General features: G+C 41.3%; 1 protein-coding gene across 3 annotated transcripts; it reads left to right on the top strand.

Moving 5' to 3' along the window:
• The first annotated feature begins 16,675 nt into the window (after positions 1-16,675).
• On the top strand, positions 16,676-41,853 carry CABP1 (calcium binding protein 1). Of its 3 annotated transcripts, XM_066603635.1 has the most exons (7): positions 29,396-29,625; positions 30,414-30,575; positions 31,753-31,783; positions 38,784-38,927; positions 39,133-39,242; positions 39,414-39,561; positions 39,780-41,853. In XM_066603635.1, the coding sequence occupies exons 1-7, from the start codon at positions 29,581-29,583 to the stop codon at positions 39,803-39,805; spliced, it is 666 nt and encodes a 221-aa protein (XP_066459732.1). In that variant the 5' UTR covers positions 29,396-29,580; the 3' UTR covers positions 39,806-41,853. The 3 variants fall into 3 exon arrangements, with proteins under 3 accessions (XP_066459731.1, XP_066459732.1, XP_066459733.1); XM_066603634.1 differs by lacking the exons at positions 29,396-29,625; positions 30,414-30,575 and adding an exon at positions 16,676-17,467; XM_066603636.1 differs by lacking the exon at positions 30,414-30,575 and having other exon boundaries at positions 29,399-29,625.
• The last annotated feature ends 30,236 nt before the right edge of the window (positions 41,854-72,089 follow it).

Here is a 72,089-nt window from a genome sequence, read left to right as displayed (position 1 = left end):
ATATGAAGCACGTATCAACACTAGTATGTGACAAAAAATCAAGAATAGGCACCCACCAATAGATGAGAGAAACAGAAGTGGGATGTAATCAGATGATGACACAAACACATGATGATGATGGTAGTTAGATAATGGAGCAGATGGATGATGGTGAAAAGATATTAACCAGACAATAACTGACCCTAACTAGCTTTCTCAAAGTCTTCCCCTACTCTATCCCTGATGCTGACCCTAACACCACACATCACTGTCCCTGAATATCCTTAAAGATATTCCTAATGGAAACTGTTTTTGAAACACTGAGCCTGACACACAATGAGATAATAAATGAATTTTAAAAAAGTAGACCTGGACCTCAAGGGAAGGCAGACTGACCTGAGAATTCAGGGGCGTAACTATAGGGGATGCAGAGGATGTGGTTGCACCATGGCCAAAAAGCCTTAAGGGACCCATAAGGCCTTTCTTCTCCATATAGGGAGCCCAGTACTATGAATAAACATTATCGTTGGGGGCTCTGTTATAGATTTTGCATTGGGGCCCAGAAGCTTCAAGTTACGCCTCCGCTTGAGGTTGTTTCTTCTAGAGGCAGGCATTGAAAAGGAGCTCTGCTATGATTTGATGATGTAGGAAGCTACTTCAGAGTGGTTCTTGGTCAGTGCTGTATCTGCTGCGTATGGCATTGCACATGCCTGCGAATCACACGTTCACGGACATGCTCAGTGTGATTTTTTTTTTTTTAATTTCCCACTTGGTATTGTGTATGGAAAGCATATCATACGCAACCCATAGAAGTATACACGATTCACACAGTGTACGTACGCAGAGCGATAGAGCATGCTGCGATTTATTTCTCTTGCATATTGATACGCAGTGTCCACGCGCCGATGTGCATGGAACAATGACAGTCCATTGACTTTCATTGACTCCATTCACTACGTATCATGCGTGCATTGAAAACACGGTCATGCGCATGAGCCATTACTGTGTGTTCACACATAGCTGATTGGGTGCCGATTTTGTTGCAGATTTTAGGGAGGATCTGCAGCAGATGTCACCCTTTCAATTAAATTAAGTTGTAGAGGTGAAATCTTCTGCAGATCTGCTACAAAATCTGAAGCAAACCAGCCACATTTACACTGCCAATATTCTCAAGCGAGTTTTGTGTGTAGTGAGATGCATGAAAATACCTCCTATTGTTTGCATTGGATGATGCACCATAGTTGTAGCACCATTTAGTCTAATCCTTGGTGCAATTTAGGCCACCTGCCTTTTCGGACAAGTCGAAAAAACTATCCAAAAGTGTCTAAAAACACATAGAGTAAATGTGGTGCAAGGCATGTAAGACAGTATTCTTGTGTAATTTGTCCTAGAAAACTGTTGTAATTTGAATAGCATGAAAACATCATGGTATATGGTGTCCATATAGCATAGGCAAGAATGACAAATAACATGGTTTACAACATAAAAGAAATGTTACTGGATGTCTCCCGTTTTGGTCCACTATATAATTGACTCATTTACACAACAGATTATCCTCTTGTCATTGGCACAGTGAGGTGTCCAGCCATCCAGGATATCTCTATACGATCCACTCTTTGCAAACCTTTTGTCTACTACTAAGTAGTGTGTGAATTATTAATCTTATTTTAATGTTATTGTTTTGTACAAAGCTCCAATTTCCTGTTCATTCTATTTGAAAAGTAAAAGTTATTAAGAGACGTCAGAAAAGTAATTAAAAGCATGTACATTATTAATGTAGAGCTGGGTGCCAATTCCAAAACAGAATTGAATTCTTATATCAAATAAAATATTGAGCTTAATGAATGTTTAAAAAAATGTCATTAACTCATTTTCTCCCCCAAAGCTTTTGTATTAGCAGTTAAAAAAAATCTACATTTTCCAAATATGGTCTAACGTAAGTCTTCTAGGTTTACATTTTTGATACCCGTTGCAATTTGAAACACTCAACAATCTTGTTGGTGGACGTGTCTCTAAGCTCCTTTACTGCATTTGGACGGTTGAATTTCCACACATTGTATTAGTCCCCCACCATTCCCTACTTTCCTCCTCTCATATCTGGAAACCTTCAACTCTATATCTCCAATACATAATTGGCTTGAGCACTTGCAACAAGTGGTATCTAATATGTTGTGAAAGAATGAATTGCCCCTATTTTTCCATAACAAAAAGTCATCATCCCTTACTTGCAATATTTTGTCTCATCTCCATATACATGATTTTTTTAATGGTCATATATACCGTAGATATTATAATAAATACATAAAATAATCTATTGACCAGCTTCAACGTAATTTCTCTCAATGTTTCGGCTATATATCTCTTCTTCTGTCAACTCCAAGTGCCTATCCTACTCTTCCAAGTAACATGTCTCCTGTTTAAGCATGGTCCCCCAGGAAGAGTAGAGAATCTAACCATAGATCCACCACTATGGATCCATAGGCACAATTTGTTTATAAAAGACAAAGACTGCATTACTGTAATTCCATGGCCTGTTTGGATATTTCAGAAATTCTTACATCTGCCCATATTAGAATCGACTAGATCTCCTACAGTCTTTATTCTGTTGTTGTACCATTCCTGACTAATAGTTGTTGGGACCAATTCCTGGGTCATCCATCAAACCTAGCTGTTAGGAAAAAATTGCTGGAGGTTGAACCCTTTTCAGATCATCATCCATGAAGCTCTTGTATCTCTAATTAAAATTACATTTTTAATTTCTCTGGTTTCATCCAATCAAGCATGTAGAGATCCATTAATGAGCATGTAGCTATTCACTTTTCTTTAATTTCCCATTTGTGTACTTAGTGTTACGTCCGCTCGGCGCACTAAAGTGCCACTCCTCAGAACGGATGCAAGCGTGTCCATTTGAAACCTGCAAACACTCATACAGCATTTGTACTGACAAACTACTCCTCTCCAGGCAATAATGGAAGGACCCCTGTCCCTTACTAACCAGGGAAAGTGGGGAACCCCTGTCTAAAAGCAGGGTGATCGTCCCAATAAGGTCGGCCCTGCTGTCTTCATCTGAGACCTAGCTATCCCTGATCAGGAACCTGGAGAAGTGCAAAAAACACACGTAGGACATGACACTATTCACACACACACTGAACACAGAACAGGACTGCACATAAAGCACATGTCTGGCCACTTGCACAGACATACAAAACACATCGCTGTTCACACCAATATACAGAGTATTGCACACAGAACGGGACTACACATATAGCCCATGTCTAGTCACTTGCATAGACATACCACACATGTCACTGTTCACACCAGCATACATGGTTGTGCATACAGCATATAACAGGAACCCCACCCAGTGTTCACATTCATACAGATGGTATACCATAGCTAGTCCAACTGTCTTCACACCAGCGGAATAGAAAGAGTCAGCCACCGTGCTGAGATACAGGGATCAGTGTCACATATCACCCATCTGACACACCCATAGGACATCAGATGTCTGGGGTCCGCACCTGCCTAGGAATAGGGAGAAACCTGCGGACCACCTGCACCTGTGTGGTCACTGTACCACACACTATACAATGCACGCATACCAGACAGCAAGGAGGGGAGAGACAGCAGGTGCCCAGACCGTCTTCAGGGGAGGAGAGAGGGGCACTGCAGACAAGCATATACCACACCAGCTCTGAGTGGGCTCAACACAGGGTACAATAGTAAAGCACTAAAATGGCCAGCAATCTCTCACCAGAGTTTGCTGGTATTTAGCTGCTGCAGACGAGGGGGATTGGCTGGCGGAGAATACCACACCCAGCCAGCTCAATTAACCCCTACCTGTGAAGGTATGCACAAGGAAACCTGTAGAATCTCAGGTCCCAGACACACAACCTTACCACTTAGATGTCCCATTCACCCATTTGAGTAAGTATTGGGCTATACTTGCTACATTTTTTTTAACATCTGGAAGGGGCACCTCCACCCCTCTATATTTTTGTAGTGTCCATTTTTTTATTTTGGCTTTCTATTCTTCCATATACATTTTATAAATACATTATTTAGCATCTCTATATCATTTGCTCTCAGCGGGAATGGCAAGAACTGCAAAGCATATAGTAATCTTCTTGATCGATTTTACTCTTCCAAACAGGGATAAGGGGAGTTCTCCCCATCTCTCAAATTCAGCCTTTATTTTTTTCATTATCTCCTGCAAGTTGTAATAATATATTCTGTGTATGAGATATTAAAATGCATGACTATTTTAATTTATTTTTAACAATCTCTATTTGCAGCTCTGTTTGCCCACTTCTTATTTCACACATTTTACAGAACAAAGATCCCAAATTTGGTATTCTTCTGAAATTTCCAGGATTTTCTCAAGATCCACTTTTGAATGTTGTAGAAATATCATCAAATCATTAGCAAATAAACTGGTTTTTACCATTTTGTTCCCTATCTGGAGTTAATTGATTGTGCTTGCTTGAGTTAAATATTGTGGGAGTACAGTGCACAGAAGGATCTATAGAGGGCGGCAGACAGGACTTCTGGTACTGCAGTGAAAGGGTTAACACCTGCTGGGTGTGGCAGGAAGCTAAATAAAAGTCTGTTCCTGTCACACTCAAGAGAGAGCTATAGCTAAGTAGTTAGGAGGGCTGCTAGCCCAAGGGCCAGTTGTGACCAGTGAGATCCTGTGCGGGTCTGTATTGGAACCGTCACGCATCTGACGGAGGACGCCCTCCAGACGCCCTGGGCGGGGTGGTGATGGTGACCCTGTGGGTTGTAAACCCAGGACACTGCATGTGAACTGTGCTACTGTATGCTGTAAAAGCTGTTTGGCTGTAAATACGTTTTCTGTGCTGTGATGCTGAATAAATACTGACAGATACCAGATTTATAAGAAATTCCTGTTCCTGGAGCCTTTATACATAAGTTGTGCCTTTCCTGATTTCCTGATCTGAGAGGTTGGAGATCCAGAGGCAAGTGAACGCCGGTTTGCCACAATATGTTGGTCAAGGCTCAATGGCTAAGGCTTATTTCACATCGTGTTTTTGCATTCCATTACTGGTTCCATTCTAATTTATAACCTCAGTAGAGAAAACTGCATGGGGATGGAAACCAAGACGGAACTGGCATGGAACTAAAGGCTTCAATAGATGAGACCTGTGACATTTTCTGTGATTCACTTCCCAAGTTAAAGGGGTTTTTCGTGGAAATACTACTTTGACCTATCCTCAGGACAGGTAATCAATAGTTGATCGGCCAGGGTCCACCACTTAAGATCCCGACCGATCAGCTGCGCGGGCACATGCTGTAAGCACCGCAATAACAGAGGTCGGAGCAGAAGCCTCTGCGCCGACCTCCGTGTAGTGGCTGGTGCTTGTAAGTGCAGGCACAGCTCTTTTTGAAATTGGGATAGGTCATCAATAGTATTTCCATGGAAAAACCCTTTAAGCAATGCACATGCACCCACTCTTTTACAGGATGTAAAAAAAACTTGATTCAGCAATGTTTCTATTGCTCGATTGTCCAGTTTTCATGCTTATGTGCCAATTATAGGCACAGTGTTCAGCATGGGCATTCTGACTGGTCTGTGGCTATGTAACCCTATAGGCACCAAACTGTGTTACACTGTGCGCTCTGATGTTTTATAGGCCGCAGTAACTTTTTCAGCAATTTGTGCTACACTAGCTTTCCTAAAGGATAGGGCCAGACAGCCTGAGCTTTCGCTTTTTAAACATATCAATGAGCCTTAGGTAAACATAATCTTCACTTGTTGTTCTTCCTTGGACTACTTTTGGTAAATGCAAACTTCTAAGTATCGAGAACCCCTAAGAACACCTGCTATTTTTGCAGATGCTCTGACTAACTTGTCTAGCAGGCACAATTTGTCCCTTGTCAAAGTTGCACAGACCCTAACAATTGCTCATATTTTCTATTTCCAATACATCAACTTCAAGAAATGACTGTTTACTTGATGCCCAATATATCCTATCATTTGAAAGGCGTCATCATCACAAGACAATCAGTGTTATTGACTTCATCCACCGGTGGTTTTAATGTTATGGCAGATTGGTATATACAACACACAATGTCGTGAAATATTTAGGCCTGTCTTCTGCTGTGCCTTTTTAATTTTAAACAGAGAAATATTATAATTTAGTTTAAAACTGAATGTGAATCCATTAAATTGGCTTTGTTCAAAGATATGTGGAATGCCGGCAGGCTTGCCCTCAGCACTGCTAGAGCTAATTAGTAAGCTACTGATGACAGCAGTTGTTCTCATGACTGGACATGCTGAAATGATGCCCTACTTCACAAAACTCATGCACTCAGGTAACCAGCCTATCAATAGCAAGAACATTTTTTTTTGTGATTAGATTAACAATTGTATCTTAAATAATAAAAACTACCTGACTTTTAAATATCTTTTTTTGTTAAACTGTGCACAAAAATATAAGCAGTATTCATATGCTGTATACCACAGACATTTCTCATGTTAGACTTGGTGACTTTTGATTCCAACCATAGTGAAGTATTGCAAAAAATAAAAATTGAAATGTGTTCTTTAAGTATTTGGGTGACTGAGTCAGGAGGTCGAGATTCATGGCCAGTATCTACTTGTGTGCCGACATGTTTTTGAGAACCATCTTTCTGAGCATTGTTTGGCGCTATAATGATTGTATTGCCTGGAAAAATGAAGATATGGCCTACTGTGAGATATTACATGTACTGCCAGCCATTGAAAAGATACCCTCTTAAAACACATCAACATCATCTAAGCCTTCTTGCCAAGTTGTTAGCACAACAGCAAACACAGTTGTCACACAACATTCTCTTTAAAAAGATATAACTAAGAAATAGCTGAACTTGACAGATAAGGCCTTAGTCAGACGGGCGATTTTTCGCACGATTTGCGGATTGCATGACGGATGCGCATCCGCAAATCGCGTGACCGGTGCGCGCAAGTCGCCCGCAAATCGCCCGAAAATCTGCTCCTAGCCGCGTTTCATTAGAAACGGGCCGGAGCTGTCCAGCGCATTGCATTCAATGGAGACGGCAATACAGCCGTCTCCATTGAAAGCAATGCGCTGCAGGCGAGCCCGGGATGAATTGTCGGTAAGGGCTTAAATATATAAGCCCTTCCCTGCAATCCATCCTAAAATGTGTTAAAATAAAAAAAAATTGTATACTCACCTCCCGGCAGCCGGAGCTCCGCGTGGCCGTACTGCAGTGGGTGTGAAGGGGGTGTGAGTCAGACCTGCCCCCTGATTGGCTCAGCGCTGAGCCAATCAGAGGCATGCCTCACTCACACCCATTCATGAATTCATGAATGGATGTGAGTCAGACCTGCCCCTGATTGGCTCAGCGCTGAGAGGCAGCAGTCACTCACCCATTCATGAATTCATGAATGGGTGTGTGAGTGAAACCTGCCTCTGATTGGTCAGGGCTGTGACCAATCAGAGGCAGATCATTCAGCAGGCGGGGATTTTAAAGCCCCGCCGGCTGAATAGTGCCAAGAAGCAGTTCAGGAGAACTGACAGCGGCCGCGGCTGGACTCCGGCTGCAGCGGAAAGGTGAGTATACAATTTTTTTTTATTTTAACACATTTTAGAATGAATTGCAGGGAAGGGCTTATATATTTAAGCCCTTCCCGACAATTCACCCCGCGCACGCCGGCAGCCCATTGCTTTCAATGGAGCGGCTGTATTGCCGGCTCCATTGAATTCAATGGGCAAACATCGTTCTTCTCTGCCACAGCTGTTACAGCTGTGGCAGAGAAGAATGATTTGTCTTCTATATGTTCTCAATGGGGTCGGCGCTGCTGCCGCCGGCCCCATTGAGCGCATATAGAGAAGAGAACAGGAATCGCAGATCGCACATAGGTGCGATCTGCGATTTCTGTTCTATAATTTATCGGACGAGCGCATAAAAAGCGCTCATGTGTCCGATACCATTGCAAAGCAATGGTTTTATAAAATCGCCGGACGCATGCGCATGCGCAAATCGCGCGAAAAATCGCCCGTCTGACTAAGGCCTAAGGATGACTTTTAGGGACTTTTAATTTAAGGTTATTACTATTTTATATATTTTTTAAAGAGACTGTCCAAAAATCAGCAAAATGGCTGCTATCGTAGAATGGGAGAATGCATCTGTAGACCTTAGTGGGAAGGCCGCAGGGAGGGGTATGTTGCCTAATGCTCCACGGTTCAGTTGCATTAAAGGATTTGTCCGAGATAAGAATTAATACAAAAACATGTGCCCCATGATAGAAAATAACAAGCAGCTAATACTCACCTCTCTTTGGTCCCTACATCTCCCTGATCTTTAAATCACCAGTTATGTTTTCTCTGATTGTAGATGTTTTTTTTCTTTTCTTCTCTATCTTTGTCCAGACCACTATGACAACTTCTGATTAATAGAGAGTTTGCTGAAAGGACATATTTGGCCCCTCACTTCTGAAGCCCATCCCCAGCCTCTATAGGAACACAAATAAATTCTGATGTGTAAACCTTAGAATTAATACAGACTCCAGACCAAGGAATAAATGCAAACCCCAGACCAAACCCCCTAAACAAATCCAGACTACCATGACGACTTCTGATTAATAGAGAGTGTTTGCTGAAAGGACATATTTGGCCGCTCACTTCTGAAGCCCATCCCCAGCCTCTATAGGAACACAAATAAATTCCGATGTGTAAACCCTAGAATTAATACAGACTCCAGAGCAAGAAATAAATGCAAACCCCCTAAACAATTCCAGGCCTAGACCCCTAAACTAGAGTTGTGGTGTGATTAGATGAATGGTTTTGCCATCTGAGATCCTAAAAGTGGTTCTACCCATGACCTATAAAAAGTTTCTCAGAGGCTACTTGTGTGTAGTGGACCTCTTTTTCCGCTTGTGTAGAACTTGTTTTCCCTAGACACGGATCTTTTATAGAATGTTAAAAATTGAAACAGGTGCCTGAAACATGGAGTACGTAGAAAATATATTGTTAATACAGTTCAACATTTATATATTCAATGTTTAGATAATTTCTGTAAATGTAATATATTAGGATTTTTTTAAGCATACACAGCGGAAAGGAATTTCTTAAAATCACCAGACATTAAAAAATATATATTCAGCATAAAAACTTAATTTAAACAATTGTTCATTTTCTGATGACACATTCTCTTTGAGCTGTTCATTATAATTAATTCACATAAGCACTTTCCTTGAAGCTATAATACTGTCAAATTAGAGGGACACTCTGTTTCCTATTTTAATTATTTAATATGGAGTCTATCACATTGTATAATGAATATTTTTTACTCATGGGGTTTACTAAGGAATGTCCCAAATACACTTTTTATCAAAAGAATCAATCACCTAGAAGGAGTTGTCATTTTGCTGCAAAACATATCATGCAGTTACAGTTGTGGCACAATTAGATAAACCGTCTTGCCACCTGAGGTCCTAAAAGTGGTTTGTCCTTTGACCTATAAAAAGACTTTCAGAAGCTACTAGTGTGTAGTGACCTCTTTGTCTGTTTGTGTAGAGCTTGTTGATCACTAGACATGTCTCTATGATGCCATCAAATAGATTTTGCCCAGTTAACAGAGGTCAAGAGGGGGCGCATTATTTGTATGCAAAAAGCTGGATAGTAGAATAGACTAATTGCCTGCCACCTGAGCCATTCTGACCAGACTGTTAGGAGGTTTTGGGACCAGTGGATGCTTGAAGGCACGCACACAAAGTGACTGAGCTCAGGAGGCCCTCGACAGACCACCAGTAGAGAGGATTGTCTGAGTGTCCAACAAGCATGAGCAGCTCCAACTGTTTTGTTCTCCGCCATCCAGAGACAGGTGGCACCATTGTTACAGACCCCTGTGTCTGACAGAACCATTTCCAGGCGCTTGGCTGATGGACATTTGGTCTCATGGTGCCTATTATGTATATTGCCTTTGACACCCACCCACTGTCACCTCCGTTTGCGGTGGTGTCATCAACAACGAAACTAGGCTGGTACTGAGTGAAACTGAGTTGTCTTCAGCAATGAATCCAGGTTTAGCTTGGGCACTGATGACTGCTGTGTTCATGTCTAGAGACCTAGGGGTGAACACCTCAATTTGCTGTGGAGTAGCACACTACCCCCACTGCTGGTGTAATGGTCTGGGGGGCCATTGCATACAACAGTCGGTCAACCCTAGTAGTTGTATGACGCATAATGATAGCTCAGCAATATGTTCAGGACATCTTGCAGCCACATGTGTTCCTCTCATGGCAGGGCTTCCAAAAGGCATTTTCCAGCAGGATAATGCTAGAACGCACACAGCAAGGATGTCACATGAATGTCTCCACAACATTGACACACTTCTGTGGCTGCCCTGTTCCCGGATTTATTGCCAATAGAATATGTATGGGACCATCTGGGTTGCCAACTTTGATGGCCTACAGTAGAGTTTACAGCAAATGTGGACTAATATGCCGCAGGATAGCATATGGAATCTGTATGCCTCCATGCCCTCCTTTATCACATCTTGCATCCAAGCTAAAGGCCACCCAACAGGGTACTAGAGCCTCCATGCCCGCCCGTATCACATCTTGTATCCAAGCTAGAGGAGTTACAACTGGGTACTGGAGCCACCATGCCCGCCTCTATCACATCTTGTATCCAAGCTAGAGGAGGTACAACAGGGTACTAGAGCCTCCCTTCAAGTGTTCAGTTTTCTTCAATATAGTAGCCTTCTGCTCTGATATTGTAATCATTTACTTATATTAATGTTGCAATCACACATATACAGCTTCATTCCATTCTGACAACTCCTTCTAGGGGCTTGATTACTTTTTACAATGAATTTATAAAGAGACTGTACTGGGGGCTTAACAAAGTTTACCAGTGTGAGCAGAGAGGTAAGTATTGCTTCTTTTGGTATTTCATATATCTGGCCATTTACATTTCTTTTATACTCAGACAAGTCCTTTAAAAAAATTCTGTAATGACCAAGTTTGTTGTTCCTATTGTGCCTGAAAGTATTAAAGGGGTTGTCCCGCGCCGAAACGTTTTTGTTTTTTTTCAATAGCCCCCCCCCGTTCGGCGCGAGACAAACCCGATGCAGGGCTTTAAAAAAAAAAACGGATAGTACTTACCCGAATCCCCGCGCTCCGGTGACTTCTTACTTACCTTGCTAAGATGGCCGCCGGGATCTTCACCCACGGTGGACCGCAGGTCTTCTCCCATGGTGCACCGTGGGCTCTGTGCGTTCCATTGCCGATTCCAGCCTCCTGATTGGCTGGAATCGGCACAGGTGACGGGGCGGAGCTACGAGGAGCAGCTCTCCGGCACGAGCGGCCCCATTCAGAAGGGAGAAGACTGGACTGCGCAAGCACGTCTAATCGGGAGATTAGACGCTGAAATTAGACAGCACCATGGAGACGAGGACGCTAGCAACGGAGCAGGTAAGTGAATAACTTCTGTATGGCTTATATTTAATGCACGATGTACATTACAAAGTGCATTAATATGGCCATACAGAAGTGTATAACCCCACTTGCTTTCGCGGGACAACCCCTTTAAGCATTGTCCCTCCTGTGAAATAAAGTTACTATTTCTTTTTTTACTGTGAGTCTGCCATCCTTCAGTGGGGTCCCACAAATAGGGTCAAACACCACACAGAGAACAGACCCTCTTACAAGCCCCTACTCACAAAATGAAAATAGGTTTTATTGTAATGAATGAACAGTTTTATTTGTACATGTGCTAATGTAGATCCAAAAATAGAAGCACTTACACAAAAGAGCATTTTTGCTGCGGGTCTCTAATTTCACAGTTTTATTTACCTATGCTGAAAGATTAGCTGGGGATCCTAGTTCACGTTACAATACTGCTTCTTCGTCACACTGTGCCCACGGCACCAAAATTAGATTTTGCATTTTATTGGGTGGGGGATTCTTTGAAACGTAAGCCAAGTCCTGCTGCTCATCTCAGGTAGTAGATTCTATTGAAGAGCTAATGCACTTGCATCCATTTAAGGCCTAAGAACATCAATGTCTTTAAATATCCTTGAACGTAAACCAAGGTGAATCATATGTGCTTTGTTTATCCTAACCTAATATCTATCTTATTTTGGCTCCTACATTATTGGATTAGTGTTCTTCCCTTCTTCCTGCCTGTATACTGGTAAGTCTATTCTGTACAGGTCTGAATATGTTAAACTCACTTTCCTTCCCCAAGGCCCGAGAGTGTCAAAACCAGAGCTTTATTTAGGGGGTGGAGAATCAGTAAGCAGCTATTTTTAGATTGCAGAATACAGGTTGGAGGCACCAGTGTTTGTGCGCTCACATAGTGCCTACACAGCACGCACATATTCCCGCACACCTGAATACACGTTCACATGTGTCAGACACAAGCATCACTTGTTCACATGCATGCAACCTAGTCTCTGTTACTGGCAAATAGAGCTGGCGTGCTGCCAGGCAGTCTGTGCTTTTATACAGATAATAATACACTAAGGAATCGGTGATTACATGCAGGCAAATCACATAACTATACCCTATGCATGTGTCTTCTCTCTAATCTAGCGCTTCTTCAGCCTGCAAGCTGGATTACATCTGGGGATCTGCATCAGAAAACAAGGCTTCACTCTACCTTAATAATGCATTTAGTATAATTATAATACTGACCAATGAAAGTTAATGTTTGTCATTAAAGCAGCAGTATTTTTAAAATAATTGGGCAAAACATCACAGATATCCACAAAGTGCTGATGCTTCGAACTTTATCTAAGCTGTATCTAATGTATCAAAGACTAGATGATGGTTACAAGGGCTACAATGTTTCTTTGTATAGAGGTATATGTTTGCATGTATCATCCAGGAGTCCCAAAGGTAAGACTCTAAAGTCTGATCTTGAGGACCAAACTACCGCAAGAGAAATGTTACAGACTGTAGGAACATCACATGTTAATTTCATGTTAATACATGTTACTTTGTTGCTTTAAAGCCACAAACAGTACAGGATTGTCCAATGGTCAAATGTAGAGCCAACTGTGAAATTCCTGAATCTATACTATTTCTTTATTATATTTGCATGTCCGAGATATCCATGCATACCTGTGCCTTTGAAAATAAATGAAGGTGTCTAAAGGTATAACTTGAAGCTCCTGAGCCCCAGTGCTAAAATCTGTAACAGGGATCCCACCTGCCATGTGGCATTTACAATGAATGTGTTTTCTTAGGTGGTGGAGAGGCCTTTGGCCTGGATGTCATTGATATCATTGGACCCACCCTATGCCCCTGCAGGTACATACAGACAAATCTGATCTAGTAGTCTCTATATATCAAGACATATGTACCAAAGAGGCAGTGCATGGTTTCTATGGGTTCTTGGAGAAAAGGGGCTCAGCTTTGGTTGGTCCTTTCCTCTTTGCTTTGCTTACTCATCCAGGACTCTTCTCTATAGGTGAACTGCATTGCTAGCAAACAAGGGAGTGGGAAATTGACCTAAGAGTTATTGAAGGAATATGGAAAGGGAACCGCCAGGCTGTAAGGCATCTGTTCTATGCCCACCAATGCTATTCAGTATATCCTATTATTTCTATTATGTTCTCTATTTACTACAACCAGCTATGATTCATTTTTCCATTACTTGATTCATCAGAGATGCGTGCGTAGAGTGTGGCAGCTCAAGTAATAGAGTAATGTAGAGCCACTTCCTATCAGGTCTCATCATCAACAATATTGGTCTCACTATTGAGACCTCCTAATTACTTCGACTATGGGGTACCTACAATTTGAAGAAAGGTTGTCCAAAGCAGACAACCTGCATACATGTGTTCTAAAGGCCTTGAATCGTTCTTTCTCTCCCTGCTCACCTCCCAATTACTGTATTTTCCATTTATTCCAAACTCTGTGTGCAAGATGACTGCATCACAATGATGACTACTTGCTTCTTGATGTCACATAGACGTACCATGATCATTCATATTATTTTTGAAGGGTCTTGCATTCTTTGCACTATTGTATTTTTTGAGATTCTATATACTATATCATATTATTACAGTTCTTTCCGATTCTCATTGTTGTCACTTTCTTTTTCATATAATCCTTAAAATCCTTCTTTCACTCTTCTCCTCTGTGTTCCTGCATGATTTTATTGTATTTTGGCTGTCGCTCCCGTCAAATCTTTGGAGTTATTTTCTGTGGCAGTTTATATACATAATCAAAAGCTGGCAGAAAGTGCCAAGGTTTCTACATAATGTGAACAGGCATTGAGTTGCTCATAAGTCTTTCAAATCTACATACAACTGATAGATGAAAACATGCTATACATATTATTAGTGTTAGGCTACATTCACATGAGTGCGAATTTCAAGCGAGTTTTGCACATTGCAAGATGCACAAACCTCGCACAAATGTGAACTCTATTCTTTTGAATGGAGTCATACATGTATTATTTTTTCCCCTCACAGCGATGATGCTCGTGTGAATGTAACCTTATACTCATCTACTTGTCTTCTTTTTGGGGTCCATCTCGTAAACTGTTTTGTATTGAAGATGGCTCATTTCTCAATTTTAGTGGATAATTAGTTTATTGTTATACCTGCATAATATATATTTAACTCTGGTAAAATGTGCTGTATGCTATTTCTTATAGTTGCATACTTATTCCCCACATAGAAAACTCTGGCTTTTTTCTATACTATTATAAAGGGCTTTTCCACATAAATACTATTGATAATCTATCCTCAGGATAGGTCATTAATAATTAGATGGCTGGGATCCACCGCTTGGGACCCCGGGCAATCAGCTAATCCGGCGCCTGCTATTAGTGCTGCAAAACATAGAGGTCAGAGTGAAAACTGCTGCTCCGACTCATGTATAGTAGCCAGCATTTATAATTGCAAGCACAGTTGTCATTAAAATCAATGACAACTGTGCCTGCAATTACAAGAGTCGGCCACTACACAGGGGTTGGAGCAGCAGCTTATGCTCCGTTCTCTGTGTATTGCGGCATCGATGGACAGGGCCCAATCAGCTGATCAGCCTGGGTACTCTGTGGTGGACCCCAGCTGATTAACTATTAATGACCTATCCTGAGGATAGGTCATCAATAGCATTTGTGTGGAAAACAGAGAAATAATGCTAGCCATTCATCTCATTGTTGAATTTTTTGTATGTGGGTGAAGTGACCCTGCTAGAGTTTTCCCCAGCCACTTATTTAGCCATATATATTTTCAGTATTTGTCTTTTAGGCTGGTATCACACATACAGTTTAGTGTCAGTTTTGAGGTAAAACTCAGTAGTGGATCCAAAAAGTATAAAAGAAAGCTGCAATGTGAAGATGTCCCGCAAATCAGTGAGCACTTTTATGCTCAGCGAAACTCAAATGATCAGCCGACAAATGAGCGTTCACTCGTTCATCAACTAATCGTTTGTCTGTTTACACGCCTGATTGTTGGGCGAATGAGTGTTCAGAGAAATGTTTGGGCCCAATAATCGGCTTGTGTAACAGGGCGACAACACGTTTTGCGACATGAAGTCTTAGAAACGTTACGCGACCAATGCATTTATATGACTTATCTGTGACTTGCTGTCATGTGACTGTTTCAGAGCAGCTATTTAGCTGTTACACAAATGCCAAAAAGCAAACAGGTTGCAGCCAACTCGCAGTAATGTCTATGGTGGAAAAGTTGCATGCAAATTGCAACCTGTGACAAAAAATGAAATCAAGTTAGATTTTCTGTGACTGTTACCTTGTAGTTGCATTATGTGGCAGGTCATAATGAACACCATTGCCAATCATCACGCGTGATGTCGCAGTGCGACACTGCCATTTTCGTGTTGCGCAGCACATGTCGCCTTAAAGCCCTAGCCTTATACTTCAATCAAAAAGAGTGGCAAAATAAATCAAAGGCTTTCAAATTCCCCACACTCTGCTGATTGGATACACGATTAATGGCATTCTTATTTTTAGTGAAGCATAAGTTTTTTATGTTTTTCTTGAAGACACAGAAGATGCAGGTGACCTTGTTTCAGTTTTTCCCAAGGTCGGGCTTTGTCATGCTTTGCCTAAAACCAATGTTGCTAACAAAGAACTCAAACCATGCAGAACTAAACAAATGTGCAAATTGTGCATCCACACTAATCACTCGTGAAGTGTTACCTATTAGAAGGACTTCTATCATTATTCTGCACCTTATACAATACATATAAAAAGTTGGTAAAAAAAATGTTACGTGGGTGACAGAGAATGAAGCTAAAAAGACACACTGTAACAAGAGCTTATGGAAAGAGTCACTGCCCTCACTCACTAATATGGATAGAAAACTTTCTGGAGGTTCTCATGAATGAAGTTGGAGTAATGTTTTCAGGGGTTCAGCATGATTATGAGCTTCACTTAGCAATCCAATTGAAAACCCTTTCATCAACGTCTGACCTGGCTGCTTACAGAGAACAATAACTCCATGAGGACGTGATATAGTGTGGCATTAGTGCAGGGCTGTCGCTTCTTCTCCCTCCAGCTCTCTCCCCTGTGTCTCCCACCTTTCCTCTCTGCTCCGCTCCTCCCTTCCACTCCAGCTCCCTCCTCCCTCCCATTCAGCTGTGTGCAGGAGCTGTCAGTAGACTGTGGTGCTGAACAGACGTGCTCCGTGCACCATGGCTCTAGCTCGGCTCTCTCTGCACTGAGGACCCTATGGCAGTGATCGATCCCTGGCCGGCGACATGAATGAGTCCAGCAGCTCCCTTCTCAGTGCTGGCGAGGCCAGGAGACCTCATCCTAGATACCAACTGCCCCATGAGCCTGATCCAAGCTATAGGAGGCCTCTATGCCACCCCCGGGATAGTGGACTTGCTGGGGGAAGAAGACGCCAGTCCCCACGGACCACCGAGAGCCCTCCAATAATGAGAAGACTTCCTCAACAGGAGGGAGGCAGAAGGAACAGACAGCCGGGGAGCCCACATTACCAACAGTACCATGCTAATCACCATCGCTACCCTGCTGTGTACCCCCAGTACCCGTCCAGCAGCCCACCTCCTGACCACCACAGCCACATCCAGCATCATCCCAGTTATCAAAGTCATCATCAACACACCCCCACTCACCAACCTCATGTCAGTCAGACCCAAAATACCCATCATGTTCACCAGCACATGTCTCCATATAACCACAGGCAATCTCCAAGCCCTAAGCAACAATCCCCTAGTCCCAGGCACAATACCCAGATCCCCAGGCATCATCAACCAAGTCCTAGGGACTATCCACCCAGTCCGAGGGAGCACACACCCAGCCCCAAGCAGGGCTCTCCTATTCCAAGGCAAGACAGTAGCCAAGAACAGAAGGCAAGGAAGAAGGACCCTGGAAAGGGATCTGAAGGCACCTCCACTCAACCCTTCAAAGCCAATGACCTTCCTCCTGCAAAGAGCAGCGACAGTGATCCTGAACCCGACATGGAGCCCCTGTTTGTGGAGTTGCACCCCATCCTCAGCTCAGTGTTTGGTCAGGTGAGAATTCTTTATCTACTTGCCCTTTTGCACAGTGTACCACTTCCAAATCCTGCTTATGATGCTCTTTTGCCCTCATTTCCTCTGTGCCACTTTATGAACGATGTGATTTCTTCCACCAAGGAGTTCTTGTCCTGGGGTTCATTTCTCCAACTGTCTCTGACTAATCTGAGTTCTTAGCAGGTTTACAACCATAACCACATGGGCAAATCTGTAAAAGCCTAGCTCGACAGTGTTTTAGGTCCTTGAGATATTAGAATAGTTCTTTGTATTTACATTATGGAGACACTTATTGCAATGGGAAGCACAGATGTACTGACTCCTTTCATAATAACTCCCTAAACTAAAAGTGTATGGTATATGACAACAGAAATGCACCGATAGAGCTGCATTATTGATCTTTCCATGATGTATAATATCACTTTAGGGTAAATTATATAATTTACATTTTTTTGCAGAAAGTATAGAATGGTAGAAATGTCCTTACACTTGCAACATGCTCCTGTATAACTCTTAGTCTATTCTAGCTGTGCATTCTATGTATCTTCATACCCTTGCATTTGTCTTAAACTATTTACGTTGTACTTTGTTTTTAAATATGAAACATTGAACATTAGGCTACTAATACATATGGGTTCCTCTACAGCATAACTATTATAAGGCTTCATAGCAAATGTCACGATAGTTTATCTTGCCATCAGTGAATGGCATTGCATGCTTGAATGTATATTACAGCTCCTAGTCATTTCATGCACTCTGAAATATTTCTTCATTGTGTTGATTGTAGTAATGTCATATATACAAAGTGGTGGTCACTTTGGGCTTTTTAGCAAATAATATGATCCAGCAGAGAGGCCTGCTCCACCCAGAACTTGGCATCATCTCAAGCTAAAAATGCCCTTAGGTAAAAAACCAACCTTGACGCACAATAGCAGACATAAAAAGGTCAGGGTACACCAAAGCCACTACAACTATTGTTTTTTAACATGCTGGGTGTCTGCAATTGATCTGCACAGTGTATTATATTCTTAAGAACAAATCCCCTATAGTCAAACAGGCATTAGTAATTATAATATCTTGAGTTGTTTAACATTTGATTGGCCCATTATATATTGTAATATGACTGCAATTACAACTCTAACAGGGTTTGTCAGCTAGCTTTCCAAGACTTCTGAATAGCAAACCTGCCAAATGATAGAGCAATACAGGCAAGGGATATATTATTGCATAACTAGGCACATTTGCCATTCAGGAATCTGGGAAAGTTGAGTGATTTCTCCTATGAGAATTATAATGGCATCCGAAATGCTTGGTTTTATACGTTATTTTACTTTTTACCTTAAATACCTAGACCTCTGTCTGTACCAGCATTTGTGTTTTCACATCTTTCTATATATTATTGTATAAAATATTGTATGTTTTATATCATTAAATTATATTATTTTATTGTTGTCAGCAATTGTAATTCTGTTTTTTTTGCCTTGCTTACTGAGACTAAAACGTTTGAGACTGTAAAAAAAGAGCCACTATTCTTATATAAAACATCTAAACAGTTCTGATACAGTTTCTGATTGAAGGAACAGATTTCCATCAGTTGGAATGGATACATCTGTGAACTTTAGATACATCTAATAGGGGGGATGGCAGTCTTTGTACAATGCTGCAGAATATCTGCGAAATAGATAAAAATTATGTACAAGTGTTTAATATACAGCAGTTGGATTGTCTGACTTAGGGCTTAAAGAGATGGGCGCATGCGCTAATACGCTTGCCGCTACAGAGTGTATTAGTGCCTGAACCAGTGGGGTCTTTTGTTTGTTTTTTTTTACTTTTCAAACTCCGCACTATTGCGCACAAGTTTGATAAAAAAAAGACGGATGATAGGTCTTGCCTTATCTTTCTTACATGTAGAAAAACTATGTGCGAGAATGATAGGGCAAGTCCTATAATTTCCACTAGCGAGAATGGAACCATTGAAATTAATGGTTTTGTTTTGTACCAGAACAAAATCACGGTCGTCTGAAATTGCCCTTAGAAAGAAGTAGAAACTGCATTAGCGTTTGGTGATGGTTCCTCCATGCAGCAAAAACTGATGAAACTGAAAAAGTATGAGGGAGCAAGCTGTGTTTCCCCTTTACAGACCTTGCATTGCACATGCTCAACCGGCTGAGATGCAAAGGATATGTTATTACCTTTATAATTGATTTAAAATAAATCTATCAACCCATCCCAATTGGAAGAGTATGAGTTGGGGGACAAGCATGGGTGTAAACTACCAGGGTAGAAGACATAGCAACTGCTAGGGAGCTGACCTTCACTTAGGCATAAGGTGCAGTCAGTGACCAGTATGAACATTGGGAGGGGGGGGGGGGGTTCTTTTTGTATTATTTCTGGGCTGTAACATCACTGCATTGTTATTTTAGTATGATATTATGTGTTCATTATACCTGCATGCATGCGTTATACCTGTACTATGATATAATATCACGGTGTGCATTATCCCTGATCTGTGACATCACTGTTTGTATAATGCCTGTGCTGAAAGCTGTAAATGTCACTGATTAGATCATGCCTTTTCTGTGACATCACTATGTGCATTATCTCTGTATTGTAACATTACTGCTACACTATCGTGACATCACTGTCTGCTTTATCCATGTACTGTGACTTTACTACGTATGTTATCTCTGAATTGTGAGATAATAGTGTGCATTATCCCTATAATGTGACATCACTGTGTGCATTATCCCTATAATGTGACATCACTGTGTGCATTATCCCTATAATGTGACATCACTGTGTGCATTATCCCTATAATGTGACATCACTGTGTGCATTATCCCTATAATGTGACATCACTCTGTGCATTATCCCTATAATGTGACATCACTCTGTGCATTATCCCTATAATGTGACATCACTGTGTGCATTATCCCTATAATGTGACATCACTCTGTGCATTATCCCTATAATGTGACATCACTCTGTGCATTATCCCTATAATGTGACATCACTCTGTGCATTATCCCTATAATGTGACATTACTGTGTGCATTATCCCTATAATGTGACATCACTCTGTGCATTATCCCTATAATGTGACATCACTCTGTGCATTATCCCTATAATGTGACATCACTGTGTGCATTATCCCTATAATGTGACATCACTCTGTGCATTATCCCTATAATGTGACATCACTGTGTGCATTATCCCTATAATGTGACATCACTCTGTGCATTATCCCTATAATGTGACATCACTGTGTGCATTATCCCTATAATGTGACATCACTCTGTGCATTATCCCTGTGCTGTAACTTCACTGTGCAAATTAATCTACTGTTGTGACATCACTGTGTGCTTTTTGTTTGTGCTAAAGTAAAAACTGAAATATTGATAACCTTTCCATCATCAAAATTTGCTGCTAGAGGTGGTCATTTAGTTCATTCCAAATTTTGCTAAAGGGTACCATGATTACTTGTTACTTCCCTGGGATCATCTCGGGGTAGTAGTTAGGATGTAAACCAACCATTTGATTATTATTCCGAGTCTGCTATTACTAATATCAAGGGTTGCCAACCGTCCAGAAATTACTGGATAGCCCATAAAAATGTTGGACTTTTTCCTAGTATCCGTGAAAATAATGAGGTGCGTCCGTAAACTTTTTGAGGCTAGTGATACTCGAGCGGTATATGATGACTCTCATTTTCATCATTTTACAGTTCACAGTAAATTCTGGTAATAAGTTCATATCAGTAAGTATGTATTACTTATCATTATCATTTATTATGGTTTTCCGATGTGTCCGCTAAAAAATGCAGGCTGTCCGTGATTTTTACATGCATTATCCATAAAAATGAAAAATTCAGGCTAGCAACCCTGCTAATATCCCCAATATGTCAGTTTTGTGTCTTAGTAGCCGTTTCTAAAGCTACTGTGCCTCAGTGCACCCATTATGTTACTATGGCTCTAATTCCTTATCAATAATTCCTTAATATTTTAGGACACCATCATTAATTAGTAACTGTTCTCTGGGAAAAGCCATAAACAATAGGTAATAGCTGAGCCAGCCCTGTGCAATATGTCTTCTATTATCAATATAATTACATATGAAAATGTTAGTAATGCATGTAAAGGATAGTAATGTATGTAAAGGGTTAGTGACCTTTACATACATCATGTGCTCCAGTCTCCTGCTCGTTTTAGGCTATGTTCACACCACGTTTTTTTATCCCGTCAAAACAAACTTTTTAAAAAAAAATCATATAACAGAAAAAACAGATGTTAAACAGGATGGTGCAACAGGATATCTATCCCATAGCATCTTGTTGCCAAAGACTTGCATTGTACAAAAAAATGGATCTATCAGGATCTCACTGTGCAATAGGAAAGATGAGACTGTTTCCATTTATCTGTCCTGCTGCAAAAATAGACCCTTACAGACACTTGTCAACCGAAGCCAAATGGACACTTTTTACAATGACAGAAGCCCCACTAAAAACCTATATTAACAGATCTGTTAAAAATCACATCAGATAGTCATCTGAAAAGGATAAGCAAATGTGATGTGAATAGGCCCCTTAGGGCTTAAACAGATTGGCGTGTTTTAGTCCATCTATGCAGCCACATAACAAGACAAAACTAAACCATTGATTTCATTGTCTCTACTATCGGGATTCTTGTGCGTTAATAGTACAGATGAGAAAAGATTAGGTCCAGATTCATGGACCAAAATCACCCATTAAAGTCTATGGCTGCGTCTATGTATCTGTGTTCACTACATTTTTTTTTCCGCACCCTGTTTTCTGTGAGTTCTGACAAAGCTGACATCACGTATGACATCACAGATGCAACACGAATGTAAAAAAACCCCACACGTATGCAGCAAAAACGCACGTGATGCATATACACACGCAGTGAAAATGATGCGTTTTTTACAGAACAAAATTGCACACATCTATGTGAATGAGCCCTAAAAAAGTGCTTGCTACCTAGTAGGTATAGTTTGAAAGGGAACTCTGGAGATTACGTTTCTCATTGGAAGGATGAAGGAATAATTTCCTGCCATTGTTGTTTGCTAAATTATGGTCCAGATATGATATTCTCCAGCACCAGAAAAGGAGTAAGATGGCTGTCCTTTCCCAAGAGAAGCACAAAAATGGTAACTATGCTTAAAGGGGTCGTCTGGTTACTATATTTAATAACAGGTGCACATGTAATAAAATAACAAATCCAGCATTACTTACCTGTCCTTAGCTGTGGCGATCCAGCACCATAGCCCTGCGGTCCTCCTAGAAGTCATTGTGAAAGGCAGGGGCGTAACTATAGAGGATGCAGGAGATGCGGTTGCACCCGGGCCCAGGAGCCTTAGGGGGCCCATAAGGCCTCTCTTCTCCATATAGGAAGCACAGTACTATGAGTAAAGCATTATAGTTGGGGGCCCTGTTACAAGTTTTGCATCGGGGCCTGGGAGCTTCAAGTTACGCCTCTGGTGAAAGATGATGTTACCAGATACCACCTGACCACTGCAGGCTATGAGAGGCTGCCACATGACCATTCCGAACTCCTAGCATCATGGCACCCAGGATGTGAGTGCTAATGCCAGGAGAACAGGCAGTGGTTGGCTGCAGTGGTCAGGTGATATCCAGTGATGTTATCTTTCACAACAAACCTTGGAAGGACCGCAGGCTAGATTGCTGGGGCTGAGGATAGGTAAGTAACCCTGGATTTGTTATTTTAGCACATGTGCACCTGCCATTACATTTTCATATAGTAACTGGACAACCCCTTTAAGCACTTTTTTTCTCTATTTGGATAGCATGATGGGGCATTTAAATAACACTTGATTATTACATATTACAGTAAAATGTGTTTCTTATAATTTTATAGGCTCACTTCTGGGGGGAAACTAGTTCTCATTGAAGAAATCCAGTGGTATTTGGAGACCTACTTCAGGCAATGCTCTATGAAAAAAGGAAGTAAATTAGCTACCCTGACTTGTCCTGATGAGGGACAAGAACCCTCGAAACAACTGTCTACAGAAGATAGTCTCTTCCTATTTGGAGGAGTCTCTTCTTTGACTGGTTTGAGGTAAATTTCTTCCTTTTGGAGAAGAGCTAATTTATATCAAAGTTCACATGAACACAATAAAAGACACAGTCCATGGACAAGTGTGGCATTTTTTATAAACAAGTCCTTTAATGTCATTATTTCATATCTAAAACACATAAATTCTTTGTCTCCCGTAGTCCAGCCACAGTAAAATGATGTTGTTTAAAGCGCTATCTTTTCTCCTTAGGGAGAGCAACTATAAACTAAGTAAGGAGACTCAAATGGCCATGCACGCTCCTCTGGGTAATATGCAAATAAGGGAGATGGAATAAATCCTCCACAGTGCCACCTATTGAAAGGCAGCACTCCTTCAAGCCAAAGTCAGACTTTTTATTCAAGCCTTGTTACAATGACCGGGAATTTATTCCATCTCCTTATTTGCATTATGATGTTGTTTATAATGCAAGTAAGGAAAAGGGAACAATACCTCTGCAGCGCCACCTAGTGGATGGCAGCATTCCTTCAAATCAATGCCTGACCCTTTATGCTTATAATCACACAACAAATAAAATAAAGGGTGAGTCAAATGTCTGGAGCCATCCAAATCTTTGTAAGATGCTTGATGTTATATTGATCTCATCATTACGTCCACTAATGACATAAGACTATGTTCACATGGCAGAATCCGACATGGATTTTTCTGCGTGAATTCTGCCTCTAAAACCAGGCAAGAAGTCCACGGCTATTCTGCGGCGGATTTTGCTGCTTATTCACATGCAAGTTTTTAGACTTGTCAATGAGCAAGGATCCATGTGCAGTATTTCAGACATGATTCTGCATGGAGAAGTGAAGTGTCAGTTCTTCATGCGGATCCATGTGGAATTGCAATGGAAACTCTCTATGCGTATTTTGTTCATTGACATGGCTAAATCCACATGCGAATCCATGGCAAAATCCACAGCAGAAATACACGGCTTATAGCCACATATTTCTGTGCAGTTTTAGAGGCAGAATCTGCACAAAAAGATCCATGTTGAATTCCGTCATGTGAACATAACTTACGCTACCTTACCTCTCCCTCTCTGCCTTCGGGCAAAGTAGTATCGAATGCACATTATAAATGTCAAATTGCAAGAAGGTCGGATTCTTAACTTTTGACTTCTATGTTTAGTTTATAACAGATCAAAACCTTCAAATTTCCACTACATCATAATTTCATGGCAATATCCATGCATTGCGCAGAACACTGCTATTTCCAGCTGTCACTATGAAGCAAGTTTGTACTCTGGCCGTAACAACCGAGTTTTATGTATTAAATAGTTCTAACCACAGAAGTCAGTGCAGTAATGTTTGGAGTATTAATAAAACAGAATTTCAAATATGTTCAAAGCTTTCCAATAGTAACATTTAAAAAGCCTATGGAGCTGAAATGACAGAGAACAGAAACGTTCTATCATGCTTTTGGAATTTCAGATGGCTATGTTCCTGAGATTCTGATTACTTATTCTATTACACTCAGTCCTTTCTCTCATCATGGCTTTAATTCATTCTGTGCCCTGTACGGAGATTACAGGTGACTTCGGTAGGAGCTGTCGAGCAATGTCTAAATGATATATGAAATATACTTTGATGTATCATCTCCAGAGAAATCTTGAGTGTCCTCATTTTTTTTTAGTGTACATTCAGTCTCTGCGCATTTTCATCTGTCAGCTCAGTAGAGCTTTGTAGTGTCACCCCTAAGACAAATCTAAAGTATGTGACATGTCTTAGGCATGCCCTCTGCTGTTGGAAAGTGGAACAGCAAGGGAGTCATTTGCAGTTCAGTATAGGGTTATAGTTCCTTGCCTTTTATATCGGTGTGTCCATTTTTCTTCTTTAAGACACACAGCATATATATATATATATATATATATATATATATATATATATATATATACTTGTTACCTGATCTTGTCTTCCATTACCTTCACTGTAGTGAATATAGGAATAAATGCAGGGCAGCAGACAGAAAGTAATGCTCAGTCGTATAGTTGTCTGTATTATCTGGCAAAGTTCACAGTTTAGATGAATGCTCCTTGAGCAGTCTGCCCTGTAATGATGGTTCTGCTGTCCTTAGACATTACTTAGTAGGTATATTCTAGAACACTTTAATAGATAAAATGTTGGTTACCTGTCCCCTTTAAATATGTTCATTTCACCAGTTTAATTAGACTCATAATGAATTACTGAGAGTCCTCCAGCCTGCCTTTGGCCAGTTTCACACCAGCATCTTGTAACACGTCCGCGACATTGATGTTTTGCAGATAAAATTTCAAATGTATTTCATCAATTATTTGCCTCCATATTTGCTGTCATTAGTTTTGTTTTCTACTGGGTAAAGTGAATCTGTGTTTGCCCAATAGAAAATAATACCAATGAATGCAAATACATAGGCAAAAATGGACAAAGGTAGCACATTCTGCATTGCAAAAACACCACCATGAAAAATATGGCTACATAAATAGATATGTAATTTTTCATTAGTTCTATATTATAATCCAAATTATGATTTAAAATTATCCTTAAAGGGCTTTTGAGAATTTAATGAAAAATTCTGGATAAGGCATTAAATGGTTAAAAACAACAAACATAGTGATACTCATGGCTCTTTTCTCCTGCCACTCCAGTACCATTGCTCCCGTCCTCATTGCTGTTCTGTTTACAAACTGTAGTAGTGATGGTGTTCTTATACACTCATGACCCCTGCAGCCAATCAGTGGACTCGAGCCATATACAGCTGAGGCCAGTGATTGGCTGCAGCAGTCATGTGTGTATGTGGAATAAGTTGAAGAACAAATATATTGAGAATAGCACACTTCTTCCACAATAAAGTGAATGCAGGAACAGCCTTTATCTATCCATCAGTAGCATGAGGAGATTGGACGTTTCAAACATAAAAAAAGCTTTTGTGTTGAGCTGAAGTGTTGCTGGGTGTATTTCCTACCGCAATAAACTTGTGGTGATGGATATACCGATGTCCAATCCCCAATTTTCTATACCAGTGTTCCCCAACTCCAGTCCTCAAGGCACCCCAACAGGTCATGTTTTCAGGATTTCCTCAGTGTTGCACAGGTGACATAATTGTTGTCAGTGCCTCAGATATTGCCACAAGTGTTCTTGCTACAGGTTATCCAGAGAACATGACCTGTCGTGGTGCTTTGAGCACTGGAGTTGGGAAACTGCTCTATGGTATGTATATGGAAAGTTACCACTGCAGCCAAAATAAACACCGACTGCTAGTGAGGACGGAAGTGGCAGGACTGAAACGGTGGAGGAAAAAAACTGTGAGTATAACTTAATTTGTTGTTTTTAACCATTTACTAACTCAAAAAAATCCTTTAAAAAGCTGAGCTCATAAAAACACCTGTTATGCTGAAATAGAGCAGTGTTTTCTAACCAGTGGCTTGGAAGTCATATGCAGTCCTTAGACTTTTTCGAACGGCTTCTTAGCTATTGTCGGTTGCAGAAATTATTTTGTGATATTAGCAACAGTGATGTTATACCGTTACTAGAACTTGGTATTACGATAAAAAAACACATTGTGGCAGGTAACTTTAAAACCCATATCACTTGCACTTTTTTTTTACTTTTAATCAATGTGTTTTTGGAAATGAAGCCTTTTTGTAATTGGTTTTCATTTCAAATTTCTCTAGAGGACTGAAATCAAATTTTGTCAGACTGAGTAAACTGACAGCTCCTCCCCTAGCCTGCTCCCCTGTTTTGAACATGCATTCACTGCCTTTCTACTGCGCTGTTACAGAGGATTGTAATGGTGGAAAAGATCAGTAGAACAGAGAGTAGAGAGAGAGAGAGTAGAGAAAACTCCATTACAGAGGGCTGTAATTCACTCCTGGTAAATTTTATGCTTTTATAAGCAGTGGGGTGAACCACAAGCAGCTACTCGGAGAGAGGATGGGATAGAGGTGAGATAACTGTGTAGTATTGAGTGGGTGTGGTTATGCTACACAGCCTCTGAAAGAGGAGAGGGGCCATGGGAGCTTGTGCTTCTTCATGAGAGGGACTAGCTGATTAGTACTAGGAGCTCCCCCAAGCCAGAAACTTAAAGGTAGGAGAGCCTGCAAATCACGTATGAGGTTTTCAGAATGCATGAGAAGGAAAACTCAATGCGAAAACAGATAAGTGCATCATTTTTTCTGCAGGGACTTAGTAAGATATATGTGTATTGGTTTTTCATGCAAAAAGGTTTCCAGAGCCTCTAGCAGACTTTTTTCCTTTTAAAATTATATGTGACAACATCTCTAGAATTTGAAAATGGCTCCTGAGTAAAAGGAATAGAGGTTCACTTCAATAAAATGTCTTCACTGTAGGACAAACACTTCATATTTCAGATTTTAAGTTCTTCCACCTTTACATACCAGCTGTAATGAGACCTATAAGGTTACCTGTGTCATAACCAAACAGCACCACAAGTGCAAGCATTAAATCTTTCAGAGCCGGCATTCTACTACCACCCATGAGAAAGAAGTGATACAGAATGCGATGTGCAGAGAATTCTGGCACCTGATTGCATGGCTCAGGGCTAATGATGATGGAGGGAAAGTAATGATTGTTCTAAAGTACATAAACGTATGTTAACAATCTCAATTAGTAACTGCTGGGTTGTAAGAATTTGACCTCCTACACTTGTGTTGCTTGCAGTTTCAAGAAGATGATTGCTCGTATTACTAAAGTAGGACTTTAGCTTATGACGTAATATTAAAACTAGAATCATGTCAGAGCTAGAATTCAACATTCCTTCCACATTTTCCAACACATTTTGACCTTCAGTATTATTCATATGTGATGTGTCTGACTTAGATAATAATTGGCAACTCAAAACCGTCTTCATCTTTCATCAGCATCAATAGAAACCCGCTGAATGTGTCAGTGGTAAACTAGGGTAATGTGTAGATTGATTATCTGGCAAGTAATTTCTGTTCTGTCAATGTCATTATAGAATAGCAGTGACAGCACACCACAATGTAATCATCCCGAATGTAGAAGATGTGTTTAGATGAAATTGTCAAGGGAATTTGATCAATACATGTTTGACATTTTACCGTCCACCACTAATTACTATAAAATATACATATATATATATATATATATATATATATATATTAGTCATGCTTGTAGTGATAAGCATGCACCATCATTCTCATTCACCTCTGGTTTGAGTAAGAGGCTGTTGTTCAGCTTGATCTTCGAGATTAACATCCTTGAACCACTTTTCCAACACAGGATGATTCTCAATTTATTGTTTTCATATAGGACTGAGTGTATTCCAGCAGGCGGTCCTATCTGGTATTACATTTTGTCTTGTTCTGGGATGTCTTGAGGTTGCAGTCATTGTAGTGTGGCAGGTCCTATGATATATACTTGACGCAGATATGAAGCGTTATCATAGCCATGAGTGGTACACGGTCAGACTGTGCCCCTTATAGAATGCACAATAGTATATTGTCCTTTCTTTGACAGCTTGTGTCGTTTTGTATTGTGCCTGTTGGAGAGCATGCATCCCTGAATAGGCAACCATAGTAAAATATAGGAAATCCAATGGAGTTAACCCTTTTGTGGTTGGATGAGCATAGTGTTGCCCCTTTTTAAGCGATGTTCCTAACGTTCAAAAGGCATAAGGTTTCCAGCAAAATCCCAAAATCAGAAGGTTCCTGGCGCTGTTCAGAGCCGACGTCAGTGTCATGAATCCTGTGTCCGCCTCCAGCTGATCTGTCCCACATCATGTCATTGAAAAGCTGTAAGGCTCATGGGGGAAGGGGGGACCAGCTCCAAATTAGCCGGATTCTCTGAGCTCATCAGGGAATAGTTTCTGCTGCAGTTTATCTGCTGTAATCAGAGGCTCTATCAGAGAAACAATCTGCGGCTCAAAGGGTCTAATCTGTGGGACTCTGCTGACTGCCCCCAAGGCTCAGAGGCGCTCACAGTGCGGGATGCCTCGCTGGCTGCTGCCCTCTCAATCTCTAGCCCCTTGGGAAAGCTTGTCCTCTTCTTTGTACTGTGTGTTATGGGGAATTGCGTGAAGTCTCCTCTTCGTAACCTCTCACAGAAGGTACGTTTCCCATAGAGTAACACCTGCAGCGAAGGATGAGATTGGGTTTATGGGTTGCACAAAAACACAAAGGGGAGGAAGCTGCTAGGAGAAGGATGTACAGAAAAATCTGGGGATCTAACTGCAGTAAGCCTCAGGTACTTCCCCGTAATAGAGCAAAAATTCATGTTCAGTTGTTATGTGTCCTTTATTTCATTTTAGACCTTTTCAGCTGAGCCATAATGGCCACATTGCTTTATATATGTATATATGACTCACATCTAGTTCTCACTTGTTTTTAAAGTTAGACTATATTCTATATTTGTAATGTGTTCTTCAAAGCTGGTTGTATGTTCCCAAAGGACCCACAGAGACAAGCAAAGCAAATATATCTTATAAAGGCGTGGGAATGGAAGGTCCGACAGGATCAGACTAAAACAGTTCCTTATATAGAGAGGAGATACATGGGAGGAGGGAAAAGAGGTGGCAAGGAAAACAGGGACTGAGAATTATTCATACACCGAGCCATAAGCACATAGAAAAACTGTTAAAGAACAGAAGGGAGAAGTAGCATTGTTAAAAGCTAGTAATAGGGATTATATGATATAGAAGACCACAAAAGGCCCTATGGATGTAGAGAAGGAATTCAGAAGGTTCAATTTAAAAATATACTAGATTGGGGGGGTGGCGAATTCTTTGAGACCCCAAAAGAGTTCAGTAGTTTACATATTTGCAAGCTAAGGCTCAGGTAGGACCCAGGTTTTGGTGTTGACCCTTTAGTGTGCTGGTAACACTCTGTATGTTGTAAGATGCACCAGGAGGAAAGAAGCTACCTCAGACCGGCGCAGACAGGGGAAGAGGGTGCTCAGGGACCTCTTATGCTTTTGGCTCAGAACTGCGCAGTGATGCACAACCTGCTGGGCCCAGCCTGTATTTTTCTCCGAAAGGGATTCGCTGAGAGTCGGCAGCCTGTACGTGAGTTCTGACCCTTCCATCATCCCCATTATTGTGTGACTGGAACCACCTTTCACACTGAACTGCTATCATAAATCATGTGATACCTCACTCATTTATCATCATATCCCCTTAGAGGTTAGAAGAAATGATTAAATGCTCCTATCTGCATCCATTCTGTGGAAGTATATGCTTGTTTAATAGTGGATCCTTATTGTATGAGAGCTTGGTACGTGTGCAAATTTAAACCTTTCCCTGACCAGACCTGAACTCCAACTCATGTTTCCTTTTCCATCTAGATTTTACATAATTACCGCATGTCTGTCTTACTCCTTGCAAATGAACCAAATACCTGTCTCCAATTGTAATTTCTGAAAGCAATGCAGTTTTCCATTAATTAAAAAAAATATATGAAATTTATAAAGGTCTGCCCACAGTAAATATTTTATGTTATATTTTATAAGGCACAAATAAGTTTCTGTGGAACAATTCTGATGCTAGTCTATAAAGTTCCAGTGATCAATATGAAATCGAGTTAGCGCCGGCCATTACCAATACCCTGCAATATTGCATTCCATTGATATAACTGTATCTAAACTCAAACATGTAGTTGACATTTTACACCCTAGCTCTACAATTTCCTGCTGCTATTGGTAAATAATAATCATGTCAATGGACCAATAATACAAAAACTGATTTTATTTTTAATATTTCTTATGGTTTATTATTCAAAATAATTTTTAGCATCATCAATGCTGTTTTAGAGAATGTTAATAGCCCATAACCGCACAAATCTAATCCCATGTCTTGTTTGTTGACTTTGTAAGTAAAAAAAAAAATGAAAAGCATACTGTGGCATACAAAAGCCTGGCAGATGAAACTTAGGCAGGGAATCAGCTATAGCAATGCAAGGGAAAATGTGTTGATCATTTGATTGCAATGCTGGCATAATCTTTAAAGATATGCTTATTAATTGGCGATGAAGGAGAAGAACAAGATATTGTGCACAAATAACTACAAGCAGCATGGACAGACCCAGATGACTGAGCATTCAATGTCTTTCCCTTACATCCACTGGCTTCTGTGTAATTATTGTTCAGATTATTGTAGTTCAAACATTTAATCCCTTTCATTCACTGACTTCACTGCTCCCTTCTTTAGATCTAATCTTTGATTCAATATGTTCTCTTTTAGGACAGAGAGCTACGTCCAGAAGAAATAGAAGGTAAACAAAATGCAATTTATAATGGAAAATCCATAAAATGTTAAGAGAAATTATTTGCTTTCAATGATTGAGATGCATGCAAGTATATCTAAGTGAAAGCATGGGGAATAGGACACTGAGTGACTATGAGAGATGGTATAACAAAGCTATTATACTGTAGTGTAATAAGGATAAGTGCATGGGGAGTAATAATGATTATAATGTAATTTCAATGTAGTGAGTGTGGTAGGTGTCATAGAGATTTGTGATTGCAATGTAAGAATGCCAGCTTGGAACAACAAGTACTTTTTAATATACACATAGATATGACTATACTAAATAAGCAACAATTAACAGATACTGTTTGTATGAAAGAGAAAAACACTGATTATGATGCTTCTCAGAGATAGACTCATGTGGAGGGGAAAATCAAAGCAGGCATAATTGCATTTGGACTGATGGCAGCAGTTGACAACTGTACCATAATGTGATACTGTAATCTGCCATCTCTGCCAATAGAGTATGTGGAAGCTAAGAAATGAATCACGCTATGCAATTATTAGGTGCCTATCTAAAAAAGTTGGATCTACTGGATGAGAGTATAGCAGACAGAAGTATGTGTGAGGGTAAAATGTCAAATGTCTTAAAAGACCAATGTGTTAATGACAGGGAATGTATATTTATTAGACAATGTTACATACATTATATACATTAGTTAAGGCCCATTTACACTGGACGATTATCGCTAAAACTTCGCTCATCGGCGATCGTTTTAGCAATAATCGGTGCGTGTAAATGGGCGTGGGGCACCCGCATTTCGGGCTCTTTTCACTGATCGTTAAAATCAAGTGAGCTTGATTTTAGCAATCAGTTTTATCAGTCATTCTCCACGGGGGACTGCTGATAGCATTGTCCCCGCCCCTCCCCCCATGAAGAACAATCTTTGAGCGATTATCTGCTAGTGTAAATGGGCCTTTACAGTGAAAGGATGTTGTATATTGTGATTATATAATTGACATCCTAAATATAGTCATTAAAATGTTAACTGTTTGGTTCAGTGGGCTGAAAGTAAACCATTAAACACTAATATTGATGTTTAGCGATAAAGGATTGCCAAAAAAATGAAATGCATACAGTAAGAGGAATGTGAGTTATGGTCGGTATTGAATATTACTAAATAACTTTGTGGCTATTTACCCTTGCTGTCAATGGGCAAGATAGAAAGTTGCAAATAGATTGTAAATATGTTTATACTGTATATTGAAGCAAGTTCAGTTATCATTAAAAAAAAGAAAAACATGATTGCATAAAACTTCCCTTGAACTAATAATAATTCATCAGAAAATATGATCACATAAGGACATATAGTAATAATCATTTATATTACATCTTAAGAGCAAACGTTTTGCATAATGTGTCCCCTTTACAGAGGTCTTTCTCCAGGTTTTTAAGTAATAGTTACAAATATGTAATTAATTAGGGCTATTACAGAAGGCGCTCTTCACAACTGTGACGTAGGTGCAAATATAAGGAATGAACACATAGCTCAATCTCATAGTTACCCCTTACTCAGTCTACAAATTAAGCACAACACATACCCAGGAACCAATGCTGCCATTCATTATTAAATATGTGTGATAAGTCCCAACACCACAAACATAGAATGTACTTACTGCTGCTAAGTGTACCCTCAGAGTCAATATGTAATATAGACAAGTCACAATTTATACTCTACAAAGATACTTTAGGGATCGTCATAGGAACAAGGCAAAGCTATTAAAGTTTTAGGCTTTAATATACAAAGAAACAGTGCTTAAAGAGTAACTGCACCTTTAATAAAAACTTTTGACATGTCAGTGTGATATGTCAACAGTTTTCATCAGTGGCGACTGCAGATGCTGAGACCCCCACTTATTGCAGAAATGAAGGGGCTGCAGGACTCACCCAAGTGTTGTGCCCCTTTGGCTGTCCTCGTTTCTTGCCAGCTCTCTTTACGGCAGCTAAAGATTGACGTGTAGATGTGTATTTAAGTCTATGCCATTTTCTTTAGTTGCCAAGGGCAGCTGACAAAGAACGATGATAGCCGAAGGGGCACAGTGCTCGCGTGACTACTTCAATCCCTTAATTTCAGCAATCAGTGAGGGTCTCAGCATCCAGACCCTTACTGATCAAGACTTTTGACATGTTGCTCTGATATGTCAAAAGCTTTTTAAAAGTGCAGTTTCTCTTTAATAGTTACAAAAATAAAGAGATAAAGAACATGCATAAAATGTGCAGAAACGGTTATATTTTATATATTTACTTCATATAGTGCCTAGATATTCTGCAGCACTGTACAGAGATTGTCATCACTTACATTGGGCCCTGCCCCCATAGGGGTCCATAGTCTAAATCCACCTATCAGTATGTTATTTGGAGTGTGAGAGAAAATGAGTACCCAGAGGAATCCCATGCAAACACATGGAGAACATACAAATAGAACTAAAAAAGAGGAAAAAAAACAGAAAAGTCCTATACTCAGTGATTCTCTGAGTGAAGTTCACTATCTACTCCCAGAGACATGAGTAGAGAATGTACACACATCTAATAGGGTCCCCATTAGAGATGAGCGAGCGTACTTGCTAAGGCAAACTACTCTACTCTAAAGATTTGGGTGCTGGCGGGGGGCGGGGAGCGGCGGGGAGGAACGGGGGGGGGGGGGGATCTCTCTTTCACTCTCTCCCCCGGCTCCTCCCTGCTCACTCCCGCAACTCACCGCTCTCCCCTGCCGGCACCCGAATCTTTAGAGACGAGGTCAGCCTACTTAAAGGGTACTTCATTACTTAGGTACTAGCATACCTTGGAGCCTCCTACCTCTCTCTATCCGCAGTTATGGAACCAGTTGAAACAGGTTAATAGTATGTTCTGATGGTGCTGACAGATGGAGATGGATGCATATTTTATGCAGCGATAATACACTTAATCAAAATATAAATAATATGTGCATGAAATCACTCCACAGGAGGGTTCGTATACTTAAACATTACATCTTAACATTATGTCTTGTTCCAAAATATTCTTTACAGCATACAACATAACAAATTGAATAGTACATCTCTTTCCGGATTTCCTTGAGTGGCAACAGCAAGACACTTGTCAACCTTGGCTTTTACCATGTATGTCTGATCTAGCTAGAATTTGGCAATTCGCCTCTTGATATTTCTGATTAATACATGTGCAGGGCTCTAACTACAATGTCAAATACAGGCGGCTGCTGGGATTCCACTTTGATCTTCCTTCTGCCAGGTCATGTGGAAACTTCTCAGCTACACACCCTTAGTATATAGCTTACAGAGGCTTTACACCTTCTTGCCAAAATTTTGGCACCCAGTAAATACAAGGAAGTCTTTTCCCAAAATTTACTTTTCTTGAGTCTTACTTCAGTTTAGACATTCAGTGCACATTTTTCGGATCAACTTCGTTAAATGCATGAAAGTTTCATATGGTACACCGCTGTCTACAGCTTTATCATACTATCACGTATAACGTACAACATACAATGCTGCTCACTATCAGGCCTTACTTGTATCACACAGAAAGAGCTTTGCTGCGCCATAACAATCATAATAAACATATCGTATTACACATACCTTTGTAAGACCTTGCACTAAAATAGTGCCATATTCTACACCGTAGGGTAGCATAAACCATTTAATCCCATAAGGTCCTAGACTCCTCCACCCTGGCCAGAGATTTTATACCTAACTGAACCCGGGGAATAGAGTGCATTTATAACTGGTGCCGGCATCTACTTTACCAGGTATGAGCCTCTCTATAGCGCTCGATCTCATTCACCGGTCTCCTCACTGATGAACCAGTAGCACTTCACCTTCAACGCCGCTGCCTTGGTGTTGGGAAACAGCTGGAAGGGAGACTCTCTCCTCCTACGTGTTGAGGGGTCCTCATTGCAAGTGATCCAGCTGCTTCTATATTTTCTCCATCTGCTTCTTCTCCTTCTGTAGCAGCCACTACAGCAGACCTTTTCTTTGTCTATGCAGGGGCTTCTGTGCTGATTTTAATGCAGGCTTCACTTGTTTGGGACCACCTAGCCACTCCCCGGCATGCAGATAAGGCCACACATACTAAGTGGTAGCTGGCCTTCACCACTTTAAATTCTGATTCAAATAAATAGGTCCGCACATAGAGCTGAATACAATGTATCAAATTTTATTTATACATATGAAAATATAAAAAGACAATTAAAAACATACACAGGAGTAGATGACAACTGAATGAGCAAGAACAGGATGTGGCAATTCAGTTGCAATACATATGTTGTAGTAAGAGATCCACAGTGTTCAAATAAAGGTAACATGAAATAATTAAAATACATATCAAAAGAAAAGCTGGGATCACACAAAGATCATCATAAACTAGTTTTACCACATGATACCACCCTCGGTCACCTGCACCCCAACGCATGTTTCGTGATGGCTTCCTCGGGGGTGTATATATGGCATGGTGTGTATCATGCAGTATATTGTGTATATTGCTATAGAGCACTTCTGTTAATACAGAGTTACACTTTAAATTCGGGACTCCTGCTACCTTTCACTTGTACTGCATCATTGTAATGATGCAAGCTGTGTATGGTATAGAGACAGCCTTCTTGTCTGGAGGCTTAAGAAGGAAACAGGGGACACAAAATTCATTGGAAATAAACAATCTACCTGGGAACTATGCCCGCAGTGCATGGGGTTGTTGTAAATAAGCCAAGTTGAATGAATGTGGAACATTTTTCTCAGTTTGAAGTTGGTGAAGGGAGTCCATGACATTTCCCATGCACACATCGTATATATAGTATACCCCTACATTTTTCCACTGACAGATGCCTGGTAGTGAGAACAGCTCAAGGAAGGAAGGATTGTCCTACTAGAGTGTGTAAATATCAAACACATTATAACATCTAGAGAGAATTAGGAAAACGGTGCACCTGTATATCATTATTGTTCTTCTTCCCACAATATAAAACATAGGTTTCTACCTGTTGTCCTTATCATCAGGGTCTGCCCAAGGATGGGGTAGCAATAGAGTTTGTGTTTTCTGCCGTTGACTCTGTAAAAGAGAAGATGAGTAGGGTGAGAATATGTGGGTGACAACAGCTTAGCCATTGAGGCTTGTTCAGAATCATAGTCTCAAGAAATATGAGATAGCTATACAGCCCAGTATTACAACTGTTAGTGCCAGCCCGTGTGCCATGTTCTATATATGGTATGGAATCTGAGCCCATATAAGGAGGTTAGGATACTGTGTAGTTTATTAACCCCTCTACAGTTTAGGACAAGCTCCGTTCATTCTGCAGGAAACGGACATAACAGTTTTGGCCAAATAGAGCTCAGTCTAATTTAAACAGCTGTAGCTCTAGTTCTTTTGATGATACTGACATGCTTTGTGGCTTTAAAATTACACCAAAAGAATGTTGGTAGCACTTGCAGGACCGGAGCTACAGCCATTTGAAGTGGGGTCAGGACTACTGAATTTACAGCTGTTACGTTTCAGTCAGTATGTAGAGGAGCAATAGTAAGAGGGGGACCAGTGGGTAGCTTCTGCGATATTCCTGTCTGTGCCCCTGTTATAGGGGAGGTGGTGACATGAATTTATGTTCATGTTATCACCCTCCCATCAATGAAAGAGCATATTTGGCAAATATAAGAGTCTTTTTCCAAGAAAAGGAATGAATAGGAGGACTTATTACTCTTCTACACCGTCTAACCCTCCATTTTTTTTTTTACTTTTTTCCCCTTACACAAGGCTTTAAATATTTAAAAAATAAAAATAATAAATAAATCCCTACACAGAATTGGTATCACCATATCCATAATAAGTATGAAATATTACATCTTTAATCAGTTAAAAATAACAACTAAAAAAGAAAATGACAAAAAGACGTTTCATCTTCCTTCCACAAAACAGGAATAAAAAGTAATTAAAAAAGTTGCATATACCTCTAAATAGTACCACTAATAAAGACTACAGGTTATCCCACAAAAAACAAGCCCCACACGGCTCTGTTGATGGAAAAATAAAAATGCTCTGGTCCTGGAATGTACTCACACAAAAAGACTTTTAGTAAAAAAAAGGCTTTATATTGTGCAAAAATGGTAAAATAAAACCTATATAAATTTGGTGTTGTCATAATTAACATAATATTTATATGACACGGTGAACGCCATAAAAATAAATTAAAAAAAACAATGGTGACATTTTTTTTTTCATTCTCTCCCAGCAAAAAATAAATCAATAAAAAGTTATTCACTACATTTTATGCATCTGAAATAGGTTCCTATAAAAACTAGAACTCGTCATGCAAAATGAATGAAGACCCAAATGGACAACATTATAGTCAATGGGGTCCGTTTGACACCATTTGGTTCTGTCATAAGACGGATCTGTTCGGCCAGAGGATTCCCCTTTCCAGCTCCCATAATGGAGCAGGAAAACGGAACCCCCAAACATAGATGTGAACATAGCTTTGGCTTATAGAAAATCGTACACTGACCTAGACACTTGTGTTCCCGGATAAGTGATTGAATCAGCCCACTGCAGAGAATAGGACATTGCCAGTATACAGGTAGTGTCCCATTCCCTGCAGTGGGCTGATTAGATCACTCATCTGGGAATACAAGTGTCTAGGTCAGTGTACGATTTTCTATAAGCCAAAGCTATGTTCACATGTACGTTTATACAGTATACACATATTAGGTTAAAGGATTACAATTGTCCAAGGGGTCTTTTCCACCAAAAGTAGTGTTATTTCAGTCCATTATATTTACAGACACATTCTAACATACTCCTAAGCTTCCTATAAGGCTGAAAACACCTGGGAGCAATCCTAGAGATTTCTCCAACTGGACTTTTAGTCAGTATTTACGGGCCATGTATGCTGTAAAGGTTTAATTGACGCAATTTAGGATTTCTAACTAGATTTCGTGTTTGCAGGATCTTTATCTTTAGAAGTTTTACACTAATATATTTTCCATAGAACTACGAGAAGCCTTCAAAGAATTTGATAAAGACAAGGATGGATACATCAGCTGTAAGGATTTAGGGGATTGTATGAGGACCATGGGATACATGCCAACAGAGATGGAACTGATAGAACTATCTCAGCAAATCAACATGAACCGTGAGTTATGTTCAACAGATTTTTTTCAACATACTAAAAAGTCTATTGTAGCAAAACAGTAAGAACTGTGACATTTAAACCTCATGTATCATTAATTTAGAAATACATTCTAGACATATCCTAGTAGTGACACTACTGTATATCCTACATAGGTGATCACTATACTTTATATGGATTTCAAGTTCTCTACATTTTTCTACCTTAGTTGGAGGTCATGTGGACTTTGATGATTTTGTAGAACTAATGGGCCCTAAGCTACTTGCAGAGACAGCTGATATGATTGGTGTAAAGGAACTTCGGGATGCATTCAAGGAGGTAAGAAATGCCTTGACCATACATTAAATACCTATTACTCATGCAACCTTGCCTCTATTGTCTCTCATTGTCTGAAATTTCTCGCGTGATTGAAGTCATTTTTAGAAGTGTTTAAGTCTTCTTATTGAATTAGTCATCAAGATAATAAGGACCTTTTGTGCCCTCATTTAGTTTGACACAAATGGAGACGGCGAAATCAGTACAAGTGAACTACGGGAAGCCATGAAAAAGCTCCTGGGACAACAAGTTGGTCATAGAGACATAGAAGATATCATTCGAGATGTTGATCTTAATGGAGATGGACAAGTGGACTTTGAAGGTTAGTCTTGTACAGTTATCCTAACGGCATAATCTGGTTAATATATTAATATTAGAGAAGCTAAAACTGTGTTTGGGAATATTTTTAGTTATTTATGTTGGAAATTATTATGTGCCACGTGACTGGCTTATGGGCTTAACATGTCATAAAATGATTAGTTATTCAAGCCAAGATTTTAAGCCTTGCACTCATTTATGGTTTTTTTTCATTTTGTACAGAGTTTGTTCGCATGATGTCTCGCTGACTTTTGGTGAACGGATGACCATGTCCTCCATCTGACTGTGCTGCATTGGCAGAGGTGTGCCTGAACTTACCCACTAATGTCCTGGACTTGAAAGGGCAGTGCCCACATCAGCCATAATATCCCTATATCGGAGGTAGTGCCACCTGCCTTCTTCCAGGACTCTTGTTATGGAATACAGCATAGGTCATTCTTCCACCTAACCCCTGCTGCTTTGACTTCTTGTGTGCCATCCCAAACAATTGATGTGATATCCTACATACGGGGAACCCTAAGAGGCTTATTTCTGACTGTTGTGCAACATGAAAAAGTCTCCAGACGAATGGGAAAGGCAAACCTACGTGTGCATGAGCCAGCACCCTTCATGTGACTTTACTCCCAGAGGATTTGTGCAATAATAGAATAGATTCTGCTTCCAGGATTTTCCAAGATATAAATAACTAGAACATAATAATCCTTCTGGGTTTACAATGAAAGGAAATGTATAGAATATAGATACGTATGCAGAGACTATACGCAGCCCTAGAGCTTACCTAGTGAAACATCTGATGCAATCTTCTATGGCAGTCCAAGGAAATCAATAGCCGAGTATGGTAGCCACTAATGCAAGAATAATGTCAAACTTAAAAATTATTTATTTCCATTCCTACATTCATTCTTTACATATTATCCATCTTGTTTTCTTGGTGTCCCTCTAAACTCATTACAGTTTACATTGCTGTCATATTGCATGTGGCCTAGACAGAAATCCACTTTGTTATCTTCAAAGCAGAAAAATAAAGAACGATAGCAATGTGGTATCAATATGGTAATGTGCTGCAGTGAAGGTTTGTTATCTTTCATTCTCTTTCGGATCCTTAGCAAGCAATGCACCTTAAACCTTTAATGCCCATAAACTCTTATTTTGGCTACCATGCAACTGCAGCAACCATACCCACCAGGAATGGTATTTTTGCTGAAATTCAGATTATGGTTTATATATGTTTTTTATTTTCCTTTCATTAGCCTATAGCTATGGTTTGAACTCTGAGTTTTACATAGCTGCACACTTCTGAAATTCCTGTCTGTATTTACTTTGAAAACATTTTCCATATTCCATATTTTCAATTTTTCCTAGACATGATCATACACATTCATCCTCATGTAATCTCTACTACATGGATTATAATTCTCAGTAAATGATATCACAAGGCATAAACAGCTGTGTCCAAGATAAAGGTGTTCCTGTAGCAAATCAGACCAGTACCTCAAAAATCCTGTTCTGCAATCACAAGACCTTTAATATTTTTGTCCCTCCAGCTTTATCCTTGTAAAGCAAATCAATGTCACTTGCTTTGATAGCCCATAACATCAGAAGGATATCGTGTCTGATGGAATGAGACAGTGTAAGAAAGTTACCTTCAGGCTTGAACTGGCCATTCACTTTACCAGCATTTCCACCACGGCCCCCGCAGGGTACAGGTCCCTCCAGCATATGAGTCAGGGGAATCTTGGGAAAACTTATCCTCGTGTTTGAACAACATCTATATCAGAGAATGAAGTGCATGTTAGATATTATGTATTACTTCTGGGTCATAGTGAACATCTAGAACTAGTTCTCCTCTTGGCTCCCTTCCTGCACTATCTACCATCATATTATACTGGTATGTTACATAATGTGTGTATTTATGTGTTTGTTCTTGTCCATTTACTATTTAATGATTGCATTTTCTAAAGGTCTGGTTTAATAAGAACCAACAGTGCCAACTACATCAATATAGGAACAACATTATTATTATATGTGTATTATGTATAGGATTCTTTTACTTTGCACTCACTTAAAGGCTACCAACCACATTTTGGCTGCAAACACATTCCTAATGTAGCACAAGCTATTATCCCAAAAACTATTTCAGTTCATTTCTCAATTATCTTCAGGTCTCAAAGTTATGACAGATACTACCCCAAATGGCTTCATTTTGTTGTTCTGGGTTTTAAAACTGTTGAGATTAGCCTTTGTGTATTTTTAACTTTTTATTTAAATGTTCAAATGACCCTTAAAATCCTTTATTAAAACAGTTGATGACTTCTGTTGTTAATGATACAGCACATTGTAATTGCACGTCATACAATTTACTATAGGAAAGCAATCTACCCGCTTTCTTAAAAGGTACAAATACTTATTTGAGGATTACAGAAAACTCGACCTTTTTTTTAACAATAGTTTTTAATATAATTTTTCACAGTAAGAGCCTTTTTGTAATGAACAATAATTGTTCAGATTCCCACAATCCAGCGAGAATCTGAACCATAACCGCTCAATGTAAATGTTGGCATTCACTGAACAATGAACAATCATTCATTCGTCATTCAGTTTCTGCAAGCATAAAAATCAAATGACGACCTATGAATGACTGCCTGCTTACTGTAAATGGAAGCGGGTAGCAGGAGCGATCTCTGGCCTGCTCTGCCTCCATTCACTGAGCGATCCTTGCTATTGTGTGAAAGCACAGGAGCGATCATTCCTGGGACGACTGTTGGGCGCTTTGTTGCATGTTGACTCCTCTTTGCAGCTGAAGACAGATGCATAGACTTCTATAGGCATCTAGAAGGATAACAGGCCTGTAAGTGCAGCCGGCACTATAGGCAATATGGCAATATGTCAAACATCTCACTGAACTGCCTATCTATTTACTCTCAGTGTATCAGTATTTATTGGTACTATGATTTGTCAAAGCTATTGGGATAAGGGATTCCCTCACACTGAAATGTCTTGGTAATAGAGATGAGCGAACGTACTCGTTTAGGGCTATTTCGCAATCGAGCATCGCTTTTTTTGAGTAACTGCCTACTTGGGTGAAAAGATTCAGGGGGCGCCGGGGGTGAGCGGGGGGTTGCAGAGGGGAGTGGGGGGGGGGGGGGAGAGCTTCCCCCTGTTCCCCACTGCTACCCTCCGCTCCACCAAGCCGCCCCCCGGCGCCCCCCGAATCTTTTCACCCGAGTAGGCAGTTACTCGAAAAAAGCGATGGTCGATTGCGAAATCGCCCTAAACAAGTACGTTCGCTCATCTCTACTTGGTAACTGATTCAATAAGTAGTTGGAAGCAATGCTAAGCCCCTGAACTGTGATCATTTAAAGATGTTTAGGATTACAAACAAGGGTTTTCTAGAAACTGCAGTACAATTTTCCAAAGTCTGGTATTGGATTGGGCCACTTCAGAAAAAAAGACCCTTTTTTAATTATGCTGGAAAACCCATTTAAGGCCCCATGTCCACGGGGAAAAGATGATTTAAAATCATCAGCGTTTTTTTCCCCGCACACACAATCCAGGCCCCATAGGGATGCATTGGACACCCGCAGATAGTTGCGGATGACATTTTACCCTTGAGGCGCGGATTGCGTGTGCGGGAAAAAACCCCGCAACATGCTTCATTTTAGTGCGGGTCTTCCGCGGGGACAGCTCCCGCAGGCTTCTATTGAAGCCTATGGAAGCCATACGGATCTGCGGAACACGCGTACCAGAATTAAAACTTACCTGTCTGGACGCTGCAGATCTTCCCTCCATCGCGGCCTGATCTTCTTTCTTCGGCCCGGCGCATGCGCGCGGCACACTGCATTGGCTTGATAAAGACTGTACACTACACAGTCGAAACGTTGCTGTATTTATATGCGATATGGATTAAAGGTGAAGTTTTAAATCTCTAAGAAGTTACTGCAAATTTTTCAACAACCCTGGATGCTGCTGAAGATACCGTTATATATCTTGATTGACTTTGGATGGGAGGTCTGCATCCATTTTCAGCTTGGCACCTAGTGAGCCCATTCAGCTCTAGTGAGTATTTCTCTCCTATATATCTGTTGTGCTGCGATTATTACAACATATTGGGCCGTAGAAAGAAGATCCGGCCGCGACTGAGGGAAGATCCGCAGCGTCCGGACAGGTGAGTTTATTCTTATTTTTAGCCTCATGTCCCCGGGAAAGGAGGGACCAGCTGCGGGATTCTGCATGGAGAATCTGAGGCGGGACTGATTTTCCCCGTGGACATGAGGCCTTAGAGAGGTTTCATATGAGCGCTTTGTGACACTTCCATAATCCAGATCTGTATTACACATGTGTTACCGATGACATTACAACTGTATGTCATCAGTATGTCATCAGTATTTGATCTGTTTCTGCCTCTGTATATTTTATTTTCTGCTTGACAAATATTTATCCGTATTTGCTCAATAGAAAATAATAGCAATACGGAAACAAAAACAGAAAAAAACAGATCATACTGCATTTTTAAAAACGGCTGCGAAAAATATGGCCATGTGAATAGATTCATAGATTTACTTTTGCTCTGTATTGCAATCCACAAAACACGGACCAAGTATGGAGCTACAATACGTTCATCTGAAGGTGTTCTAAAGCATTCGTCAGACATTCACTTGTCTGTGGCTATCATCGGAAACATATTTTAAGCCATTCTCTATTTTATGAAATAAATGAAGTGGAAAGGAGGAGCGATCTTTTAATCTTGCCGGAATACATAAGCGTGGATTATTATGAGAATCACAAGTTACAGAATTGTAAGTACAATTTTAGTTATCGAATATACTATATATTTTAGTATAATGCAATATATATATATATATATAACATTTAAAATTGGAATTATTCAGGCATGTCTTTTAAAAAGGTTACACATTATCTGAAAGCTTATATATACCCATAAACTGTAAGGTTGGATATGGGTTGTGTATGTGCAGAAGGTCAGCATTTCCCTTTGACATCATTATCCAATTTGTCCGCTAATCTCAATGTGTTTATCCGTGAGCTGCTCTAGGAAAGCAGCCATGCACACTGAGATTACACTGTCTAACAACACAGTTTGCATGAGCAGTAGACCGTAGCCTGACACACACACAGCTCATTCAGTGCCATCCCTTGCTTTCTGCAGGTCATCACACAGGTTTTCTGCAAGGACATAGCAGCCAAACCTTTGCAATTAATTCATCTATTGATGTGGGAAATTGCATCATAGTTCAGTTTAAGAAATCTATGTAGATGTGATACATGGTGATTTGGCTCTATGGAAGGCAGATGGCTTCAGCATATCTCCTGCATTTCAGATGGTCAAATAGGATCACTTATGGTTCAATGGATGAAATCAGCGCTTTCATGCATGTGTATTCTTCTCAATAGCTTTTCATTGATGCAAAAAATAAAAACCTTCAGGCCATGTTCATACACTGCAGTTTCTTTCTGCAGCTGAAATAAAAAAAAAATTATAGCCAAGCCAGAAGAACATCTACATTTCCATTGGGAATACACTAAAGATATCTTTATATATTCATTACTCTAGCATGCCCAGAAATATGCATAGGTTTGGTTTTAAAACCCTTTTCACTTTCATTGCAATGTACTTTTGTTGTAAAGAATTTGTAACAAATCAACTGTGTTTTAATAATATTGCAAGAAGCAGTGATGTAAGTATCTCTGAGGTCTCCCTCAGGCCTTAGTCAGACGGGCGATTTTTCGCGCGATTTGCGGATCGCATGAGGGATGCTCATCCGCAAATCGCGTGACCGGTGCGCGCAAGTCGCCCGCAAATCGCCCGAAAATCTGCTCCTAGCCGCGTTTCATTAGAAACGGGCCGGAGCTGTCCAGCACATTGCATTCAATGGAGACGGCAATACAGCCGTCTCCATTGAAAGCAATGCGCTGCGGGCGAGCCCGGGATGAATTGTCGGTAAGGGCTTAAATATATAAGCCCTTCCCTGCAATCCAGCCTAAAATGTGTTAAAATAAAAAAAAATTGTATACTCACCTTCTGCCGGCAGCCGGAGCTCTGCGTGGCCGTCCTGCAGTGGGTGTGAAGGGGGTGTGAGTCAGACCTGCCCCCTGATTGGCTCAGCGCTGAGCCAATCAGAGGCATGCCTCACTCACACCCATTCATGAATTAATGAATGGATGTGAGTCAGACCTGCCCCTGATTGGCTCAGCGCTGAGAGGCAGCAGTCACTCACCCATTCATGAATTCATGAATGGGTGTGTGAGTGTTTTCAGCCTCTGATTGGTCAGGGCTTTGACCAATCAGAGGCAGATCATTCAGCAGGCGGGGATTTTAAAGCCCCGCCAGCTGAATAGTGCCAAGAAGCAGTTCAGGAGAACTGACAGCGGCCGCGGCTGGACTCCGGCTGCAGCGGAAAGGTGAGTATACAATTTTTTTTTACTTTAACACATTTTAGGATGAATTGCAGGGAAGGGCTTATATATTTAACCCCTTCCCGACAATTCACCCCGCGCACGCCGGCAGCCCATTGCTTTCAATGGAGCGGCTGTATTGCCACTCCATTGAATTCAATGGGCAAACATCGTTCTTCTCTGCCACAGCTGTTACAGCTGTGGCAGAGAAGAATGATTTGTCTTCTATATGTTCTCAATGGGGTCGGCGCTGCTGCCGCCGGCCCCATTGAGCGCATATACAGAAGAGAACAGGAATCGCAGATCGCAGATAGGTGCGATCTGCGATTTTTTGTTCTATAATTTATCGGACGAGCGCATAAAAAGCGCTCATGTGTCCGATACCATTGCAAAGCAATGCTTTTAAAAAATCGCCGGACGCATGCGCATGCGCAAATCGCGGCTAAAAACGCCCGTCTGACTAAGGCCTCACACAGTCATTTGCAGAAACGCAGCGTTTTTCAACAATGCATTTACTGTGGTTTCAGCATTTTTAACAACGTTTTGGCTGCATTTTCAGTATAGCTGAAAATGCAGCCAAGGATGCTAAAAAAAAATCAATACTCACAAAGCTGGCACTGTTCTGGTCCCTGCTGCTGTTCTCCGGAGTTCCCGGCATTGGTCATCACTGACTAAGGATCTTTTGCTAGTAATGGTGTTTGAAGACCCTGCCTCCAGGAAGAGATTGCTCTGATTGGTTGAGCCCGCTGAGTGTCAGCATGCTCAGCCAATCAAAGCCAGCGCTAAATGCACCAATCACAACCATTCATTGAATGACTTTAATTGTTTCATTGAGCACTGGCTTCAATTGGCTCAGCCAACGCTCAATAAATCAGTCAGGGCAATCTCTTGCTGGAGGCCAGGTCTTCGAACCCCATCACTAGCAAAAGATGCTCTGTTGGCAATGACAAGTGCCTGGAGTTCCGGAGAGTCCCAGACAGTGGCAGCTAGGTGAGTATTGATTTTTTTTTTAGGTCATGCAGCTAGCGCTTGCGTTTAGCGCTGCCAAAAACTTGGTACCAAGTTGTGCCAAGGTCCCTGACAGCTGTGGCAGGGGATTCTTTCATCCCCACGGGGAGTCGCATCATCACTGAACACTGTGACAGCTCTGTCACAGTGTTCAGTGAGGAGGGGACCTTCGTGAAGCAGCTGAGCTTTTCCAAGCACAGTTGCTCCAGTGAACGGGCACAGTTTCATGCGCTGCGCTTATGAAACTTTGCCCGTTCATGAGTTTTCAGCTTATGCGAGCACATAGGCGTGCAAAAAAACGCTCATCTGACCGTGGCCTTATGCACAAAAGTGCAAAGCGGAAAAAAATGTAACACCTAAAGTATGTATCTGCAAGGAGCATGGATGTGTTATGTAGCTCCTCCACTATTTAGAACAGGAGAATCAATATATTAATGCATGATTAATCAATTAGCAATAAACAACTGCTTAAATAGTAATTGAAAAAACAAACAAACATACAATATATATAATGTTGGTCAGTAAAATTAGCTTTTTCTAAATCAACTAAAGATAGCACTAGTTGTAGTCTAGGATTAGAGACAGAGCAAAAACTGATTCCACATCTCAAATATCACTGGAGATGTACAGTCCAGTGTAATATAAAGATGCCCAAGTAGTAGCTTGATATAACGCAAAGAAACCTGGGCAAGGCCCATAGAAAAGTACAGAAACTTCTGACTTTACATTATTTCCTTTTCCCATTAAACTGTAAGATTATAGCTTCTAGTTTCTAGAGTTTCCATTTTTTTCTGTGTTCATATCTATTGACATCAAAATGATGTTATGGTCCTTACGTACAGCTGCTGTATGGGCTCCTATGGGAGGTGGGATGGAGTTTAGCAGCGTGCCCCTTGTCCACAGCCAGCAATGGGTGGTGGCGGGACAGGGTGGCACTTAGCTTCGACCCCGCACCCTCCCATTGGAATCAGCCAGAGGGGAGGATAGAACAGGTGAGCCAGCGAGGGGGAGGGAAGGGGAAGGCTCAACGGCATGGCAGTCAGCCATGCCGCGTGAACGGGCGCACAAATGTTAGATTTGTGCACCCGTTCACAAGCTTTTACACCCCAGATGGTAGCGCATATCGGCTAAGTATAAATATAAATATTGGCCCTAGCTACACTACATGAAAAAAAAATACCTACATAGCAGGCGCCGTCTGGGTCCTTCCTACTGGGCTGTGGCACTCTGGCAGGCTTCCGTGTAGTCCTCGATGCCGACTGGGCATCTCTTGCTGTTGACGGGGCTTGAATACGCCGCCTCCAGCAAGTGGTTGCTCTGATTGGTTTAGGCGCACCGCCTCAGCCAATCGGAGCCGGCGCTTGATGAACCAATCACAACCATTCATTGAATGACATCATTGACATCATGTCCCACGGCGTTCTGGTGTTCGAGGACCTGATGCCAGCATCTCGCGTGCCTGCCAGACGTCATGCACACGTCATGCACACGCGCAGAAGGCCAGGGGGGCCCTGGAAATTTAAAATCACCCTGCTCCCGGCTAGTATGAGTAGCCAAAAGCAGGATGATGACACATGGTCCCGGTCCCATGATCGCTGTTATCTAACGGATTTATCCGCAGACCTTACCCTGGGTTCTGCACACACACGCGCCTGTTGTCAAAATAGTGGACGCATGTGCAGAAGCCGCGGATTGCTGGGGTAATTTAAAATCTCCCTGCTCCTGGCTCCTGGTTTCACCTTCTGTCATGGATCAGATCCATGAGGGGAGGTGAAATTAATTACCTAAGGCCTCCAGCGATGTCCCTCAAAGGGATCCTTATCCATGGACCTCTCCCCAGCTTCGGTACAAGCTCTTGTCAACAAAATGGCGGACACAAGCGCAGAAGCTGGGGAAGGTCCGGGGAATTTAAAATCTCCTTGCTCCTGGCTACTAAAGGCTTTCGGCCTTTCTCCTCCCCTACAAGCGGTTTGCAATGGTTGTGGGTGGGGCAGATGTGTGGCTAAGCTCCTGCCCCCTTCCCACCCCTTGTCCATAGCCAGCAATGGGAGTAAGCGGGACAGAGAGGAGCTTAGCTTCGCCCCACCCCACCCCCTCCCATTGCAAACGCCGGAGGAGAAAGGCAGAGAGCCGGTGAGGGGGAGGGAACTGCTTAGATGAAAGTGTATATCGGCCGGCCGTGAAAGCGCCGGCCGATATACTCTCATGTAAATAAACCCTACTACATAGTGCTCATTGGGCGTTATGTAGCCTGGAAAGGAGAAGACAGCAGCTGTTAAAAAAACACTTCTGCTTTCTCCTTTGGGTCCTCGGCTGTGACTTAATCGCACCCCATATTTTTGCTATCGGCTGAGATTGAAGCCCAGGATCAAGCACCGTAAATTTACTGTGCTAAGTCCTTAAGGGGTCAATACATGTACGTTTTATGATTTGGACAAATGAGGACTTTAAACTACCGGTACATCTGTAAAGTCTCTGACCGCTCCTACCCACTTGCATTTTTGTAAATGCTGCGTTAACGCTGCGTTTTTTTTTAACGCGAATGTCAATGGGACTTTCTAATGTTAAAAATGCATTGCAAGTTTGTGCATTGCGATTTTTGTGTGATGCGTTTTTAACATTAGAAAGTCCCATTAAAATTCACGTTAAAAAATGCAGCATTAAAAATATGCAACTGGGTAGGAGCCCTTAGGGTATACTCACACATGGCAGAAATACTATTGAATAGGCTACAGAAAATCCACAGCATTTTACATTACATGGATTGTTGATGAGGCTTCAAGAACTCTCATCCACATGCTGTGAAAAATTCTACAGCAAAAATTGACGTGGTACAGCTGCACTGGATGCTATTTTCTCCAGCAGGCTCTGGGGTATTCTGTAGCTTCCTAATTATGTAGTATGGAATGCGCACGCCTTGCAATAAACAGTCAGACACAAACTATAGGTCTCGGGTGTAAATCTGGATCTGGGCGTACAATGCTCAGAGCCTCAGGTTTATTGAAACACATAATACCTACCCTTTATTGGCTATAACATATTACATCAATAACATATTGTATTTTCATTCGTTGGGCCACCTAGAATCCCCCGCCCCTCCCCACACCCTTCTCAGATCCAGTGTACAAGTCAGCCTTTGTCTCCTCAACATGTGGTCAAGCAAAAACTAGCTTCTTCATCTCAGAAGTTGAGGGTGGGGGAGGGCTGAGAAAACGCCCGAAGTAGATACAGTTCTTCAGTCTAGTATAGCAATGTGACTTTAACACTTAAGAGGCTGCAGAGGAGGTTTACATTAGGCTAATGCTATAGCACACATCTTTCACCATGCCATGGTCCAGCAATTACCATAATGAGATTGAGTGGCCATTAGCCTCTACAGAGTTAAATCACTACAGCTGAGTAATACATCTAGTTTATACAAATCAGTAGACATTTTATGCTAACTAATCATCACGTCTACTACACAGATTTTAAATTTATAGCATGTCAACTTGCCCAGTGGATTTTCATAGCAGAATTTGTTCCCTTAAGGGCTTAAACAGACGAGTGTATATCGCAATAGCCTCGCTCCTTTGCAATATTTTGGCACAGTGAATGAATGTTGTTTGCCCGGTGTCTGCATAAAGAGCGTATTTGTGCAGGCACCACTTATTCACACCGGCAGGGGAATCACCGTGCCCTGATTTAAATGGCTAATTTGCCCTAACGCAATGCCAAGGATCGCGGGTATTAGGGCTTATTCACGCCCCGGCCAATATATGCTGTCTCTCTCTGCAGGGGAGGTGGGCCGGGAGCAGTGCACTGAGCTGCGCCCCCTTTCCGCCCCTCGCCACTATTTGCAATTGGAGGCGCGGGGCGGAACTTAGCTCTGCCCCCGTCCCTCCCCTCCCATTGCAAACAGTGGTGAGGGGTGGAGAGGGGGCGGGAGCTCAGTGCACTGCTCCCGGCCCACCTCCTCCCTCTGCAGGGGGGGACAGCGTATATCGGCCAGGCGTGAAAACGCGGCCGATATACGCACGTCGGAATAAGGCCTAAGCACATACCCGCACATGCAGATGTGCGTGTTTGCGCACATCCCATAGACATCTATTGTGCTCTTTGTTGCGAAAACACGCACAAGATAGAGCAGGTCCTATCTTTTTGCGCAAAAAATGATGTGCGAATGAACCCATTGGAATCAATGGGTTCTATTCTCTGTGTCTTACAAGCAGGATCTTCCAGCACACAAAATCATGTTAAAACACGCTTGTCTGTTTAAGCCCGAAGTTTAAATGTAGTACATGCGGAATTTGACATGGATTTTGATGTGGATTCACACCCGAACCCGCAGCGAATTTACTGATTTTCCGTAACATGTGACCGTATCCTATATGATGGCAGCCTAAGAAGCTAAACTTGAGGATATATGATTTTCTATGATGTGATTCAGCATATTCATGTAAAAAGTTATGTAAATGCTGCCAGGACTCCAGTATACAAACTACAGGTAAAACGTGACTGACTCTGTGTAGGTGTAGGAAGCCAGGCTCACAGGCTTATTCTATGAGTCCTGACCACATTTTACATGGAACGATTATAATTTTGTTAATCGCTTGATTGTGCAAAACTAAATGATGATCGTTCAGCGTAAACACGATCAATAACTGAACAACGAACTATATAGTTAATTCATCATTCATCAAAACCTACCAATAATTGACCCATGCAAACAGGCAGTCATTCTTCTGTGAGCAACTGCCTGTTTACTCTGAATGAAGGCGGGCTGCCAGAGTAGATCCCCTGCCCGCTCTACCTCCACTCAGTGGAGCAATGATCATTGGGATGAGTGTTTGGCATTTAAGGGCTCAGTCGTCCCGTGTAAACGGGCTCTAAATTCAGTAGCCGCAAGACCTATCAGTAATATACAGAACTTTTTATTCTTGTATGTATCAGACAAGTGCATAACACAGCAGCCTTGAATTAGAAAATGTAATATGATTCTTATGTTCCATTTACCAAGTGGGTTTTACATTTCTTCACTGTGTTATAATAAATGTTCTTTCTTCTATCCACTTGATAAAAAGTATTTGCTTTCTGTAAATACAAATGTCATAAGTATATCTTCTCATCTTGAGCGCAGTATGAACAGTACAGAGAGGTGCCTACAGATTATAGGATACTAATCAAACAACTGTCGTCTGGGAGAAAGATAAGCGTGGATTATGCACCCCATTCTACCAAGATTTTCTCCTTCTGTTAATCCTCTACTACACCATGATATTGCCCTCTCTTCCATAATCTTTACTTTCCAAAGCTTGATACTGTTGTATGGATTTTCCCTAGAGGATGTCAACTAAATCCCTGTTCTAAAGTCATTTTACACATGAAAACTAGACTGTAAAAAGAGCATAAAACATTTAATAAATGCATTTCTCTAGCAGCCAGCATATCGGTACAGGGCCTCAAAAAGTGATTTTAGCAGGATATTTTTGATAGGGGACTCTCAAAACAGAGGATAAAGCTTGGCTTCACGTCCTAAACCATTGAACATATGGTATACGTGCTACATTAGCAATATTACTGCCACATTATTCCAAAATAGTTCAGGGCTGGGCTGAAGTTGAGCTACAGTTACTAGCCATCTTCCTGTTATTTGGCTGCTATATAGTTTTGGTAGCACTGACCATGTATATATTCCAGTGGTTGACAGTATAGGTGCATACTGTATTTCACCAAGGGGTTGTCCCATTTCTAGCTGTTCTCCTAGGGAAAACAGACGGCTCCGTATGTTGCAGAGTGGCCTGGGTTGGTACTGCAGGCCGAGCACTATTGACATGAATTGGGCTCAGCCTGCAGTACCAACCCAGGTCACTGCACAATGTACAGAGATAGGAGTGGGACAACCCCTTAAATGAACTCTTTGAAATCATTATGAGACTGTAGTGTCATTTTATCTTTAAAAACACGCAGAATTTTATTTTTTTCATTGTTTCTGAATATTATGCTACAGAGTTTCAAAAGGGGAATGTTTAACAGCATTGTTCTAAATATAAATATTCTGCAGGCACTGCTGTGCTGCCCATACATATAAGATAGTTGCTAGCTCATTCAGTCAACTGCTGTCGCCCCTAAACATTCACACTCAGATCGACTGAATACGCAAGTTTATTTCATTATGAAGAGGAGGACAAGCTGCTGCCAGATGGCTTTTTTCTCTTTCAGGGGAAAAAAATAATCCGGCATGTTCAAACCCAATCCTGACAGCTGCTACCATACACACTAGATTGTCAGACGATCCTGTCAATTCAGCATTTATCTTGGCCAGCTTTCATCTTTAAGGGGTAGTCCCACTATGGCCATTTATCCCGTGGATAGGTGATAAATATCTGATGGCTGAAGGCTACACCACTGAGACCCCCCACTATCGCTAAAACGGGAAGTCCAAAAGTCCCCTGCTTCTCCTCATTGCATTACTGTAGTGAAAATAATTTTGAGTAAGAGGTAGTCCAACATTGCCCTTTAACCTCTTAATGCTCCATGACATATGTAGTGATCTGGATTATGGTTTTCTCCAGCAGGTTTCGGGGTATTTTGTAGCTTCCAAATTGTATAGTGTGCACACATCATCGAGCAGATCAGACACAAGCTATCAGTCTCATATCCAAAATGGCTCTGGAGAGGAACACCCAGACAGCCCCTTTTATTGTAAAGCATAACACCTGCCCTTTTATGGGCGTGCAACAGATTACATCAGTAACATATAGGATTCTCATTTGTCGGATCATATAGAATCCCCCCCTCCTTCCTGCCCACCGTCTCTCAAGTCCAATGTATAAGCAAGTCTTTGTCTTACGTACTTTCAGTTTTGAGCACATGTTTGTATCTCTTTGTTGTGAGCTGGATTATGGAGAAGTTTCTGTGTGGGGGATGGGAAAGGACTGGGGAAACACTCAGTATTGAATACAAGCAATAACATAACACTGTGATTTAACTCTTTCCTTATGCAGCAGAGTTCCACATTAGGCTGAAGTCACAAAACACACATAATACGTCTAGTTTAGTACAAATCGATAGACATTTTACACTGACTAATCATCATGTCTATCACAATCCCCCCTTAAAATGTCTATCCTCTAACTCTCTATCTAATTTTCACAGTTCTCTGTGCGTGAGCCTATAACTGGAGCGCGTTGAAGGTTCGTTTTAGGGTCTTCAAGGGGGTGTAGGACTTGTCCACTCCTTCTGGGGATGCATCCAGCGAACTCATTGTGGGAGTAGCTTTTCCAGCATCAGTTTCACAGGTCTCTCTGACACAGGGGATAACACAGCAGACTAGAACGAAAAAGATAATCAGTTCACATACAACAGCGACGCCCGTCTGTGCCAGGATACTTTACCACCCGCTCATCCATGGCGAGTGCTGGTCCCAAAAGTTAGCTCTTTTTAGTTAGTGCGGTCAGCTTTTTAATGGCAACTGCGTCTTTACCTGCGGGTCACGTGTCGTCTGGGATGTAGGTACAACAAGTCTCCCCTATCATCTTACAGACACTCCCCTTTTTAGCTAAAGTCATATCTAAGGCCATTCTATTTTGAAAAGTCATAGTCGAGGTAGGTCCTATTGGTCGACTAGTCCCTATAAAGCGTCTCTAGTATAATTTATAAACCACTGCTAATTATAATAAACATAATTAATCCAGTCAACGTTTATTTACCATAACGATCAGGAAAATGGACTCGAATCTAGTTTTAACTTGGTCTCTATTTTTTAAAACTCGTCAGGTACCCCCCTTGGCTATCTTATGACGTCAATGTACACGTGTAGATCAAAACTACCACCAGGGGTCTCTCTTCTCGCTCTAGTATAATGTTACAATACTAGTAGTGTGCACAGGTACGCACGGCCTGGGACTCCCTAATCTTCACCCACACCAATGTCCCTCCTGGAGATAGTCCGGATGGTGAACACGTCCAGGCCGCCTGCACTGACCCTACACTACCTAGTGACAAGACTGGAAGGAACCGCCGTACCTATGCGGAAAACAAGGATAGACCAACATGACAGGATAACCACAAAACACAGACTGAGTTGGATCGAGATAAATTAACTATTGGGGGTAACCTCATTATCCTCAATGTTGCCTGACAGGATGTGGAGGAGCATAAGGGCTTTACTAAGGCACACTCCCCTGTCTAATTACCCTCCAGGCGGGTCCTCTACCTCATGTCTCCACAAAGCCAGTAAACGTCTGCTAAGGACTGAACCTGATTCTGGATCCATTCCCCTCCTATCATACCGTAGGAGGAGCAATACCCGTTGGTGAGTTCCCCAAAAATCTCCCTCCACCCTGCCCATTTGCCTGGCAGGTGTAGTTTCCAGAGTAGTCAGTAATACTCTCTCCGGTATAAAATGCTTAAGTAGTTATAGAGTATTCCTTCTTCCACTTCTCACGGACAGTGTAATTAGCGGAAATGTTCGTGAAGAGACTAATAAACCACTCTTCAGCATCTACAGGGAGATTTAGGGGGACCATCCCCAAGTGTGGTCGGGCACTACCGCACACGCAACAGTTAGACTTGTTGCTCCTGTTAGCATTGTACCTCATCAACTCCAACCAGAGATTCTGGTCAGAGTAGCCAGTCGCTACTGTCAAGGTGTCCTCAAAGGGTAGGGTCGGCTATGATCATAATGTTCGTCAAGGTCTTTATCTTACGGCGGAGGGGGTTAATTATGGGCACGGGACTAAGTGAAAGCTTCCATTCGGGTGCATCTACCATACCCCTTATTTTAAACTTCCCTAAGGGATCTGTCCTCCCGTACCGGTATGTCCCCAGACTGTAAGCCCCCCGCCGTTCCCCGGGCTTGGATCTCCCATGGTTAGTGTAACAACCGCATTAAAACCAAGCAGCATACTAAGTTCAGCCTCCAAATACCTGCTGTCCTTATTATTCTCAAGGAGGGTTATACGACTAATTAGGGATTTCCTGCTCTTATCTTTCTTATTTAAGGCACTTCGCGGTTTATAGGACCAGTCTATTCCTGTGTTACATCCCACTAATCCCCAATAACGGCAGTCTTCTCCCCAGACATTATCAGTGGCGCAAACATATTGTATTCCCCGGGTATGTAAGTCATATAACCAGCTGAACTGAGCTAAATCTGGCCTGCGGTGGGATCTTGCACCTAGACACGGGACCACAGTACAATAGTCGAAGGAATATGCGGCTACTTGAGCATTGAACAAGTTATACCAGAAGGTAACCATACCCTCATATTCTTCCGACTAAGGATTCCAGTTGCCACCCTCCTCTCTCACTAGCCCTAACCAGAGTAATGTCCTTGGCACAACTAAGACTGGTCTCCCGGATCTGAAGCTTTCTTACAGTATGAAGCATGGATCCATGTAAGTCTTTCGGCTAGTTTCACAGCTGTGGCAGTAGTCAGAAGCACCTGGTAGGGGCCATCAAATCGGGGCTCAAGAGGGTGCTTCCTGAGGAACTTCTTGACGCACACCCAATCCCCAGGCTGCAAGATATGTGTCCCAGTGTCTGCCTCTGAGTCTGGAAGAGAACACCTGTGCATAGGCTTTGGTTAGTTCTTTAACAACGGAAATCACATACTCAGTCAACACATCAGATTGTAATTGTAACTACTGAGGATAGTAACGACCTAGCCTTGGGGCAAGCCCAAACAATCTCGTAGGGAGATAATGTATAATCCCCCTGGGTTCATATCTAACACTGTATAAGGCTATTGGATGACAGTCTTTCCAAAGTGGCGTCATTTTCAAGTATCTTACTTTTTAGCGTGCCACTAAGTCTCTCCACCTTTCCACTACTCTAAAAATGGTAGAGTATGTAAAAGGCCTGGGATACACCCAGAGCAGACATGACATGTTACATTCACCTGCAAAGTTTATACCTCTGTCTGACTCTGAATCACTTCTGGTACCCCATATTCACAGTTTACCTCGTTCATGAACTTCTTTGCGGTTACCTACTTGTTTGCCTTGGTAACAGGGTCGGCCTCCAACCTGCAAAGACATCAACAACAACAAGCACGTATTCATACTTCCCAACAAGTGGGAGCTGAACGTAGTCAATTTGCAATCCCTGAAATGGGTAGAGTGGTCCCGGCAAGTGTGATGTGGCGAATTTACTTCTGCCCTGACTCACCCATGGCATAGATCATGCTAAACTGGACAAATGATGCAGCAGCTACAGAGAACCCAGAAGTCGCCCATCCTCTTTCAAGCGTCGTCGTCATTGCTGCTTTACTAGGTGGGTCTTTCCATCCATCAGCTGGGACATCATGGGATACAGGAACTGTGGTAGGCAAGTGCTGTTGACTGTTCACCATACACAGTCCTGTTCCTGCTGCTCCCATATCAGTCCATTTATTCTTTCCTTCCTTGCTGGCTTGTAACTGTAAAAGTCTTTAGCATATCAAACTCCACATTTTTGTCAATGTCCAAAGTTTTTACCACTGACTCATGCCGTCAGTATCTTTTCTTCTTTCTTCCACGGCTTGAGGGCCGCTGCCTTTGCTGTGCTGTTGGCGAGGGTGTCGTCTCGCTTCTCCAGTGTAGGAATCGGTGCGAACTCTCAACTTTGTCAGGTAGAAGTAGGGCCTCCATGAGACTCTGCACCGCTGCACCATTCTCAATTGGTTGTCCTGCTAAGGTAAAAACTGTCTGGTCTTCCATATTGGGCTGTAATCATGAGCTATGCCAGATGCATACCAGGAGTCAGTGTAAATGGTTGCCGTCTTACCTCTCGCCACTCCACTCGCCTCAGTGAGGGCCTTCAATTCCGCTTCTTGTGCTGAGACATGCGGAGGCAGAGCTTCTGCTTCTAGGACATCTTGTTCTGTGACCACTGCATATCCAATGTGGAGTCATCAATCCTCACCCTGGTACCATCTGCAAAAAGCTCAACATATGCATTATCAACAGAGGTTCTGGTAATTGTTTGCATACCTGCAGTTTCTTACTGTATTAGTACTAAATAATCGTGTTGATGTTCTCTTTCACATGGCTCGGAATCTTGTTATCTTATTCCATTTATTTATTTATTTATTTTTTTTTTTAAACCCAATAGCTGATCTACAACACCTAGATCATCTATGACCCAGATTACCTATGCCTCCCCCCTTTTGAACCGGAATACTCAATGGAAAAAAGAGTAATTGCGTTCAAACTAGTACAAGTTGAAAAAGGAAACCAAGAGGCACAAAAACAAGTACTTTGTAGGTCAAGGTGACATTGTATGCAAGGAGCGAAAATCTCCTTAAAATTTTTTTTTTTTTCCAGGTCGCAGTTAGCATTTTTTAACACAAGGGGGCGCAGCACAAGTAAAATTTTACGTCACCCAGTGTAATAGTATTTCAGGGAACGTCCAGCGTTTAACTTTCACTCTCCTGTCGGGATATAATTATAGCTTCAGTGTAGACTGACACTAGAATATACAAAAGACTTAGGGAAAAAACTAAAGAATACAGATGAATTAACATCCTACTCTGGGCAATTTAGTCCCTCTTTCTTCAGATTAAAAGTAAAATTACTTCATCAAATTGCGTGAAAAAGTTTGCTGGGTGACTATAGGGAAATTATCCCATCTATAGGAGCCTTCCATAACATCATCTGTCTGAGCATCCATTGGAGAAGCGGGCAGTGGAAAACAGAGCCCCTGGGAACATGAGAGAGTGTCCCCTGTCATGTATTCCCGGCCTCTGTCCCCATGCATCAACTCCAATCTTCCATGCACTATAAACCAGCTTAGTCATCCACTATGTCCCAAGCTGCATCTTCACAAAGGTTTGTTTCCCTGAACTTATCACACATCCAAAGTGGCCACATCTTGGAGTGTAACAAAGTCTGGTCAAACAAGACCTTGCTTCAGACAATCATGAGGTTAGCACTGGATACAGTGGCATTGGGGAATACAGGCCTCCCAAGTGCAGCAAAATGGCCGCCAGAGGCAGAAAGGGGCGAGGCTACAAATCTCCCAGGTGAGGCAAAATGGCTGCCGGAGGAAGGGGCGGGGTCAGGGGCGGCAGCACTTCCAGGTGAGGCAAAATGGCCGCTGGAGGAGGAAGGGGCGGAGCCAGGTCCTGTCCCAGATGGGGAGGGACCGGAAGTAACATCACACACCCTGAAAGTGAGCACATGGGGGGAAGTAACTTCAGGGTGGGGGCAGGGCTCACCAGATTTGCTGCAGAGACACTATGTGGAGTTTTAAACATTTCAAGTGCGGCCGCCATTACAGGGAGGGGCTGTAGTCAACACAAAGGCATTACATTGTTCATAAGCAATACACATCTCCCACTATACTTTCTCATCTTGAATCTCTTTCCTACGTTTACCACCTCCTAGCAAAAACTAGCACCTAACACCTTTCTTTCTGCTGGGCTTACTGCTCATCTTCTGAAAACTTTCTACAGTCTATCTTACCATCTTATCTGTACATAACCTGACATTTCTTTCTGCAAGTTTTCCTGATCCTTTTCTTTGTAAAATGTTTCTACATGTTTTGCATATTCCAAAACATCCTGCACTGATCCCTCATTCTATTCTACCTGCTTATTCTATCCTATTTGAACTTTCTAGACACAGTAAAACTCCTCTTGTAAAATCTGCTTTCTTCAAATCCTTCCAATATAACCTCTCTTTCCCACTCAGATCACAATGCACATTAATTCTACAAGACAAAGGGAACAGAAGGGTTAATTGGGAAATGCTTTCAGTCGCTTACCTTCAGTCCACTCTCTTATCAGCAACCCTCCCCTAATAATAAACACTGCACATTCTTTAAACTAGTCTGAAACACGCAAAGACTGATGATTATTTTCAATGACCAAGAGCTTCTGGAGACGTCAGCCGTCACAAAGCACGGCTATAATTCCCGCGTATATACCTTTCCACATATGAGAACATAACACGCTCAATCATACATGTTAATATGCGTATCATAAATTTTCCTAATCTCACACTAGTTTACCTAGGAGTAAGTGTCTCTCCGGCGTGTTCCTTCAGACTTAAACAGCCAAGTCCGCCCTTCTGACACATTAACCCTCACAGAATTTGTCTCTTGGTCTTGTATACACAATTTTTAACCATCTCAGACATAATATACACTGCATACAAAATACCCCTTAGGCAGGTTAAAACGGTGGTTGTTTTTCCGAGTAGAAAGAACTATATTACCTGCCTTTCATTGATTTATCACTCTGGATCAGAAACAGGCAGAATAGCAGTCAGAAATCAGCTCACATCGGTAGATTTTACATAAAGCAATCTTACCGTGTTCTGTAGATTTTCGGGCCCCTGAGTTCTGCGTGCTATCTGCCGATCTCTGTATTTTTCCAGAATGAAAGAAATCAAAATCTCTACTCGGGCCCACCCAGGGACGCCACTGATCTGGATTATGGTTTTCTCCAGCAGGTTTCGGGGTATTTTGTAGCTTCCAAATTGTACAGTGTGCACACATCATCGAGCAGATCAGACACAAGCTATCAGTCTCATATCCAAAAGGCTCTGGAGAGGAACACCCAGACAGCCCCTTTTATTGTAAAGCATAACACCTGCCCTTTTATGGGCGTGCAACAGATTACATCAGTAACATATAGGATTCTCATTTGTCGGATCATATAGAATCCCCCCTCCTTCCTGCCCACCTTCTCTCAAGTTCAATGTATAAGCAAGTCTTTGTCTTACGTACTTTCAGTTTTGAGCAAATGTTTGTATCTCTTTGTTGTGAGCTGGATTATGGAGAAGTTTCTGTGTGGGGGATGGGAAAGGACTGGGGAAACACTCAGTATTGAATACAAGCAATAACATAACACTGTGATTTAACTCTTTCCTTATGCAGCAGAGTTCCACATTAGGCTGAAGTCACAAAACACACATAATACGTCTAGTTTAGTACAAATCGATAGACATTTTACACTGACTAATCATCATGTCTATCACAGTAGCTGTGAACGTCAGAGTAAACTATGATCTCAACAGCTTAATTTCTTAGATACCACGGTCTATAGCAACCGCAGCATCTAAGTGGATAGAAAAAGAGAAAGTGTTCCTTTTATCAGCCTATGCTTCCCCTTCACCCTGCAATCACAGGGTCCTAATGGGCTGTCATGGCAGCTAGGGGACTCACAGTAGCCCCCATGTCTGTCATCGAACTAAGCTTATCGTGCTTATTGTTGTATTATACATTACAAACAATCCAGAGATCATTGTAGCCCCTAGTGGGACTAAAAGAAACTTGTATTTTTGTTCATCCCTGCTGTGAAAAACTAGAATTAAAAAGTGGTAAAGTTGCATGTACTCCAAAATGGTACCAATGAAAACATCAACTCATCCCACAAAAAAACTCACACAGCTCCGTCTAAAGGAAAAATTAGAAAAATATGGCTATCGTAACTTAGCGAAACAAAAAAAAAATATTTTGAATTAAAGTGTTGTATTATGCAAAAGTAGTAAAACATTTTAAAAAATTGCTATCGTCATAATTGTACTAACTCAAAGGAAAAACGTAACACTTTATCTATATCATATGGTGCACATTTATCATAAGTGAAGTGATATTTTAATAACCATACAGCAGAAAATGGTCAAATTAATGACAGTTTTTAAATAGCGCCAGACCTGGTACTATGACAGTATGGATAAACCTGCCCCAGTTATCCATATTTACCAGTGCATTTTATTCTGCCTGCATATTTATACTGTTTGGCCATTCAATCAGTCCCAGGAGATTGGGGATATTGAGGTATCCATTTAGCTCCTGCTGTTAGCTGTGCTATGTGGAAGATCTGTAAATTGAGTTTAGATGAGATTGCCACATTCGCTGCAGAACTCAATGTCTGACTACACACAATACTGCAGTACAAGTAAATGTTCCATAGGAATATGCACGGGTCCTTTCAACCCATCCTGACCAGTGTAGACTCTTGATGTAACGTGCATACATGTATGCTTATTGTAAAATGATCAAAATTGTATATTTAAGCCATTTGAAATATGGATGGAGATATTTGGATTTCTCATAGGTTAAACTGTAGAACATATCCATGCTTAATTGCCTTAGCATGCACATTGTGAAACAAAGATTTTAATAGCAAGGGTGTGGAGTGACCCAGAGTTGTCACTACATAGTGCACATAGTTTATTTGAATACTTATGTTTATTTAAATAATGTATATATTTTATTAAAAAGGGGTGTATCACTTTAATATTACAGGTGCTAGAATGGAGTTGGTGATTGGAGGAACCATTAAGTCCCCTGTCTAGTCTTTCTTTGCTCATGGGAGGACCTAAAGTCTGCAAATAGCCCCACCCAGATTCTAGAGAGTTCAGTAGTTGGAGTAAACTAGTCTAAGTAGAAGTCTAAGGGAGTTGTTAGTTAGTAGCAGAGAGAGAACAGAAGGAAGACAGAGATAGAGAGAGTTTAGTTATTAGTACTGTGAGAAGGAAAGGTGTAGAAGAGCTTAAGAAAGATTAAAATAAAAAAAGAAAGAAAAGAAGATTTAAAGAAAGCTGGATAGGAACAGACAGAGACATCCATTCCCCACATCTGAGAGAAAGTGCCAGATACAACACATGATATAGACAGTAGTATCTTCAGTATTAGGAACAAAACATTCTTCTGTGGGCGGTATCTGCAGTCACCAAACTCCGGATTGCTGTGGACGGGAATTGGACTACTTTGAATGTGACCGTACTTTATCTGGAAGCTGCAAATAAAAGTGAAGTTTACCTGTTTCGCCTTTACTCCAACTACTGGAGCCCCTTCTCTCTAAGGAACACCTGCACTATGCCATGTACTACACCACTTTCATGGGGAAAGGACTACAACTCCCAACAACCAAAAACCTTGTTCGTAGGACAACCGGACAGAAGTGCAACTATCCAGCTGCCCCTTACTATGGCCAACTGCTGACTGGCATCACAAACTACCACCACCATTATCTACCATCCCCTCTTTTACTTGCAGTGGAGGGGAGTCAGAGCTTATAGCTACCGTCAACCCAAGATGATCCCCAACTCCCGCTCGCTGCAGGTGCATGCATGCAGGTCACCGAGTTATACATTTCTGATGTGATCTCCATGCCGATTGCGGCGAATAGTTTTCACAGGAGACTAAAAATCCTCAATATGCATTCATGATTATTCATGTAATCACCAATAAATTACTATTTATTTACCAGGAATTTTTCATGCTGAAAGATGCCACTGCTGTTTCCGCCCTGTGGGCCTGCTTGATTGCGTGCTTCTAACCCTACAGAACAAGACAAACTATAATGTAACATGAACAGGATATCTTCACTGTCAGACAACTTACTCCTGCTATATTAGTACTGGTAATGCAACAAGGGAGCAGGGAGGATGCTGTGCGTATATAAGGAATGGAGGAGCCATCATGAAATAGGAGGTTGGAGTTCTTATGCTATTCTTGCTTCTGTTTTATATTTTTTTCTTGTTTTTCTTTACAAGTGCTATCTTGGAGCAACCCCTTTAACTCCTTAATGATTTCCCATTCGTCTTCTGACGGCGTCCATTTATGGGCTTTATTCTGCAGTGCCGTCTCTTGACGGCGATGCATTAAAAGCCTGGAGTGGGCACTTGTCCTAACACCGGGGCCCAAAAAAACCACGGATCCCTGATGTTTAACCCTGTACATGTCACGGTCAGTGCAACCGCAGCATGTAAAAGGCTGACGGAGGGAGGAGGTTACCTCTGTCACCCATCGGACCCTCACAATACGATTGTGGGGTCCCGATGAGTTGCTATGACACCTGGAGGCTTGTATATAGCATCCGAGCCTGCCAGCTATGGTGGCCTATGAGGTCCACCCTTTGGCTAAGCTTCATAGGCTCTCTAGTGCACTACTGTACGGATGTATAGTAGTGTATTAGAAGAGTGATAAAAAATGCTGATAATTAACTCCCCTAGTTAGACAAAAATAAAAAGTATTTTAAAAATAGTAAGAAAAAAAGATCTAAATGCAAAAACTCCAACTTTTCCTTTGCTAGATAAAGAAAAAAAAAATCAAATATGTGATTGCATTCATAATGGCCCAGAGAAAAAGGTTAGTACATTATTTAACCTGCAGAGTGCATGTCATGGAAGAAAAATACGAAAACATGGTGAAAATAGTTAATTTTACCTATCTCGCCATACAAAAAACAGAATAGAACGTGATCAAAACATCACATGGATCAACAAAACCATGGTACCATTAAAAAGTACAACTTATCCCACAAAAAAGAAAAACTACACAGCAAAGTTGACAATTTTTTTTTCCTTAAAAAGTGTAAAAAAGTTGCAAGAAAAAAAAGAAAACTATAAATTTGGTATTGACGTAATTGTACTGGCCTGCAGAATTAATTTAACATATTATTTATACTGCATGGCGACCGCTGTTAAAAATAAAAATAAAAAACATGTCAGAACTGCAGATTTTGTTAATCTTGCCTCTAGAAAAAAATGGAATAAAAAGCAAACAAAATGTTATATGTTCCCAAACATTGGATAAATAAAGTCTAGAGATCATCCTGTAAAAAACAAACCCTTACAGAGCTCTGTCCATGGAAAAATAAAAATGCTATGGCTCTTCGAATGCGGCAACACAAGAGCAAGTTTTTGTCTACAAAAATAGCAAAACATTAAAAAACTGCATAAACGGTATCGCCGGAATCGAACTGACCCAGTGAATAATGTTATCCCATTATTTATTCTACAGACTCAACGCCATAAAAATGAAATCCAAAAAACAAATATCGGAATTTCTTTTTTTCTCCAGTCCCATTAATTTTTTTTTTAATAAAAGTTATACATTTCCAGTATATGTACCCAAAAATTATGACACAAAAAAAACAACAACTTGTCCTGCAAAAAAAAAGCCCTCAAAAAAATTAAAAAGTTATGGCTTCTGGAATGCGATGATGAAAAAACTGAGAAGTTAGTTGGTTATTAAGGAACAAACAGGCTTTGTCACTAAAGGGTTAAGCTCTGTAGGTGTCATGACATCTTGATGGGCATTATCAGTGGGTGGCTTAACACATAGATGATTGATGGAAAACAGCAGTTTTTTGCCACATTTTTACAGCCAAAAATATTGCAGTTAGACGCTCACTGTAGATCATTAGGGAGTTATGAAACAAACTACAAACATTGTTTCCATGTGCAATTCTTTCTCACTTTTGGTTCCACAGTGTTTTTTCAAAATGCAGCATTTTATATGTATGTTGTTTATGTCAAGTGTTTTTCCATAGACCTTTCTATAGAAAAAAGAAAAAATAGGTCTGTATTAAAAATCATCACTGAAAGAAAAGTTTGTAAAAAAAACGCATAAAATTCATGACGTTTTTTTTTTACAAGCCCGAAAAAACTGTTAAAGATGCCTAGCAGTGGTTTATATATTAAGGATGTGTCAGTCTGTTATGTTACGCATAGCATGCTTTATAAATAGCATAGGTAGCAGCTGAACCGAAGCGTCATATGGTTATAAATGGCAAAAAATATATCTAGAATATTCTAATATACACAAAAATATAAACTCCCAGACACTTATGAAGTAGAAATAAGGAACAAGCTTCCTTAGCATAATAAAACCCCACACGAATATAGTATATTTGGCGCTGACTAATTATATTCTATGGATATTATTCCATTATGACAGATGTTCAAGTATGACACAAGCAAACACAAGAACATAATATTCAGTAGGTAATAAATGTTAAAACAGAACCAGACCAGACTTGTTCAACCACTTGGATTTCCTCACTGTATCCTGAATAATGATGAAGATGTTTTATTAAAATGTAGAATATATATAGAGTGCATATCAAGTGGTAGCAGACACCGTAAGCAGTCAGATTACTGGGAGCCAAAAAAACCCTCTATCTGTTTGTGCAGAATGAGCTTGATGAGAAAGCCAGCACATGCAAATTTGTAAGAGAATTAATGGAATATTAATATGCTATTTTTAATTCCCCCTTGCTGATGCTAACGTTGTGAGCTGCTAAGAAGTACATCTGGCTAGAGTCAGTGCTATGCTGGGCCTGCAGCATTATGACACCGTTACAAATAACACTACCACAAATCTGGGCAAATGAAAGCATGGCTCGCAGCAGATGGGGTTATCTGGGTTATAACCTTTTGTATATTAGTTTAGCTGTTTTAACACAGTATTCAGTAATAACGCCTCTTTCTTCTATTCTTATAGGGGCATTTCATCTGCAAAAAGTGGAAAAATTGCTTTTGGAAGTGGAAACATCTTCATATGCTGCCAACTTGAAATATTCATATTATAATGCAAATTCCTACAAACTCATGAATAAAAGTGGATGACTCTAAAGTATGCAAACACAACACTAAACACGCAGTACAATATACCCAGATGCCCTCTGTATTTCCACATTGGTCAGTTTGTAGTTAATAATTCCAACATGCTATCAAATAAAAATGACATTATGACATTTACTGATAAGGTGTCTAACTAAATACTCTATTCTTTTGGAATAGGCACATATAAACAATAGCTACAGCAGTAATTATCATATCCCTACCAAACAAAAATATTGTGCCACACAGCCAACAGTTCTAACATAATAGTGCCAAATACATAGTGCCCCATATTAAGCTGCAAAGGTTAATAGTGCACCATACAGTAAAAGTGCCATATTTTGTACCGCACAGAACAATAATGATCTCCTCTTAGTGACACATAAAGTAATAGTGCCCCCTTTGTGCTCCCACATAGAATTAATGCCCCCTTTGTAAAAAACGTTATGCTGCTGACCATCCGGCTCTAATGCAGTTTAGCAACAATAAAATCAACACACAGCTGTCTGTGTGCTGATAACATCCAGGGATTTTGAACCTCCAAACCAGGAAGCGCTTGCTGAAAACTCCAAGCATGTCTGCCAGAGATGCAGAGGAGACGAGAGGCTGACCTGACAGTGTCTCTTAGATGATGTATTTTTTTCATAACTCCCTCATTCTCTGCCTTCTCTGTTCTGTATTGCAGGGGTTAACACCCCCCCCTCCCCCATAGGAAAGGTGAGGAGGAGGAGCTCTCAGATATACATATATCCAGTCTTGAAGAAACAGGCAGGTATGGTGTGTCAGGGCAGAGGGTGGATTTGAGTGTATTTTAGTTTTTGTGTCCAGTATGTGAATCTTTGGGTGCAATAACCTTGTTTTCGTGTGATGCGATGCAACAGAAAGGTAGGCTCCATAGGCAAACATGGGCTACAAAACCTCGCAAATGCAGCAATATTCAGTAACCCGCAATTTTTTTCCACGCAATGTAGCAGGCTACAAAATCTCTCTCATGTGAAAGAACCCATTGGAAAGCATGGGCTTCACATACATGCGATTTGTAGCGCTGTCGCATCGCGAGAAAATCATGCGATTTTGTCGCCCGTGTGAAACCAGCCTAATGTGTAGCCCAGACTCTGACCCAGACTGCCCAGGACTGCAGTCTTTTATGTCCCAGTTACAAGCTCAGGAGAGTCAGCTGAGCTGACTAAAAACCAGGAAAACCCCGATACTGGCTATTTCATTTCACCCAACTTAGGGCTCAGTGAGACGAGCGAATTTTTCACACATTATAGACGCAGGAAAAAAAATCGCACGTGTGTAGAAAAAATTGCGTAACCCGGTGCATTGGAACTATCTTTTGCAGGTGCAATTTTTTTTTTTTGCATGTAAAAAATGCACATGTGACTGCTTTCATTGCAAAGCATTGGTTCTTATTGATGCGAGGGGGGGGGGCAAGCAGAGGCAGCGGTGACGTTGTGGGTAGGGAGGGAAAGGCTGCAGGGGAGTTGAGCTTACATCGGCCCAAAGCTCCTAGCAGCATGGATAATTACTTATGGCTGGAATGGAGGGTTAGAGTTACATTATTAGCTATAAATACTTCCATGTCAAAGCGGGTTGGTGAAGAATGGAGGAGAAAGAGCCGTCCCCGTTTACCTGTGTGACAGCAACCGTGGCAGCGTGAGTCCCTTGACAGAGAGAGCGTGAGCAAGAGGAGGTGTATCCAACCAAGCCTAGTGCATAGGTACTCTGTGGTTATTTTTCCTACGCAGCGGTCCTGAAGCCTGGGAAAACCGTGTAGAGGTACATACATTTGCTTTTCCCATCCGGCTGTCCTGAAGTCTGGGATCACCAGGTAGATGTACTCCTACATCTACTGCTTTACCTGCACTGCCAATTCTGTGTAAATTGTACCATCATCTGGAACTTGTGTTCAGTAACGTTTTGCCAGGCCCTGACCGTTCCTAGGGACCTGAGTTACATTACTTTTGTCTGCAGCTTCATTATTTACCAGTGGGTAATGGAATGGTGGCGTCACCTGTGACATATGCTATCCCTGTTCTCTAGTTTATTAGGCATCCCTAGCCCAGTGCTGCTCTGGCCGAGGCTACGTGTGTCCCACCGGAAGGGAGCCTGGTATGTGCCACCGTGACCAATCTACCCTCCCAGCTCCTCAACGTGTGCCTTGTGTCTGGGGTCACCCTACAGGACGCTGCAGTTACAGCAGGGTGTCTACATTACTAATTATAACCTAAACTGCGTGAAAGGGAGCTGCGGAAGATACAGTAAATGGCTACTGGTTAATTACAGCTTCTATGTAATGGAAGTATTCCAAAACATATAGGATATATGAAAAATATCAATAAAGTACCAGTATTTGTACATGCAATTGCTATGCTACTTTATCAGTGCTGTAAGTGCAAGACTTGGGCCGCCTGTCCATGGCCGCGATGGAATATCGCTAGCTATATTCCGTCGTAGAGGAGGAGGGGGGAGCAATAAAATGTCTCTGTGATGAGTATATGTTAATGATAGGCTCATCGCGGAGAATGGTGGTAAATTGCGGCATGCTGTGATTTTAATCACGTGAGCGGAAAATTGCTATGATTTAACGCTTGTGTGCAGTAGGCTGCGCTTTCCATAGTTATCCTATGGAAAGCGTGTCATGAGAGCTCTGCGTGCGATTTATTGCCGCAGATCTCGCAATGATACCTCGCCTGTGGACAGCCAGCCTTACAGATCTTTTGTTCTAGAAAGATGGCAATCCCTTCTTCCACGTGCTCTAGGGATAATCAGGGGTGCACAAACTTTTTGGTGTGAGGGCTACATTGTCATACTCTTATACTTTAAGGCTGCCTATCCACGGGTGTTGCGAAATTCCGCGGTGAATCTCCGCCGCGGGAGGCTCTGCCTGGGAGCAGGAGCCGGCAGACGGATCTCTGTCTGACCGTGGAGAATTGCGGCAATTCACAGAATGCTGTGAATTTCCGGGCGCGAGCAGAGAATCGCTATAATTCTCTGCTCGTGGACAGGAGGGCTGCATTTTCCATGGCAATGCTATGAAAAGCATTCACTGCATTTCCCGCGGCCGGATTATCGCCGCGGGGAACACAGTGAAAATTTGCCTGTGGACAGGAGCCCTAAAGGGTTGCAATTAAATTTAAGCTGCTCACAATGAAATCCCCCTATAGAACCACATTTCCCCCCAGAGCACAAGCAACCCCTCTTCTTTAAAATACACATTTTCCCCCCATCCTTCCTTCCTCTGTGCAGTAGTACCATCTTCTTATACCCCATGTGCAGTGATACAATATCTTTCACTCTCGTGCAAATGGGAAGATGGAACAACGCCTCTACAGCGCCACCTATTAGAAGGCAGCATTCCTGCAAGTCAATGTCAGCTGTTTTAACAAGTGTTGTAACAATGACTAGAAATATAAGCCGAAGCCAGAATCTTCACTGAAAAAACATCTAATATCCCATCCTTCCACCTCCTGTGCAGTAATATAACCTTCCTCTATCCTAAACAAAGGGGTGCGTATTTTGTTTCTTTTATTGTGAGTTATGTCAGAGAAACACAGGTAATTTCACAGGCAATTGGTCAGTTGTGTTTCTGTCCAGCAGGCCAGGGGCCAGAGCACGGTTGTGCATCCCTGATCTATACCAATGCCCACATCCTACTTGGTCTGAATATCAGACATTAAGGTGGGCATTGAATATTCAATACTCCACTCTATTTACTGAAAACTTTCTTCTGGTGATGAGTTGCATATTTATTAAGTGTCCCATCTGTCTGTAAATCTTATAATGCTAATGGTTACATTTCCTACTAAACAACCAGAAAAGCACTATTTGTGATTAAATAGTTTGGAGGAAGAAGTTTTCACTGGATGGAGTCTCGATATCTGTGTTGGCAAAAGCGCTGCAACGCAATAAAATAGAACACACAGCGGCGCTTGTTTAGGGCTGCGTCAGAAACACCACGCTAAAACGCTTGTCTAAGGAGCCCTCCTGAAATCAATGGAGGCTCAGTACAACGTTTTTAACAAGCGCTGCTGAAACGCTGTAAAAAGCGCCTGTGTGACAGTGGCCTTTAGGCTCCTTCAAATGGACGTATTTCTATGCTTTTTTGCCCACGTAAAAATTGCATGCGCAATACGCAGAGAATAGAACCCATTATTTCTCATTTCCTTTTTTTGCACACACATTTGTCGCACGCTCAAAAAAATAAAACCTCCTCTATTTTCCTGCATAATTGCGCACCAAGGGTCCCCATAGAAATCCATGGGAGGTGTGCAAATGTGCGCACAATACGCAACAGGATGCACAATACGTGGCACAATTTCATGAAAAAACTAACACATCTGGACCTCATTAGGCTAAAAGGTTTTTTAAGTCAGGGAGGGGGGTGTTGCATGCGCATATGAAAAGGACCTGCGTGTGCAAAAAGTACAATACATTGTATACACATGCAAATCAACTTGTTCACTGCGCAAATGCGTTGCACTGATATGTACATATTTGAGGTTGGCTTCACACAGGTGAGAAAATCACGTGAGATTTGTGTGTTGCAAGATGCACAAACCTTGCACGATTATAACCCTATTCTATTGATCATACACATGAGCAATTTATTTATTTTTTTTTAATTAATTAATTAATTTTTTTCCCCACATTGCATCACGCTGCCATGCGGCAAACAAATTGTGGCATGTTCTATCTTTATGTGTGCTCTCACATTGCATCCTATTGTTTCCAATGGGGCCGCCGGCAGCATCGCACCATGCTCTAGATGCACACAGTGCAATGCGGGCTTTCCCCATTGAAAACGATGAGAAAAACTCCATGATCTTCCATCGCGGAGGGAAATCCATTGCATGATAGCAAGCGCTATCAGGCCGTGTTTCACAGCCCTATATCACGCTCACCCGTGTTAAGTTAGTCTCAGTTGGAGAATTCCGACAGGACAAACTGAGGACAGCTGTGGAACAGAAAAAGGAAATGTGACTTTACAATCTGATGCCTCCATTTTTGTTGCTCCAACTGAAACTAATGCCGTCTATGCTATTGATGTCCTTTTTTTCGTGCCTCTTACCTATTTAGGTCACTTAGGGACTTACAATCAAATGGTTTCAGATGCTAAATCACTTTGTGTTAAATGTCGCTTATATATCTCAGAACACGAATGTGGATGATTCCCGCAGTCAAGTGCTGAATCCTTTTCATTATATAATAGTCGTAGGGAACGTAACGTCACTAATCTTTTCTCTATTTATACCTCATTTCTCACAGTCTTCTTTTTTTATCTTTCTCTCCAAGCGTTTCCTGTCATTGGAATGAGGCCAGACTATACTATGTTGATCTAAGCCCTTTTGAAGTGTGCTAGATTAATGGGGATTAGTAATCAGAATATGTAAATGAAGCCTGCATCAGAAGGCAGATGGGATATTGTTAGGGATCTGAGATTCATTTTGTAGCTGTTTAAACATTGCTCTTTTAAAACAACCACTAATAGGACATGACATAATGATTAAGCGGTACTAACAGTCTAAAACAAAGACTATGTATGCATATTTAGAAAACCGAGCGCATACATTCATTTAGATATGGAACATTAGTGCAACACAATATCCTTCACTTCTGAATAAGAGGCTGAAAATAATAGCAATAATGCTTTAGAATGATGAAACTATCCTGACATCATTATAAGGCCTGAGTAGCATAGGGACCACATTGCATAAGTAATAGGATTGAGATATTGAGATAAACATATTCATTTTAGCGCCCTCTACTGGTGGAAGCCATT

The sequence above is a fragment of the Eleutherodactylus coqui genome, chromosome 5 (assembly GCF_035609145.1).
Source record: "Eleutherodactylus coqui strain aEleCoq1 chromosome 5, aEleCoq1.hap1, whole genome shotgun sequence".
NCBI classification, from domain to species: domain Eukaryota; kingdom Metazoa; phylum Chordata; class Amphibia; order Anura; family Eleutherodactylidae; genus Eleutherodactylus; species Eleutherodactylus coqui.
Note: the sequence above shows the minus strand (reverse complement) of the source record. Positions and strands in the feature narration are given on the sequence as shown.

What these genes read in the sequence shown, in the direction of transcription:
- CABP1 (XM_066603634.1), top strand. Translation starts at nt 16,688, where the DNA reads ATGAATGAGTCCAGCAGCTCCCTTCTCAGTGCTGGCGAGGCCAGGAGA. An exon ending in TCAGCAAATCAACATGAACC is followed by an intron (nt 38,928 to 39,132) that starts GTGAGTTATGTT and finishes TTTCTACCTTAG; the next exon opens with TTGGAGGTCATGTGGACTTT. An exon ending in TTCGGGATGCATTCAAGGAG is followed by an intron (nt 39,243 to 39,413) that starts GTAAGAAATGCC and finishes GCCCTCATTTAG; the next exon opens with TTTGACACAAATGGAGACGG.